Source organism: Myodes glareolus, chromosome 19 (genome assembly GCF_982192425.1).
Source record: "Myodes glareolus chromosome 19, mMyoGla1.1, whole genome shotgun sequence".
NCBI lineage: Eukaryota > Metazoa > Chordata > Mammalia > Rodentia > Cricetidae > Myodes > Myodes glareolus.
The window spans coordinates 21,553,185-21,625,273 of record NC_142044.1 but is presented as its reverse complement, the minus strand read 5'-3'; the positions used below and the strand labels follow the sequence as shown (position 1 = coordinate 21,625,273).

The 72,089-nt window shown below is 45.2% G+C and overlaps 1 protein-coding gene across 1 annotated transcript; it reads left to right on the top strand.

Annotated features, from left to right (window-relative positions):
- Positions 1–17,218: 17,218 nt before the first annotated feature.
- Positions 17,219–67,050, top strand: Anxa13 (annexin A13). The gene is made up of 11 exons (XM_048457345.3): positions 17,219–17,364; positions 38,149–38,224; positions 46,118–46,212; positions 49,096–49,266; positions 52,988–53,021; positions 53,137–53,216; positions 54,317–54,385; positions 55,354–55,455; positions 60,000–60,075; positions 63,798–63,910; positions 66,524–67,050. Exons 1-11 carry the CDS (start codon positions 17,350–17,352, stop codon positions 66,641–66,643), a joined length of 951 nt encoding a protein of 316 aa, XP_048313302.1. The 5' UTR covers positions 17,219–17,349; the 3' UTR covers positions 66,644–67,050.
- Positions 67,051–72,089: the final 5,039 nt, after the last annotated feature.

Below are 72,089 nucleotides of genomic sequence, written 5' to 3'. Positions count from 1 at the left end.
TCCAGCAAGCTATCTCAGTTCAATATTTTTGCTTGTGTTGTTTCATCTTTTAAGGTTTTTAAATGTTTATTTCTATATGTATGACTGTTTTGCCTGCATGCAAGTATATGTACTACATCCATGACTGGTGGTGCCCCTGGAGGTCAGAAGAGGGCATCAGATCCCCTGGAATTGGAGTTATGGATGGTTATGAGCCACCATGTGGGTGCTGGAATCGAACTTGGGCTCTCTGAAAGAGCAACAATTGCTCTTAACCACTGAGTCATCTCTCAGTGGTTTTATCAACCCTTGATGTGGGATTCCCCTCTGTATGCTGTGAATATATTTTATTACCATTGGTTAATAAAGAATCTGCTTTGGGCCTATGACAGCACAGAATAGAATGGAATTCCAAGCAGAGATAGAGGAGAAAAGGCAGAATCAGGGAGATGCCATGTAGCTGCCAAAGGAGAAAGATGTCAGCAGCCAGACAAACTTTACTGGTAGACCACGAGTCTTGTGGCAGTACATAAAATAATAGAAATGGGTTTATTTCAGATATGAGAGCTATCAAGGGGCTGGAGAGGTGACTCAGAGGTTAAGAGCACTGACTGCTCTTCTGGAGGTCCTGAGTTCAATTCCCAGCAACCACATGGTGGCTCACAATCATCTGTAATGAGATCTGGTGCCTTCTTCTGGCCTGCAGGCATACATGGAGGATGAACACTGTGTACATAATAAATAAATAAATCTTTTAAAAAAAGAGCTAGCTAAAAATATACTTGAGTCATTGGTCAAACAGTGTTGTAATTAATACAGTTTCTATGTGTTTATTCGGGTCTGAGCAGTTGGGGAAACAAATGAGCAGTCTCCGACTACAAAATGGCATTAATGTGAGGCAGCGACATCCACATAAAACCAATAAAACCTGAGAGAGTTTAAAAGGAAAGTCTAGACACAAAAGAACAGAGTTAAGCCTGACTTCTTGGCAGCCACATATTTTTTTTTTTCAAAATTGACTTTGTTTGCCGGTGGCAAGCAGAGACGCCGCAGCTCCTTTAAGAGAGGTCTTAGCAAAGGCTCCAGGACTTTTTTAGGGGAGGGCTTCCCGATTCACACTAGTTCCACAAATAGCTCTGGCTCTTTCAGGAGACCGAGTACTTAAGCGGAGTCTGTGAGAAGTGTGTTACAAATTGCTTAATGGTGACATAGACCCTCTGCAACCCTGGAGCTGGAGCAAAATGAATGACTCTCAGAGGCAGTGGGCATGCCTCCACCATGTTGTACTGGGAGGAACAAGCAGGCGGAGCTGCAGAGTTGGTCCTAGCCACGCCCGCTTAGCAATTAAAAAAAAATAGAAGAAGAAGAAGCCTAAGCTAATAGGCCAAGCAGTGTTTTAATTAATACAGTTTCTGTGTGATTATTTCAGGTCTGGGCAGCCGGGAAGGAATAAGCAGCCTCCACCTACAAATCCTGTATTGTCTAACTATACTCCACTTCTCCTTCTAGATCTTACCATAAGGTCTTCTCCTTCTGGAAGCCCTTCCTTATTTTACTCTCTCTCTCTCTCTCTCTCTCTCTCTCTCTCTCTCTCTCTCTCTCTCTCTCCCTCCCCCCACTCTGTCTCTCTGTCTCTCTCTCTCTGCCCACTTCTTAACACATTCACATCATGTTAGGTATCCTATTGCACCAGGTAAAAATCCAACCACTCAAAAACTAATCCCTCAGCCCTTGTCTTCTAGGAAACAGATGGATAGACTTCCATGCTAATGTGATGGGGGTGGAGGTGAGGCATACACTTTTCGGACAACAAGAGTGAAAGGGTGGAATATGAGGCAGAGAAGAACAAAAAGCAAATGTTATGTTACTGAGGTCATAGCTTCTCAGGAAAGGTCGGCTTCTTAGTCCTGTGTGACATCTCTCAAGAGCAGTATGAAGCCACTGTACTCAAAACAGTTACCTAGAAGAGAAAGGAGAAGGAAGGTATCTATCAATTGGTTCTTTCCTGCCCTCAACCTCCTATTGGTCAAAATTTGAGTGCTGAGACATTAACCCTCCCACCCAAATGCAGTTCCTGGTCTGTATAGGCCGCAACAGAGCTGCCTCCACCACAGCACCGCATTGCTGCTCAGCAATTATCAATGGATGATGGTGACATCTTTATCACTTACAAAGGTGGCATTCTCTAGCGCCCAGCATGGAGGGGAGGGGGGACGTAGACTTTCTTTGCAGTTCAGCAGGCAGTCCTGGGATGGCAGGTTGTCAAGGGGTAAGGAACACAGAGATTGGTTGTTGTGACAACTTTGAATATCAAACCTATCTTTTGGATCAATGCCACACCCTTACCAACCCAAGGGTACACTGATCTCTGGCCTTTGTCTGGATCCCAACCTCTCCTGGCCTCTCAGTGAGTGTCACAGGACAAGCACACTCTGAACAGGTGGGCATAGACCAAATGGCCTCAAGTTAAACACTCAGCAAGTGTGTGTACTATCTAAAATCAGGCGTCTGGAATCTTCCTGCTGTGGATGCTCAGGGCTGGTCTCAGGCTTTTACTGAGCACTTGAATTTTCACAGGGGTTTTAGAATATCTCTTCAGTCACAGCTATTTCTCCTAACAGTCTTTGGTGTACAGTTCATTTCTAGTGATTCTTGCCACCAAAACCCTCTGCAACAGAGCTGAGTCAGCAATAAATACAACTGCTGTACAGAAAACGGTCCAGAGATTCATAACAGTGCTGCAAACTGCAAGATGCCCTTCTTTGTTTTTTTTTTCACTTTGAATGATACTCCATCAAAGATATTTATAAATTTATGTGTGTGGATGTAAATTTCTTTACATTAATACACTGGCAAGCACTGAGGTTGTTTCCCTCTCTTAGATGCTGTGAACATGGAAATAAAAATTTCTCTATATGAAATAAGCCAGTCACAGGAAGATCATTGCGTGATCTCACTCACATGTAGAATGTGTGTGTGTGTGTGTCTTTGTATGTGTGTGTGAGATGTAGGCCAGAGGTCAACATGTCTTCCTCAGTTGTTCTCCATCTTACTGTTTTTAAACATTATTCTCTTGCCTAACCTGGAGCTCTTCAGTTTGCCTACCCCAGCGCTGGCCAGGAGTTGGGGGACTCATCTGTTTCTACTCCACCCCAGTAGTGGAGCTACGGGCACACACTGCCACACCCAGGTTTCACGTGGGTTCTGAATATCCAAGCTCATGTCCTCATGCTTATAGAACCTTTTGAGAAGCCAAAAACAAATAAACAGAGACCAGAAACCTAGGTATTAAGTTCAAGAGAACAGAGAGATGAGAGATGTAGGTCAAAGGTTACAAAGTTGTAGTTTTGTAGGATGAATAAACCTAGAGATCTCATTGACGTTCAGCTCGAGATCCAGAGCAAACCCTATTGTGCCACCCTCTGGAGCCGATTTTAAGAGCTCTAGCTACACACAGATGTGTAAGTGTGTGAGATGGTGGCTACATCGGTTTGCTTACTGCAGTAATCCTCTCCCTGGGCTTATGCGCGTCAAAACATTGTGCTCTATACGTTAAATATATACCATAAAAAGACTTCAGACGGACTGGGGAGATGACTCAGGGACTGAAGCACTAACCAGACCAATGGAGGGACAGGAGACAGAAGCCCCAGAACCCACTTAAGTGCCACTTGGGCACTGTGGCCAGTTTATAATTCCAATTCCAGAAGGGGGAGACGGGATCCCTAGAGAAGGCTATCCAGACTAGCCATATTGGCAAGCTCTGGGTTTAACTGGGAGGCCCTGCCTCAATGAAAGAGGTGGGAGAGCAATGGAAGATGATTGCTGACTCTAACTTGGACCTCTGCATGCACACACACACGCATGCATGTGCACCCACATGCAAGAATGCATATACACACATGCACACCATCACTCAGACATGCACATGAAAAATGGGGAGAAAACTATTTAGAAAGGAAGAAAGAAGCCCCTGTCCACATCTTTGTATTTGCTAGGGGTACCATTATCCTGTACAACCCCTTAATTCACAAGCAATTTTTGTCCAAGTGTGTGTCTGTTTGGTCAGCTGTCTGCACGGCAGCTGGTTAGACATCTTCCCTGACTGCATGGCAGCAGGTTAGACATCTTCCACATCTTCACCCACCAATGACTTTTAAGGGGTTTCGCATTTCTAGTCATGCCCCATGCACCCCAAAGTAAAATGCGAGGACCTTCAACTTCCTCCTTCCAAGGTGATGGACAAACTTAGGAAGAGGACGAAAAGAGGAATTTAAAAAATAAGTTCCGAGAAGTAAAATAAGTCACGCGTCTGAATCAATTCCTAGTGATATTCGATCCATTTGTTGTTTCCAGCATTGGCTCTGAAAGTCTCCACAACAGGAAACAACAGGAAGCCGTCATAATCTGTGGAAAGCGATGATTCCCCCTCCTCATTGCACCATGTGGCAATGACATTCTCATCGGCACATTAGTCAGCAGGTAATTTATTGCTTCCTGCTCTATTAATCATTTATCTGTTATTGCTCTGCATGCTGATATTATAACTTCCTCCAACCCCCATTGAAAGAGCATCCGGGAAGACACGTACCGTCTAAAGCAGCTACCGAAAGACTTCTTTGGCGCTGTAGGACTTGGTGTTAATGGTTTGCCATATGTGGATGATCAAATCTCAGCAGGGCTCTTGAGTGGAGCCCACACAGGATGTGCGTGTCAGGGGGGAGAGCAGTGGCCTCACGGGGACCTTTCAACGTGTGCCTTCTTGACAAAGCGCTGAGCTCGGGTGGGCCAGCGACACAGAGCCAAGGAATGGGGAAGTTCAAAAGACAAGCAACTCTTATCTCAGGCATCCCAACCTCAATGTCCCCTCATAAAGTGAAACATTTTGAACATAGATCAGGCTTTTTAAAGCTATTAAAAAAAAATCACAGGACTGCAAATGGGACTGTTGCCTCTCGATATTGGCATTGCTTCGCATAACATCGTGAAACCAAAAGTCAGTAATAAAAATATTCCACACAGCATTGCAGGCGAGTAAGTACGGTTCTGGGACCAAATGCAATGTTTTGTATGGATGCAAACGTATCTCAGTAAGACAGGACTCCATGAGGAATTGGGATCACAGAACCTGGAGACGGAAGTGGGCTCACGCACCGCCATATGGTCTGTTCTTTTGCTTCAGACGTATCAGCATGGAAGATATAAATAGAGTGGGCGGGCTGGTTATCAATCACTCAGCTGACAGCAGAAACTGATGGAGGTGTAATGAGGTGCCCTGAGACAGAGAGAGAGCTCCCCAGGGACCTCTGACCAGCCACCTGCTCTTCCTCCTTTCCACCAAGCCAACACTGACTCTCATCAAACCTCTTTGCCCAAATCAAATCAAACTGGTTGGTTTTAAAAACTAAATCAATTAAGAATTTATTTACCTTCATTAAAAAAAAATTGTCCGAGAAGGGTTGGGTTTTATCCAAATGATACATGTATTTCTAAGAAGCAGTAAGGTTAGTTTTTGAAAATAAGGTTTATTTTGGGTGCTTTGCTCTCTTTATAAGACTCAAGTACTGAATCCCACGAGCAACTTTCTGTCTCTTATCCCCTTGCCTTGCTTTCTATTTGCCACATTCTTCTCCCTTTGCCCCTCCTTTGTCTCCTTTGCAGTCTCCCCACTTCTTACAGTGCATAAGCACAGGCAACTGAAGCCTGTCCCCAGTGCTCTCCCCCGCAGGCCTTCCCCTTCGCACCTTCTCCCACTTTCCAGAGCAAAACCAACCTAGCTCTTGATGTACGCACGGCGCTGACTCCCAACTTGTCTCTAACCTCACGTCATTCCCACTCAATGGCCAGCTCGACATCTTTCCCTGAGTAGTGTCTAATAAAAGCCTCAGACTTAACACAAAACCAAAGCCTTTATCTCTGGGCTCCACAATCTTTTCCCTAGCTGTCTCCCTCGCTACAGTTAATGTCATCACCTCCTGGAAGAAGCAGGGACACCCTTGATTTTCTATGGTTTCTCTTTGATCATCTTTCTACGTCCAAATGGAAGCATTCTTATCTAAACAAATTCCTCAATTCCACCTTGACATCACCTCAGATTCCCCTCAACATACCACCTGACTAACCAGCCCCTCATCACTTCAGGGGTATTGGCCACTCCCAAGGCTATCCTTCCTCAGGGCCCTCCGCACTCCTGCCACTTCACTAATCTCAAGTTATGGTACACACACTCCACCCCTCGGAACTCTTTCACCATGGCTACTAGTTTTTCTTTCCCAACTCTGCAGCAGCTGTTGCCTGGATCATTTGATACTTGAGTTCTAGCCTGTCTTCTGTTACACACTTAAGTGTCTTCCATCACACAGGTGGATCTAGATGTCCTGGTGGGCAAACACCCTTGTTGTTAGCTTCGTTTCTTCTGCCTATTAATTCTGAACACAGTGTTTGCTGTAGCATTCCACGTGGATGTGTTAATGGGATTCTGCAGTGTGGGCCAGAAGTGTCTCCTGCCTCCTCCTCCTCCAGTTCTCTGATCTCTCTCTATCTTTCCTGTTCTTTCCTCTTCCCTCGCCTCCCTAACACTGCTTTTTTTTCCCCCACTTCTGTAGTAGATACTTTTTTTTATCAGGCCAACTTGCCGTCACATCCACCCTTCTGTGACTAAACACGAGGAGATGAACTCAGGAATTGCCAAGAGACCATGCAGACTTCGACATTGTTAGCTGATTGCCTAAGTCCATCTACGCCTCTCAAATTTTAGGAGTCAACAATTGCTTATTTGCTTAAATTACTGAGGGTTAAGTTTCTAGTCACTAGTAACCGTAAGAACCATACTGAGTATGCCTTCTTCTGTAGACCAGGCAGACCTTGAACTCAAAATCCTTCTGCCTCAGCGTCTCAAGTAGCTGCAATGGCAGGCATGTGCCATCAGGCCCTACTCTGATATGCCTTCCTAAACGCAAGTAGTTCTTTGGGTTTTAGGCCTGTCAGTAAGTGGAGAGATGAAGTCTAGCTCTTAGTTTTTCATAACAAACACCTGAGAGAAGCCAGGCAGAAATGACTTTGATATCCGTGCTGGTCCCAAATCCAGAGCTTTGCGCTCTCAGTGTTTCGTTCTGGCATTAATTGCAGATTTGATTGAGGTGCATTTCCTCATATGGATGTGTTATTTTCCCTTCTGGAGCATGAGAATGGCAGGAACCATCACAACCCTGTCTACCTGTCCTACGTGTCTACGTGTCCTACAGTCCCGCAGCAGCGTGCACTTAGGCTAAGTTCCCATTCACACATGCCGCCCGCCTGAGTGGAAGGAAGCATTCCATTATGTGAGATTTGGGGGTTGATGCTTGGGTGAAGCCCGTGGGACTTGCAGGGTGTTTATTGTTGGAAAGTTTAGAAGTAAAGATACGTGCTGCTTTCAACAGCTACAATCCCTTCCTGCCAACGTCAGCATTTTTCTCCTTGTCAAGTAACTGTTTCTATGAAGAAACCTCTGTCTGTAGACACGTGGGTACCGAGCATGCCAAGCAATAGCCTTGTCTCCACTCTGGGGACTTTATTAACTACCACGAAGACGGAAAGTGTAAACAAACACGACAGAAACACTAACAATTTTGCTTTTGTTTATGTGGAGGAAGATGTCAGTCCAAAAATCAACACCACAAAAATGAAATATTTTTTTTTTCTCTCTGCACTGAGAAAGACTGAGCAAGTGTTCAGCTTTGGAAAATTAAGAATCTATGTACATTTTTCTGTTTTAACTAAGACTAGACAACTGGAAAAGAGCCTGAGATATAAGTGGTCTTACTATGGCAAGTTGGGACCTGCCGGTAGTTACTGAGAGACAACGCTGTCCTAAGAGATGAGTGGACTGCAGCCAACAGAAGATCTCCATGCCCTCTTTTGTTTAAACTTTAAGTTATTTTATTTATTTTTAAAAAGAAAACAAACTATCTTTATTTCATTCTACATACCAATTCCAGTTCCCGCTCCCTCCCCTCCTGCCATTCCCTTCACATAACCCTCCACCCCACCCCACCCCCACTTATTCCTCACAGAGGGTAAGGCACATTGCTTTGGGGAAGGTCCAAGGGTAAGGGGGAGCGGGGAGGAGAACTTGAGGGAACCAGAAAGTCGAGATGGAGGAAGAACAGAGATGAGAGCAAGGAAGAAGATATTTTGAGTGAGGAATCCATTATGGGGCTAGCAAGAAATCTGGCACTAGAGAAATTCCCAGGAATCCACAAGGATGATCCCAGCTAAGACCCTAAGCAGTAGAGGAGAGGATCCCCGAACTGGCCTTGCCCTGTAGTCAGATTGATGAATATCTTAAATGTCACCGTAGAATTCTCATCCGGCAACTGATGGAAACAGAGGCAGAGATCCACAGCAGAGCACTGAGTTGAGCTCCCAAAGTCCAGTTGAAGAGTGGGAGGAATGAGAATATGAGCAAAGGGGTCAAGACCATGATGGGGACATCCATGCCCTCTTGAGGCTTGTCCCAGTGAGGGAGAGAAAGACACACACAGGAAAATAGTGTATTCGATACTTTTACCATCACCTGACAAAAAATCCCTGACATAGCACCTCCAAAGGTGGATAGATTGACTTGGCTCAGGTTCAGAGGGCTCATTCCGTCACCCCAGGGAGGGCATGGGGGAGCAGAGTGGCTCACTTTTGGACATGAAGCAGAGAGGAGGGAATACAGGAAGGAGCAGAGTAGGGTACAGCCCTCAGACATGCCCCCAGTGACCCATCTCCTACCTATAGCCCCTTTCGGCCATACCATCGCATCACGGCTCCCATGGGGGGGACTAACCCACTGAGGAGGCCAAAGCTTCCTTATCTAATCAGATCTGGAAATGCCCTCATAAACACTCCTGAAGTTAGCTGCACTAATCCCCTAAGTGTCTCACAGTCCACTTAACTTGACAATAAAAATTAACTATCACCAATCCACTGAGGCCGTCCTGTTCTTTCTCGCGCGTGTGTTAAAGGGGTAGAGGTGTGGGGGTAACTCATGATCTGAATGAGCTACGATGGATGCAAAGCGGGGAGGAAGGAGAGTTTACGAAGAGTAATAGGAATGAATAAAATCAAAATACTGTATGCAGAGTTGGGCGGTGGTGGCGCACGCCTTTAATCCCAGCACTCAGGAGGCAGAGGCAGGCAGATCTTTGTAAGTTCGAGGCCAGCCTGGTCTACAAGAGCTAGTTCCAGGGCAGGCTCCAAAGAAACCCTGTCTCGAAAAACAAAAACATACAAACAAACAAACAAAAAACCTAAAAAATACCCTGTATGTATCTGTCATAATTAACTCATTTGTTTTAAATAATATATGCTGAAAAACAAGGGGCTCGTGAGTATCGTGTAAATGGCACTGTGTTCCATACTCATTACCATTTTTTTTAAAATAAATTAAAATCCTGTATACTGATCTAACGATAGGTAAGGTGGGGGGCTGGGGACGAAATCCTCAAAAGAGTAGGAGCTTCAGAAGGGGCGACAACACGGAAGCAGAGAAGGCTGCAGATTTTAAAAGATGGTCAGTAAAGTCTGTTCTGAGGTAATATGTCAGCAGGGGCCTAGAGGAGGGGAAGTGCATGCCTTAGAGGGGGGCGACTGCAGGAAGAGCTCCTCAGGCAGAAGGGACGGTGCACTCTAAGGTGCCGGGGCCGGAATGTGGCTGCTGCTTTTAAGGAACAGCAAGGAGGCCGCTAGGCCCAGAACACAGCATAAGGGGAATGGGATGGGAACGAGAGAAGATGTAAGAGAGAAAAATGGGAAGAAGAGAGACTCTGAGCGTTGCAGGGGCTGATGGGCAGGTGATTGTAAGATTGATTTTCCCTGGTTCTCAGGAAAGCCACCGGAAGGTAATAGTTAGGAAAGCCACCGGAAGGTATTAGCCAGGAGAGCCATATAACCTAGGCTGTTCACCGGCTCGTTTGTACTCAGTGAATAAAAACAGAAACCAAGAGACGTGTTAGGGCCGCAATCCTGGAGGACTGCTGTGGCATTCGGACTGTGGAAGTAGAAAGGTGGCCAGACCCCCACTCTACCAGTCACCATGACAACCTAGATACTCCCACACATTGCCAACAACCCCCTCCCCCCCGCGTGCGTACCTCCACTTTATAAACCCTCAAAATCCAAGACAAAAACCAAACACATCCTTTCTATTGTGCAACACCTACTACAGTTTATAATAATTAATTATTTGTGATGATGCAGGGAAACCATCATCACCGGGCCGGTGACCTTTACCCCGACAGATTATGTTGCTTCATTCTTATTCTCCCTCTCCCCCTGGAACCCAGCAATCACAGAAATGCCTTCAGTCCCCAAGGCTGCAGCTGCTGGGTGTATCCCAGCCACCACCATCCATCTCAGGAAGGAGAGTCTAATTCCAGCCAGAGGGAAACCTGACCCCGGGAACATGTAGAAAACCAGGATTGCTCTTGGTGGTGGTGATCTTGAAAATTAAAAGGCTGTGTCGACTTGCCTATTTCATTTTCTATCTTTCACCTCCCCGGGGCCATAAATTCATAACTGGGTATTCACGTGTTCAGGGTAACTAAGCACCCTTGAACACAAGTTATCTCCACAGCAAGATGTATATCTAATCGCTGGGCTCATTCTCCCGACCTTTGAGTTTCTAGCGTCAAACCTGAAAGGGGGTGGGGGGGAACCAGGAACCAACACGGATTCTCTGGAAGGTTCTAGGAGGGGTGAGTGAAGCATAGGGCGTGACTCCCAAGCGGTGCAGAGGTGGGGCAGGGAGGACTTGGCCCTGGGAAGCCTGGAGCTGCCGAAAGAGGTGGAAATTAGGCACAACAATTAGAAAAACTAGCAAGGAACCACTGTGTGGGTCACTTTTGTCTTCTTGTCTTTTTCCCACGGTGAGTTCTTGGAGACAAGAGACTTTTGTATACTCACCACACATCCCCACACTCTGCCTGGAACCCAGTTAGTCTTCCAGCTTTGATTGCCTCCAAGTCGCAAAACTTTGGCCTATTTTGAACCTTAACACAAGCTACTACCATTCAGCCTGGACTATTTTCAAATGAGAACACCTTGTCCTTTAATTCAGAGCTTAAATGTTAGCTGTCTATCTGGGTAATCCCAGCACTTGGAAGGTAGAAGCTGGAGGATTTCCACTCAAGGTACAGAAAAATGCGCCTCTTACCTCAGAGGTAATAGGAGATGAAACCAGATTCTGAAGGCAAATGAACATCACCATGGTCTGGGAACACCAATGTAGGGTCTCCTAAATACTGTGTTCTATGTGGTAAAGAGTTTTGGACAGTGTTTATAGCTACATAACATAAGAAAGCCATCAATAAAGGTGCTTTTGAAATACCATGGTGGGAACATCAGGTAAGCAGGTTAAAGCAAAGAGGAGACAAATTACGTCCTAACCTTTGGGTTGGTGGACCAGTGGAGATATCTCTGTTACAGGCCACAGATGTCATTTGATGATGCATGTCCTAGCCTTTGGGTTGGTGGACCAGTTACAAAGATATTAGGTCAAATGTAGAGATGGACAATGGGTAACCATTAAGGAGCCCAAAGGTAGCCGAGATGATTTGGCTCCAGATCTGAACATTCCAAATCTCCATAATGAAGTTCTAGCCAGGTAGTCAGTCCAGTAGAATCTTCAGCACAGGTTAAGACACTTTTAAAAAAAAAATCTAGAAACTTCAATTCGCAAGATTACCCTGGGCTACATGGAAAGACTATCTCAAATATATATGTTAAATAAGTGTTAGCCCCTCTAAAATCCTGTTCCCTTTAAAAGGAAGTATGACACACACATGGTAATCTCTAATATGACATCCTTTCTTTATCTATAACCTTCTTTCTGATACTGGCAGATATCAGGGTTTATTGGATATCTACCAAGATTCCTGTGACTCAGAACAAGGGATCGGTCGGAGATACATGGGTAGTAGCAAGCAAAGTGGGAGGATTTATGAAGAAAGAACACTTCAGAGAACGGAAGCAGGCCAGAGCAGAGGGGAGGAGCCTGGAAACCCAGCAGCGCAGTGCACAAAGGAGCCCAAACTTTCTGTTGTGTGCTGCGTGTTTCCCTGCTCATTTGCACACGGACTTTCTCCGTCCCGCTCCATCACATTTTGGTTTTGGTGGTGGTGGTGGGGCGTTTCCAGCCTTCCTCTTTGCCAATAGGCTTTGCTCATATGCTAAGCCTGCAACCCTTGTCTAAAGCCCCTGAACCTCACTTTCCACCCTACCTCTAGCCTTGCGTGTACCCCATATAATCCCTTGTTGGTACTTGCTTGTTTTTTTCTTACATAGAACTGTAGCCACACATTGGAGGAAGAAAAAGAAACCCTTACCCATCTTTCTTGGTGCTATTGTCCCAGCAGCTAGCCTGTCTGTGGCCACAATCTATAAAAGTTAAAATAGCAACAAAATGAACATATTTAGAAGCAGGATTTAAGAAAATGACATGGAATTTTAGTTGTAAGTTGTAAGAGAATTTCGCATAAAATAAAGGTGGCATTTTGAACCAACAGAAAAAAATGAATTATTAACAAGTTAGTAATTTCAAACACCTAAACAAAAACTAACCCTGGCTATAGTCACGGTGTTTCCTGGCTGGCTAGGGTTGGGACAGAGTGGGGAGCAAAAGTTGGAGTAAGGCTGTACATATTCCTAACCCCAGAATGGGGGCCTTATCATCTGACACAAATGATTTTTTGTGTGTGTGTGAAGAAGGGTGTCGTGTAGCCAAGGTGTTGTTCTCAGACTCACTATGTAGCCAAGTGCTGGCCTTGAACTCTGTATTGTCCTGCTTCTACCTCCCAAAGACCAGGATTAAAAGTACGAATCACCTGAAGGAGAGGGAAAGATGCTCCCTCTTCGCCCCTTGGCCCTTGCCACCTGTGGTAGACAGAGAGCTGACGCTGCCCCTCACCAGATGTAGACCTTGGGAGAGTGGGCCCTGTACACAGTACACACTGTATATACTGTTCACACAGTAGAGGTACACATTGATCACACAGTAGAAGTGATCGCATTGTACACACTGTACACACTGATCACACAGTAGAGGTGATCGCATTGTACACACTGTACACACTAATCACACAGTAGAGGTGATCGCATTGTACACACTGTACACACTGATCACACAGTAGAGGTGATCGCATTGTACACACTGTACACACTGATCACATAGTAGAGGTGATCGCATTGATGGAGGCATGGGTGAGCTGACCCTGAGAATGTCAACGTGAAAGATGGAGCCCCGTCCCTTATCAACCATCTGGTGGTGTGGGCAAGAAAGGGAAGCCCCTTCCCCATGTCCCTCTAGTAGTAGCCTGTGGTAGGTGGAAGAGCTGTCCCTGAGATCACTAGAACAAAAGAGCTGGCCCTACCTCTCACCAGGTATAACACCAGGCAGAGTGACCCCTACACCACAACTAGGCACTATAGCTGGCCCTGATGTTGTAGGTTCAGGCAATTAAACTTCAGGACACAAGAGCAGGAGAACTGGCCCTGCCCCTTGCTGCTTACTACATAGGATGAGCTCTCCATGGCAGTACTGGAGAGTTCACCCTCATGCTGAGGATGAAGGAGAGCTGAAGGGATGACCAACCCAGCAACTACCCAGATCCTGAACAAGAGCAATGAGTTGCTTCATCCCAACATCTGTCCCATCTATGATCTGTTGGAGTACATGAAGAGGCAGGTTCTGCAGACCCAAAGATCCCCATGACACAGGACAATGGCAGAATATCCAAGAGGACTCCCAATGAAGGCCCAGTACTGGTGAGGTAGCAAAAACCAGAGACCTCAAACCAGACCAACAACTCAGTGCCATGAACGCTTGCAAGTAACAATATACGGACTGAAGGGCTGTGTGACTCACTGTGGACACTACAGCTTCTACAACGAGATTTTTCTTTTCTTTTTCTCTTTTCTTCTAAATTTGATCTTGTTTTATCCTGGAGGGGTGGTTGCAAGGTTGGAGGGCAGATGAAATGGGATAGGGAGATGAGTGGGATCGAGATGCATGATGTGAAATCCACAAAGAATCAATAAAAAGGAAAATTTGTAGAAAAAAAAGCACTGTGAAATACCATGCCCGAGACAGTGGCCTGCACTCAGGACACTTGGGGAGGGGACATAGATCACGTCACGGTGTCCTTTCCCACAGTTAATGCTAGAGCAAAGCTCGCTGACCCCTTTTCGAGAATTCCTTCCACAAAGGCCGTTAGCATCTGATGTGAGCCTTGCTCCGGCCTGGACCCTGGGTGTGCTCTGAAAAGAGATAAATATAAATAAACACAAATGGTCGGGATTGGAGAGATGGCTCAGAAGTTAAGAGCACTTGTGGCTCTTCCAGAGGACCCGGGTTCAGTTCCCAGCACCCACAGCAGGTGGCTCACAACCACCTGTAATCCAGTTTTAGGAAGTCAGAGGTCTTCTGGTCTCCACAGGCACCAAGCATACATGTGGTACACATATACGTACAGAGTAAATGTCATACACATAAAAATTTAAAAGTATATGTTTAAAAATACTCTAAAAATAAAAAGCCTAAACAACTGTGGGATTTAATTTTTAATTAAGCAATTTAAAGAAGTTTCAGATGGGGCTGGTGGAACAGATCTGTAATTGCTGTTACTCTAGAGGCTTGAGGCAGCCTGGGCTACAGGGTGAGTTCAAGGCCAGTTTAGGGAAAACAAGTGATCCAACTCAGCTGTAGGGGGCTAACCTAGCACCCAAGGCCCCCAATTTAATTCCAGTTACTGAAACAAAGGAAACAAAGTAAAACAACAACAACAACAACAAAAGCCTTGGGAAAACACAAGACTTCAGCCTCTCAATGCAGAAAAAGGGTTTCTAAGCAAGAGAAGGTAGAGACTGACATATTCAAGCACACTAAAACTCCACAATTTTCTCTCGTGTAAACACTGACATATTCGAACACATTGAAGCTCTGCAATTTTCACTCATGGATATTTACATGCTCAAAGCAAAAACAGACCAAAAGCAAAATAAAACATTTTTAAAAACCTGTTGAAAAACAGTTCTTCCACTTGGCAATGGCCTCAGTTTTACTATAAAGTGTTTTATGAATAGAAATGCAAAGACCAGTAACTCAAATAGAAAACAGGACATGCAGTCAGGCGGTGGTGGCACATGCCTTTAATCCCAGCACTCAGGAGGAGGCAGAAGCAGGTGGATCTCCGTGAGTTTGAGACCAGTCTAGTCTACAAGAGCTAGTTCCAGGTCTGTTACACAGAGAAACCCTGTCTTGAAAATCCAAAAGAGAGAGAGAGAGGGGAAGGAAGGAAGGAAGGAAGGAAGGAAGGAAGGAAGGAAGGAAGGAAGGAAGAAAGGAAGGAAGGAAGGAAAGAAGGAAGGAAGGAAGGAAGGAAGGAAGGAAGGGAGCATGTACAAGAAAACAGAAGAAAAAATCACAAAAATAGCTTTAAAGAAACTTAATATTTATGTCAAAGATATTAAATGAGGAACTATCTATCAAATAACCATTCTTCCTCTGTGATATTGGCAGAAATGGGAAGTTGGGCCGTGGGAATGCTGGCAGCAAGTGAAAAGGAACGTGGTGCCATTCTAGAGTGTCTACTCTGTCTTTTCAACACAAGGCCTGTGGGTCAGGTGATCCTCTACAGTAGCCCAGCATTCTAAGGCCTACGTAGAAGACAGCACATACTAGAGCTTTAAGTACCTGTGTTCTTCATAAGCAATCTCATTTCAAGAGTCAACCAATAGACAAATAAAATCAAAGGTGTAAGACATTAATGCAGAAGACCCAAAACAATGGTGGACTAGTTAAATCATGCCAAGTTTGTACTTGTAACAGGTTAGCATCTCTTTAGTATAGGAAACACACAAAATGCATCATGAAACCCTTTTGTTGTAGATACACATACCAGACCATAAGATAAGATAGATAGATAGATAGATAGATAGATAGATAGATAGATAGATAGATAGATAGATAGATAGGTAGGTAGGTAGGTAGGTAGGTAGGTAGGTAGGTAGGTAGGTAGGTAGATAGATAGATAGATAGATAGATAGATAGATAGATAGATAGATAGATAGATAGATAGATAGTAATAGGGAAACCGACATGGGTGCATATGACAGACCATTTTAGGAAGAATTCATAGAAGCAAGCTTCTAGAAGAAGGTACTAAGAGATCAGTAGGCTTACTTCTAATGATTATCTTTCTAGTGAAAAAATCTTACTCAGACATGCAGCTATAATTTTTTAAATTTAAAAATTATTCAGATTTAAAAATTGTAACCCCGTACAACTCAATGCACCCATCAAAAATTGTTTGTAATAAAATATCAATAGTGATATGAATAAAATGGGAACTTCAGTATATTTGGTTAATGCCATGATGAGGATGGCAAGGATGATGATGGGTTTTGAGACAGGGTTTCATTATGTAGCACTGGCTGTACTAGAACTCAGTATACAGATCACACTGGCTCTGAACTCATAGAGATCTGCTTGCCTCTACCTCCCACGTGCTGGGATTAAAGGTGTATGCTTTCAAACTCAGCAATACTTTTGAGATATATCTAAATCTACATATATCTAAACATAAATATATATATATATATTTCTATAGATAGATATAGATATAGAATCCACAAATTCAAGAATAACTTGGGACTGTTGAGATGGATCTACAGGTAAAGGTGTCAAGGCTGATCACCTGAGTTTGATTCCTCCTCCTCGCCCCCCTAGATATACGTATCAGGGGAGAATCAACTTGCAAGTTGTCCTCTGATCTGCATATGCACTTTATGGCATGCACATGTTCATACACACACACACACACACACTACATACAACATACATACATATGCACATATGTGCATACATACAGATACACCGAATTTAATTACGAAAAAAACCTCATGCCAGGAGTGGGAGTACATGATTGTAAGACCAGCACTCTGGAGTTGAAGCAAGATTACTTCCAGTTCAAGACTAGTGCAGACTATATAGCAAGAACCTATCTCCAACAAGAAGGGGAAAGAAAGAATAATTCTTTCAACTATGAGAAGTGAGGCGAGCTTAACCTTTCAGCTGTGATTATGTAATTCAACTTAAAAGGTCTACGTTTCATTTCTCTGGGCGTATTTTCTCTTGGATGGCCTGCCCGTACAGCCTGGGTAGCTAAAGCCCATTCAGAACTATGGCCACTCCCTGTCCATCCCCAACAGTGTATTCAAATCCAATGCCAAAGTTACTTATTAAACACAAGAGATATTATGCCCTGAGAAACCCATTATAAACTTTATCTGCGGGAGGCCTGGTCTCTTCCTGAAACCCAGGACAGCCATCACAGAGAAGAGGAGATGGGGAACCGTCACGTAAGTATTCCCTGGCATTGGGGATCAGTTTTCTGTTTGGTTAGCCTGTGAAAGAATTCATCTGTGAACTCATGATTGATATCCTCATGCTTCATCGCTTTGGTGCCCCTTCTTACTGGCTTAAACAAGAGTGTACGATGCTTTTTAAATGTATTAGGAATTTGTGTCTCTCCTGCTGAGTAAAAGTCTTGTAAGAGGGGCTTTTAAAAGGTGTCTGAAATAATGTTATAAAGAGTTCAGAGGGCAAATGGCTTGCATGGATCTCTAGGATGCATAAGTAAAGCTTTTAGTTTGGGGCAAAATTGCACAAAAACTCCTAAACTATTCCTATTCAGAGTTTGTGTAATAGACAGATTCCTGTTGAAAATATCACTACAGCAGGGTAAAGATAATCCCGTGTGGCCATATAATTTAGACTACAAGGTGAAAATCTTCTCGTGTTATTTCAAGCAGCTTCAAAACACCCCATATTTGCAATTATTCATGGCACAGACTGTTCCATTTTCCTTCTGAAATGTCTAGGCTTATGAATAGCATGTGTGAAATGATCAAAAAACTGACCAAAATGCTTACTGTTTGGGATCTTTGGGGGCATAAGGCGAATAAGAATTGAATTGGATTTTAAAGCCGAGATAGGAATATCTTAAGCTAGTCCAGTAAGAATTTGAATAAGGTTGTGTGCAGTTACCATAGTTCCTCACATCAATATTTCATATATGCATTATATTTGATAAAGATACTTATAGAGTATGCCACTAGGGTAAAGTGTCACAGGTAAAAATAAACTCCCAATTTTTCCTGCAAACTAGTTTTGCATATAAGGCTTTGCCTTCATTGGTATGAAAGGGACACTCCGTGGTCACAAACCCACAGTGCTGTTTTCAGAGGGTCATTAATTTTTAAATCATATATAAATAACCTTTTCTGTCTAGCAAGATTATGAGTAATCTATTCATTATCTCTCCCAGAAGTCAAAAACTACGCCTATTATAAATTCTTCAAACGCACACAAGGGGTTTCAGGAGCCCACTGCCCCAATACCTGCACTTTGGAGGACAATTTTGTCCCTTGAAAAATTACCCTTCATCAGGGCAGCTGCTTTCTGAGACTGGAGCAGAATTTTTATACATTTCATTTTTGAATTCCAGGGCCCCTTCTTACTCCTCTGAGAAGGCAATTAACAGTTGTCCAAAGAGGACATCTCCACTTCGATAGCTTTGCACCCACTCAAGTACAGTCCATAGGCTCTTAATTTTCCTTTCAAATCATAAGATTTCGCAGGGATGCAATATCACCCAGCTACAGTCTTTTGCTTCAGGTTGAAAACCTCGTTATAAGGCATGACTTGCAAATAGGGATCTCTCTCTCTCTCTCTCTCTCTCTCTCTCTCTCTCTCTCTCTCACACACACACACACACACACACACACACAGAGAGAGAGAGAGAGAGAGAGAGACAGAGAGAGACAGAGAGAGACAGAGAGACAGAGACAAAGACAGAGACAAGCAGAGAGACAGAGAGAGAGACTAGTAACAATATTTGCAGCTAAAGGGAAAATGGAGCTTTCTAGGGACTTCGCTGCTCCCAGCAGCATCCCATTAACAAACCCCCAGGATGCTTTGCTCCAAGTTAAGTTACAATGTAGCAAGGAAATTTAACAAGCACAGGAGTGAGTACATCCTAAAAGATTGGAAAAAAATACTAGTTTCTGTAAGCCTAAAATACGACCAGGTGTTGCCCTGCTTACTCCAATCAACCTATCAAGAAAGTTTTAGTCGCGGGTACTTCCTGCAATGCCACTGGGCCCTTCTCTTAACTCTAATATTTGATCTCCACATCAGCGCAGACACACACTCTCTCTGGTCTTTGCTCTTTCACTCCCATGATTGTGAAATAAAATTTGACCTATTTAAAATTTAAAATACATACATAAAGGAGGCACTGGATTCGTCTTCCAGTACTTGCTCATCCTTACGATCCAGGGTACTGTGTACTAAGTTTTAGGCCATCCAATACCTAGGAAAGCCATACATTCCTAAGAACACTTCCACAGACCAATATCTACATAGAACTATTTGTATAACATTATTGTACAATCAAGAGAATAATGTCCAGGAGATACATCTTCCAAGTACTGACATCTGAAATCTTAGCCAGGCCAGAAACTGACGAATACTTACACTTTTGCTTTGTGCTTTTCTTTTGCATCCCCATTAGTGATTTTATTGCTTTTAATTAATTAATTAATTAATAGTTTTTCGAGATAGGGTTTCTCTGTAGCTTTGGAGCCTTTCCTGGAACTAGCTTCTGTAGACCAGGCTGACCTCAAACTCACAGAGATCCACCTGCCGCTGCCTCCCAAATGCTGGGATTAAAGATGTGCACCACCTCCACCCGGCTTAGTTTTATTTATTATTCTTGAATATGTGCATGTGTGAGTATGCATGCCATGAAGCATGTATAGAGGTCTGAGGACAACTCTGTGGAGTCAGTTCTCTCCTTCCTCTTCGACCCGGTTTTCTTTTTTCTTTAGTTACTTTTTTATCCTTCCTTCCTCTCTTCCTTCTTTCCTCTCTTTCTTCCTTCCTCCTCTTTCTTTTCTTTCTTCCTTTCTTTCTTCCTTCTCTCTCTCTCTCTCTCTCTCTCTCTCTCTCTCTCTCTCTGTCTTTTTCTTTCAGCAGTAAAGACATAATTCTTTCTGCTTAACCTGTTTGGAATAGCAGTAACCAAGACACAAGGTTAGTATCCTTATACCATAGTCAAACAGCGTAAGCTGTTTTTGTGCTGCTGAAAATCAAACACAGAAGGATATGATGTATTGAAAATTGTACTTAGGTTTAGCTAGATGGCTTATCGCTTCTGCTATGTTGTGTGGGTTGTCTCCAAAAGAACTGGCATCTAGAGGAAAGTAGAAAATTGAACTGACCACTGAAATGTGACAAAGTAATAGAGAGAGCACAGAAAGCAAGATTTAGGAGGGGCACTAAAAAATGTGAAAGTGCTCACAAGCCAAACGAAGGAGTGGTTTCTGGGAAATTATTTGCAGCGTTGATAAAGAGAGTCTAGGAAGACCCACAGCTTTGCTATTCAGCACTGGGCCCTTGGCCTAGGAGAAACATCGGCAGTACCAGGACATTTATGGTAAACGCGAAACTGGGACTACAGAGACAGCTCGGTTGATAAACTGCTTGCTCAACCAGCATGAGGAACTGAGTACAAAGTTCCAGCACCCCAGTAAAAAGTCAGGCATGGCATGGCAGCACATACCTATAATCCCAGGGCTGCAAAGAGACAAGGGGATCCCTAGAGATTTCTGGCCAGCTAGTTTAGATGAATCTGGGCATTCAGTGAGAGACCCTGCCTCAAAAATATGGTGCCAGGGTAGGCAATGGTATCATACCGCTTTAATCCCAACAGTCGGGAGACAGAGGCAGGTAGATCTCTGAGTTCAAGGCCAATCTAGTGTACACAATGAATTCTAGGCCAGTCAAGAGCACATAATGAGACTTTGTCTCAATAAAAGAAATAAAAGTAGAGAAATGATTAAGAAAGACACAAAGTATCAACCTCTGACCTCCACAGAGGCACAAAATACAGGAATGTACACACACACACAAAACACAGAATCTTAGTACCACCCAGAGCTACTGAACTTCAACCTGTAACTTATGCTCCTTCGGGGAGTTTTATAGGAAAGGCTTACAGTCTTGGGTTCAAGTTCCCAAGATTGGATGGACGTTGGACTCTAAAATCTACTGGTGTCCAGGTCCCACCCTGGAGATTTGAAATCAATTGCTGTAGCTGTCGTCCTAGACATCAGGATCCGCAAGTGCTCCCTCAAGTGACTCAAGTCCCATGTGTCCGCCTAACCTTCGCGAGAGCTCGACACACTGTCATTAAAAACAGGAGTCTCCGGGAGTGTCTTTGAAAGAGAACCGACTTGTAAACGGTAGCTCTGTCCAGCACCCTGCTGCATTTCCCATGAACACGCCAAGGGAAAGACTTGCTTGGGCTAATATTTAGCCAACATAAACATTATCTAATGGGGAGAATGGTTGGCGACCAGCGGCAGATGAACACAAAGGAAGCTCAGGTGAAAGTGGACTAAACGATACCTTACTCGGGAGGTGCCCAACAGGCAGGGAATTCTGGGAAAAGAAGGCAAGCTCTTGAGGCAAGTGAAAATGCTATAGAGAATCTCAGGGAAGAAGGGACAGTTTACCAGAGCAAACCACTTCCCCATAACCATCTTCCAATGGGATCCAAGACCTGAAATAGAGGCAGCCTGCCAAACTGCCTCCTCCATTCTCTGCCTGTACAGGGTTGGTCATGGGCCTGGGCCCAGCAAGGGGCAGATTGTGTCTGCCCTCTGAGCCTCAGAACAATGCGTTGCTCCAGCCTGGACCTGGGTTCAGACAGAGGTGCTGAGCCCATGTCAGGTTGTTAAATGTTTTTGTTCTGTTGCTGTTTCCCAGTCCCTTTTGATGACATTTACAAAGGAAAGCAAACTGCTTGGAAGGTCTGGAAGCGAGGGAAAGGGTGTGAAGACAAGACTAATGGTGGAGTGTATTGGAGGCTTGGGTTACCTTGGGTGGGAGCCCCAGAAAACCTCTCTCTTTAAAGGGCCCCAGATTATTCCCAGCCCCACTCTCTCCTCCAGCTATAGGGATGGCAGAGGCAGAAGAGAATTCTCAGCCCAGTTCTCACAGGAAGGGAAAACTTGTCATGGGCTTTTCAGAGAAGGTTCTACCTTATGCTCGTACATTGTCTTTACCATGTGCTAGGATATATATTCAACAGGACAAAAAATTGTAAAATACTTGAATGAGCTTGTACCATAACGTTAATATTATTGAGAATGTCTGCTTCCCAAACAAAAATATATCCCTAAAGCTAGATACCAGGTTCTATTCCCTTATTTGACCACTTCCTCCTCCTGAGGCTGACTACCAAGGTTCGGCTATTGAAGTATTAAAGTCCAGCAATCAAAATCCCCCTTTGGCTTATCAAATCAACATGTCCAATAAAAATTAAATACCTCATCCTAACACAGGGTTTCCCCTTTCCCTTTATAAACTGCCGTTTTCTTGTGGTCCACATCTGTCTCCTCTCTATCCAGAGGCAGTCCGTTGTCCCTCTGGAGCAAAAATCTCTGCCCCTCTCCCTTGTTCCTTTCCCCTTCACCCTCATCCTATATCTCCTGTCTTTGTCTCTTATTCCCTACCCTTTGTCCCTCTGGGGAAAAATAATCTCACTTGTGCTGAGAACTTTGTCTTGGGGTGTCGCGTGCCAACTTCATGTACACAGGTCGCCACAGGTTCTGCCATATTCAAGCCTGTGCTTGCCACCCAGATAGATGGCCTGGTAGAGGCCTTCACCCTTAACTGCCATAGCCCTGGTCAAAGCATAAACCTCTCCCAGGCCCAAGGTGAAGCTAGTCTCAGCTTTCTCTATGGACGATTCTCACCACGAAGCCTCTAGAGATGCCAGATAATGACCCTGAACATGTGCATAGCTTCAACCTTCCTCCCTGCTTTAGGCAATAGGGAACCCCAGTCAAGCTCATTTCATGAGGTGACAAGTGTGGGCTGCCTTCAGAGAGGCCATGCTAAGATGTGGGAGAGAAAGACTGGGAGAGGCACACTCATCACAAGGGCAGCACAGGGCAGCAATGGTCCTGGAGACAGTGAAAGGCTTCTACCCCTTCCAGCAACCAAAACAATGGCACTTGCTTTGAGAGAGTAGGGCAGGTGAGAGGGTCAAATCACTGTGTGGTTTGCTGACTGTGTACGAAGCAAAAGAGACTCCAGCAACTTCGGTGCCTGGCTTGCGTACCCAGATAGATGGCCTTCCGTCTCACAGATGGAAGGCAGCGTGGAGGTTTGCAAAATCAGAGTAAGTTTGATGCTGGTGTCTGTTGAGTTGAAGACATCTTCCATACACCCAGCAGGCACCTGCATCAATGCCTCGGAAAACAGGGAGCTTGGGGTAACTGGGAAAGAGTGAGCTCGCAGCACGTTTCGTTTCTCTTTGTCTTTGAGCAATTAGTAGGTTTTCCATTGTAAGCAGAACTAAAAATAGCTTCAATAACAACATACTTATTGGTCTCTCTGTTGTATGACTTTTCCTGGGGAGACACAAATCAGTATCTACTCACCCTAGGTACGGCACCAAGGACAAATCAAATCAACGGTTTTACCCAACTTTAGCTTGAACCAATGGATTTAATTGGGGTTATTTACAGGGACACGGGAGAGTGGATTTTACCTATAGGAGTATGAATTTGTGGCGACAGCACTAAAAACAAGTTTCACTCTTTGGCAATTGTTAACTATTAATATGTCATGGAGACGGGGATGAATGTAGTCTGGGGCCTAGGGCACGATCTTTTGAGCTGACTGCTTTATGAGCCCTCTCCCATGTCTTCAAGGACAATATAGTGGGGCTGATCTTATGCGGGTCTCGGAAAGGTGACCACAGCATCTCTGATTCCAAGATAGAAAACAGCAATGCCATGCCCAGAGGACCCAGTTCCATCACACAGCCTTAGCAGGCAGCCTGGAAAGAGGCACTCAGCATTTCAGTAACATCAGTAAGGACCAAGCTATGGCTGCCTCTCCGTCCTGCCACCTCTATGAATGTATGCCTCCTTCTCACGACACAAAAGAATGGTCATGCATCACAGCAAAGAGGAAGAGGAGAGAGGAAGACATGTCTTTCTCTTTGGGGACCATCTTCCTATATGAGGAAAATCTTTTTGAAAAGTTCCAAGCATCCCATGTCCCGGGGCTGATTGGTCAACAGATTTAGCACTAGGCTGGCACAGGGAGACTGAAGGGTCATGAGTCCTTTGTCCCTGGGATAGAGTAAACCATCCATTTACAAAGAGAGAGACAGGGGAAGAGTTGAGCCAGGAGTTTGCTCCGTTGGAAATGGTGTATCGGCCGAAATGAACTGGTATGAGGGAGATCTGGTTACACAGCTCCAACCTAGGAAAACAGGGTCTGCTCCCAGAGTCCATGACTATTGGCCCCAACACAAGCAAGCATGTGCGTGAAGAGAGAAAGACAGAGAGAGAGAGAGAGAAAGACAGAGAGAGAGAGAAAGAGAGAGAGAGAGTCTACAGGCTCTCAAGTCCCTTATATAAAACTGCTTAACATTCACATGTAACCTATGCAATCCTCTTTTATACTAAATTCTGTCTAGATTAGTGCCTAGCACTGGTTTAGATATGAAGTATAAAGAGTTGCTCACTCTACTGTTAATGACAATAAAAACACCTGTACGTGTTCTGGACAGTTGTAATTATTTTCCAGATAGTTTTTTTTTTAACTGTGGTTGGTTGACTCTGCAGAAGCAAAGTCAATAGACACAGAGACTGTACATCATCGTCCTTCAGCATCTGTATATATAAAATGTCACAGAGGGGATGGAGAGATAGCTCAGTGGCCAGGAGTGCTTGCTGGATCATCATGAAGACCAGAGTTTGAACCCCAGCACTCAGATAATAAGCTAGGTGTCCTGTACATGGTTATAATCCCAGCTCCTAAGCAGGGCAGAAACATGAGGCTTCTAGGGCTTGTTGTATTTTAATTCAGCCAAGAAAATATAAGTCCCAGGTTCCAGGAGGGACTCCACTTCAAAAGAACAGTCAGAGGGTGATAGAGGACACCTGGCACTCTTTTCTGCGCTCTGTGTTACCTTCAAAAACACATATAGCCTCCAAACATTCACACACACACACACACACACACACACACACACACACACACACACACACATAAACAAGCCATCTTTTTTGATTTTGTAACTTCGGGTCTGCAGGACCAACCCCTTTGCATGCTCCAGCACTCATAGATGGGGCAACTCTTAGCTCTGGTTCTGGGTCTGGGTGGTTGCTGGGTGGTTGCTGGGATTGACTGGTTGGTCAATCCCGCAGTTCTCCTTCATTCCCAACACCAGGGTGAGCTCTCCAGTACTGCCCCAGAGAGTTCACCAATGTCAGAGAATACTGGCCGGCGTGGGTCATGTCCTGGATGATGGAAGGTCTCCATGGCCAAGACTGAGTTTGGGAGTGGAAGCGTTGCCTTACCACTGTCGATTTCTTCAAAGTGTGGTTTTTACTAATATCACGTCTCATGTCCCCACCACTCACACTAACTTTCAGATGCCTAAGAGATAATAAAGAACAGACAGGCAGTAAAGGAACTCCCTCTCCTCTCCTCGTGTTGGGGGATTTAAGTAGTTATAGCAGGGTGTAAGGGGGAAGAGAAAAACACAAAAAGGAATTTTAAAGAAAAGAATTACTAGGCCTGGAGCCAATGCACATTCAAAGTCTCTTACTGGGGGAAAGAATAACATTCATTGTTTTGATAGAGACTGAGATAGGAATTTGCTAAAGTGAACTCAGCTGTTACACCTTGCTTCTTGTTCAGCAAATCAGAACTTGTCCACACCGTTGTTTAGAGCTCTCTCTGTCCAGCATATGTAAAATACCACCACAGCCTCCCTCGGCCCCCAATATTTCCTCTCTTCAATCCCAACTGCCAACTTCTCTTTGACTCGAGGCTTCTAGAACACACCAGTTATTTTTTTATCTTATAAGAAACAAATCCCAAGTTTTCGCTCTGGGTGAATTGGCTAAAGACAGAGTTTGGCAACATAAGAAGGAAGCAGATCATTCCTTTCTAATGAAAAGCATGTTTCATTTGCCATAACCCCTGGAGACATGATGCCTGTCACCATTGAGAAACATCCTTCGTCCCCCAGCGACCACCCTGCCCTCCAAGCTCCCTTTCCTTGGTGCAGTACAGTGGTAGGTAATTAGATATCTGGAAATTTAACACCCTTCCAAGGGCTCCAACTCCCAAAACTCCAAAATCTGTGGGCAACCTTTAAGTAGACGGTCACTTTTCCCACAACACAAATCTCATTTCTAGATGGTTAATGCTGTTCCCCTTCTAGTAGACATGCTAAGTTCTTGGGACCAACACTTTACCAAAAGACCTGAAAATAGGCCGCTGAGAGCTGTCATATAGATAAGACATCCTGCCACACAGACCGTGGTGCCCTCAAAACCAGGATGCAGAGAACAGAGGAGGTAACAGCAGGCTTCTTGCTGAGGTCTATACTCAGCTCCAATTTTTCTCCCTAGTTACCCTATCCCATTACTCGTCTTTCAGATTTATCCTCAGAAAGACACAGCCTGCTTGTAACCTTTCCTTAGATGGAAGCCCAGTTATTTGCTCCTACTGCCTGGAGATCTTGCCATAGTCAGCCCCCACTTACCACTCAGCCTCTCAACACCTACTAAAGTAATGTATTGACAGCATCATTACAAGCGCAGGCTGTCTAGACCCCGGGCACGTAGGACCTTGGTATTATTGGGCTCAGATAACACTTGGTCGTGAGGGGTTTTCTACGGAGAATGTTTAGCAATCCATGGCTTCTCTCCTTGGCTGTAAGAGTAGTCATGCCCTATTTGGGGTTATTGTAAATGTTTCCAGGCGGTGCCAATATTGCCCAGGAGAAACCACTCCTAGTGAGTTGAGAGCCAATGCATTTTTTACACACCTTCGGGAGAGCAGGACTTGGGGCACAATCTGTCCCCATAATCCTTCAGTTCTCTAGATCTGCATCAGTGGTCATATCTGTAGCCTTTTGCCTTCACATCGACCCTAGTCCTTATCACAGGGGCAAAGCTCCTGAAGACTGACCCTTGTCCTCCTGATGAAGACAGTTCTGGGAAGCAGTTGTTCTCCGTCAATGATTTATGGTGGTCAGGGGAGGAAGGCTTCACCACACAGTTCATGAGGAGGCTGACAGACTGCTAAGCTGCAGGTGTCCCTGAACAGAACGATACTGTGGGGAAAGACAGTGGTGTGATTTCTCCCATGAGTTCATTTACACACATCTTCTGCTTGATTGGAGCCCACTAAAGGTCTCCTGACTTCATTTCCCTATAGCCTCACTCAGCACGACAGAGAAGCTAGCCACACATTTGCACTTCCGAATGTCCATTGCTACCTTCAAGATCAATGGCGCCTGCTACTTGAAGGTGCTGGCTACAGAAGAGTCTTAAATCAGGCTTCCTTGCTTCTGGTCAATACCACAGTCACCTTTGATAGATAAATGTCATATCAACACACATAACCTAAGAATGCTTGTCTTTCTAGAAAATTCCCTAACTATGCTAATTGTCATTAAAGAGTAAGGCAGGCATGGTAATACACACCTTTAATCCCAGCACTTATGAGGCAGAGGAAGGAGGCTCTGTACTGGTCTGCAATAGTGAGTTCCAGGACAGCCAACTAAATACAGAAGCCTTGTATAAAAAAATAAATTTTAAAAAGTAGCAACATATAGAATAGACATAGAAGGGAGTTTATTTCTAATCCAAGAATTTTCACTCATTTTTCTCAATACACAGTCAATCTGTAAATAACATATCAAATTCTGATCCAAATTGATGTCTTTTTTTCCTTTTGCATATGTCTCTCTTTGTGTGGTATACGCGTGTATATGCATGTCAACCTGTGTATGGGTACATGGAGTGTGCATGTGTGTGGAATCTTGAAGTTGAGATCAGGAGTATTCTTCAAATGCTCTCCCCATTGCAACAGGGGCTTAACTGAACCTAGAGCTTGCCAGCTTCAGCTACTCTACCTATTCAGGTTGCTCCAGGAATCCCTGTGTCTGCTTCTCCACCCTGGAATTACAGGAGGACCGCTACACCCACCAGACATTTACATGTGTGCTGGGGGGTGGGTCGTCTCAACCCCAGGCCTCACATTTGTGAGTCAAGCACTTTAATCACTGAGCTATCCTTCCAGCCCCCTTTGCCTTCTTTCAATCTCGTTTGTCAAATTATCCAAAAAGCTTACTCACATAGAGTGATGTCCAATCACTTAACAATCATAGTGTCACTTCAAAACTGCGACTCTGAAAGCAGAATGCGTGGCAATCCCTGACTCTGTGACCCGCCCAGCACCCCCGTGTGGACAGAGTTCAGTTTTCTGTAAGTACTTCCTGGCTCGCTGGCTTACCCCAAGATTAGTAACTGTAGATTCCTATGGGAAGAGGCACCGGGACTAGGGAAAGATCCGCTCCTAGCTGGTGTGATCATGGAGGATCCCCTGGGAAATAAAGCAATAACTGCATGGCAGAATACCAAATATTCCTGCAAGATCCAACTGGGCTTGAATGTGCCCCCCAGAATACACAGGAAACAAGGGTTTCTGCTTAGTACTCTTAGTGTTTGCCATACAAGCACTTACATGCATTTTGATTTTTTTAAAAAAAAATGAAACTTTTGATCAGATTGATTACCCAGAGGAAACCATGACCAAGAAACAATCAACTTAATGAAACCAACATGTCATGCTTAAAACACAAATGGCCCCTTGATCGTTTCAAGTTGTCTCTCAATCCCTACTGTCCGTGTCTGAGGCTACGTCATGAGGATATTTTCTGGCTCTGAATTCATGAACTTTAACTGTTCAATCATTCGTTTTCAGACTAATTGGCTCAAAATACCAATGACTAACCATTTAGAGGTACGAGGTCATTACAGAGACAGGAATCTAGTCTGATCTAGTAGGTGACTGCCGGTAGGTGACTTCATAACCAGACTGTAGTTTCTTTACCTCAAAAAGGACAGGATTAGACACATTCCTCCAGTGTGTCCCAAAGTTCAGACTTAAATACAGCCTTCGTGATGTTGGCTGTATACACATGTCACTTGATCTACTAACAGGCCTACTAATTACTGCTTTTAAATGTTTGCTTTTTTGCATCGGTGAATGTATCTTAAGCGGAAACTCTAGATTAGCACCATGAGTAATGAACTAGCATCTGTGTATATCTATAAGAGAAAACAAAAGACGATACCAGATTCTAACTACACTTGGTGTTGCCTGCTGATGGCTCCTGCCACCTGCTCTCAGGTTTCAAAGTGAGGGAGAAAAATGTAGTTTGCATGGAAGAGAATAGTCGTTGACACAGTAAATATCTGAGGCCTCGAGGGCTACTGTGTAAGTACTTACATCCTGTTTGCATACAAAAGTAGCCGTGGAGACATAACTGGACAGGCTAAACGTTGCAACTTTAGTTCCCAACACAAATGATGGGTTGGTGATGGCCCTCAGCCTATGATGCCCATCAGCTTGGTTAGAAGAGTGTGCAACCATCCGGCAAAGACTACCAGAAGAATTGAGAGAGAACCTAAAAAGGAACCCTTTTTCTTTCTCTTATTAAATTGTTTATTTGTTTGCTTATTCTGTGGGATGTGTGCATATGTGCATGTGTGTGTGTGTGTGTGTGTGTGTGTGTGTATGTGTGTACATGCACAATCACATGCTGTGGTATACATACGGAACAGAGGCACATGTGTAGATTTCAGAAGCCAACTTGGGGAAGTCAGTTCTTTCCTACCACGTGGGTCCTAGGAGTCCAACTCAAGTCTTTAGGCTTGATAGCGGTCACATTCACCCACTGGGTCATTTCTCAGGCCTGGGAATTCCTTTTCTAATGGGCGTTCTAATGACTTCCAGGTCTTGGTGTTTTATGTCACCTATTGGAAAAGACTCTAATTATACTCCACTCTAATAGTCTATGATAAACCTCTTCCCTCTGTGTTTAGCATTTTGAATAATATCCAGGCTTTCTTACCTATGTAAACCCTCAGTACATTTTCAGCCCTCTTTTTCCTTCATTGGGATAACAAGAAATGTTTATAATTATTGTTAGATCAATGGCTCTCAACCTTGGCTGTTCACTAGAAATGTCTGGAAAATTTCAAACTTACGTAAGACTGATCTATACCCGCCTTTCCTGATTTAGTAAGACCAAAGTGGGGTTCTGTCCCGTGTATATTTTGCACATCCAAAATGATGGTGATATGTAGCCAGGGTTGAAAAACTACTCAACTTTATTCTGGCTAGGCCACCTTCCTCGGAGCCCATTTTCCCTCCATGTGGCATTAATTCTAAGAGCTCTAAATGTAATTTAGTTCAAACTGCCCAATATCTGAACATCGGAGACCTTTACTTTCCCCGGTGAGTCTGGTCTTCCCTCAGGTAAGGTCTAAGAAAACCCTCTTTCAACTAGCATTTTCTTTCATTTCTGTGTGCCATCACCCCAGAAAGCCTGTTGTCATTTTTAACTCAGGATATCTATGATGATAAATTTTCTCTTCCCTTCCCCTATTCTCACATTGCCCTTGACCCCTGACAATGACGTGAACAAGGCCAAACTACACATCATATAAAGAAGAGGAGCCTCGGCTCCTGAAAAGACAGAGAAATGCCTCGGGTCTGCCTAGAGGAGTTCCTCCACTGGCCATGTGCCATATGCTTGGAGCATGCTGTAGAACCTTCTGCTCTGGAAGAATGGAGAACTTGAAAGTGTAGGGTCAGATGGGGAGAGGAGGAGGAAGTGTCCTCGGAGCTTGTGGAAGGATTGAAAAGCTGATTTCTCCTCTGCCAGCTCTGGGTCATCACACCTAATGGCCAATATTTAATCTTCCTGAGACGTTTGGGTAAGGCAAATGTTCATCTCAGTTTCCAAATGAGAAGCAGAACACATGGTTCTGCTTGAGTGGAAAGGAACACTGGGAGACAGTTCTGGCCACAGTGACTCTCCTGCATGCCCAGCCCTCCTAAGAAGAGATGGAGGCTCACTCTACCTTGTAAAAAGTGGTACCCAGACTCCAGTTTTCATTTCACTTTCTATTTTTGCTCCATTAAGCATCTCTTGATCCTACAGCTATCTAGACAAGAGGCTCTTGACTTCTCCGGCCAGGGGACAAAGGGTCAAATGATGCTTCTGTGAAAGACAATCTTTCAAAGGGTCAGACTGCAATTTCCATTCCTAAAACTCATTTTAACAGGGGGCCCAAAGCATCAGTAATAGGAAGTCAATAGCGAAGCGTCTGAACCCAGAGTGTCATTCCATCACTTGACCTTGGATGGGTCATGGATCTCTCTGCCTCAGTCTTCTAACTCACACAGCCGTCCCACCTGTCTCCACAGCTGCTGTGAGGATTAGAAAAGGGTTTTACGTAAATGACCTAGACCAGGGCCTGCCATGTAACAAGCCATCTGTTTTTGGCTGTCATTCTCAGTGCTAAGTTTTCCTCCCCTAGACTTCTCCGTGGCTTCTAATCCCTAATGTTAATTAAAAATATAAGGTGGTTTTGGATTTGACAAAATATATAGTTAGAAATTTTTAGTTCACTGTAGTAAAGGTGGGTTTCACCTTTGTGTGTGTGTGCACACTCGAGTGTTTGTCAGTAAAGGTTCAAGTGTACACACACTTGTGTAAAGGCCAAAAGACAACCAGACAGCTTCAAATGTCATTCCTAAGGTGCTATCCATATTGTTTTTAGTTTTTGTTTCTTTGAGACAGGATCTCTAAGTAGACCAGGCTAAGCTGGCTGGCCAGTGAGTGTTTGCCTGCATCCCCAGGCCAAGATTACATGTGTGCAATACCATACCTAGCCTTTTTTACGAGGGTTTTAGGGATTGAATTCAGATCTGTTTCCCCACAAAGCAAGCACTTTACCAAAGAAGCTATCTCAACAACCCAACTTCCAATTTTGAAGTCTCCAGGCTAAGCATGGTGGGAGGAGCTCACTCAATTCAGTGCAAACTAAGAAAAAAACAGAAGGAGATAACCAAAATAACAAGGGCCCACCGCATGCCGACCATTGTGCCAAATGCTCTGTGTCCGTGTCCTCATAGCAGGCCATGGGAGGCAGGACTCTTGTTAACGTTCAGAAGGAAAAGCAGACTTGGAAAAGACAAGATGGGAGACAGCTTTGTGTCTGGGTCAAGAGTAAATATCTTCAAGGGCAGTCCTTTTCCAAGCCAGACCTCGGGTTTCTCAACTTCACAACATTCTGAAAATCAGTACAAGGCAATTTTACAACTAGATGTGATTTAGCACAAAAACAAACAAACGAACAATCACACCATTTGTGACAGCTTTCATGAGCTTCAGGAGCACCCTGCTAAGTAAAATAAGCCAGTCACTGAGAGATCAACACTGCGTCCCTCCACTGACGGGAGGTACCTACAAAAGTGGGACTCATAGGGATGGTGCATGGAGCAGCTCCCAGGAGTCAAGACAGGGAGAAGATTGTTTTCAGCCACTGTAAAGTCTCAGCCTTGTAAAACGAGCCAGTTCTGGGGATGCACCCTGCAGCATGCAGCTGCTAGTCAACAGTATTCTAACACACACTTAAAATGAGTCAGGCGTGTGAATCTAGCACAAAGTGCTCTCCTCACACATTCAAGGGAACACGGGAAGTTGGGGAGGTGAGGATGTATGTCAACCCTTGATCATGGTGAGAGTTCCATGGGTTTATGTGTGTAACTGAAGGCATCCTGTTGTATGTAGTGCATTGTGCCAGGTACCCTTCAGTCAAATTGTTCATTCTTTTCAAGGATATTGTTTTTAAAACAATAGTACAAGGTAAGTCCAGTCAGAATAGACAACACTGGTTCGTGGTGCCGTAAATGGTGACAATGGTAATTGCTGCCTCTGAGAAAAATCTAGGCATGCTCAGGGCTATCCCCAACACAACTCTCTCACCCTGCTCCTGCTTCATATATCCAGAAAACACCATATTTTAATCCCGGCCCTTGCTTTCAATATCTTCAGCATTATTTATTTCACGGTGGCCCCAGCAGCAGCACCTGGCGGCTCAGCAGCCCTCTGCCCTCTGTGTTTTCTGAGCCCTCCTGGCTCAGAGCCCGGATACCAGGCAACCATTCTCAAATATTTACTAAGCAGAATGCCCCAAACCAGGACCTCCAGAGACCTGTGGTGGAAATATTAAATCCCAGGGCCACTCCTATTACATTGCAACAATGCTTCGGAGCCACAAGTGACCCTTACATCCTTACGTCACCAGGCAGCCCACCTGCTACGTGCCACCAACCAAGTGATGATCGTGCTACCCTGTTGGAAACGCAACTGCATCTGAACACCACACTACACATGAGCAAGTGCAGGTCTGCTTTAGAGATGAGCTGGCGGCTCTAATTAAAAGGATAATAAAGTATTGTTTCTGAGGAATAAGAAGAGCCAAGCTGAAGAGTCAGGTTTTCTAGTCAGGCTGAATTCGAATCCCATTAACTCAACTGTGCCTGCTCTCAGTCCCAATTCTCTGCTTAGGTGACAAGAGGATTGGAAAATAAGAGTATACTGTTATTAAACTGGGCATTTCCAGGACTCCAGAAGCTGAGGCAGGAAAATTCCTCTGACTTTGCGGTCAGTCTGTAGTAGAGAGTGAATTTTGGGCTAGCCTGAGATAAAGTGAGACTGTTTCAAAAACAAAACACCCAATAACAATAACAATAACAATAAAAGACTAAAAGGAATAAATAGCATGTAAGAGCCAGGTGAACTAATTAAAATATATCAGAGACAATTAAACTCCCCGAACAGTGCTTCCCTTTCTCTATCCTTCCTCGCCTTTTTATTCCTCCTTCCTTTTTCTTCCTCCCTCCTGCAAACAAGTGTTCAGGACCAAAGGTGGCCCGAGCAGGCGTTTGAATATATATATGGCTGTGCAGCACGTGTGAACCTGGCGCCTGCCGAGGCCAGAAGAGGTTGCCTGATGCTATGAATCTGGAGGCATAGACCATCGTGAGCTGCCATGTGGGTGCTGGGAAACAAATCCAGGTCCTCTGGAGGAGCAGCCAGTGCTCTTGACCACTGAGCCATCTCTCCAGCCCGATAGAAACTTTGAAAGCAAGATTACAAGCGCTCTTTTGTAGAAAAGAAAAAAAGAAAAGAAAAAAAATCCCCTTCCTTAAATGTTAGATGATATGATAAAGTCAACAATGAGTATGGTAAGTTAGAATATTTGCCAGCAGTTAGATTATACAGCTAGTAATAGATAATATTTCACAGCCTATTTACCTTAACTACTGGGTCTTCAGTGGTCAATTACAATAAATGATACTGTATGGACATTATGATATAGAGATACATAAATATATATATATGTATATATGTACAGAGATGTATATTAAATATATGTGAATCAAAATATGCAGAATATGACATATGTATGTATGTATATATATACACACACACACATATAGACACACACACACACACACATCCAACTTTCCAAACTTGTTGGTGAAATGTGCAAAACTGAGCCAGGCATTTCGGCATGGTTGTGACACCTATAATCCCAGCACTTGGAAGTAACGGTGGAAGTCTCAAGAGTCAAGGTCATTCTTGGCTACATAGTGAGTTCAGGAACATCCTGGGATACGTGAGATCCTGCCTCATAAGCGTGTGTAGTTGATATCTCCACAAATATCCCTTCCTGAAATGTCGCAGACATCACTACAAGACAAGAAGGCAAGGGATGACTGAAGAAGCCGGGACGGGCTGACACGGATGCTCTGTGACAGCAGGATGCTTCACGTTGGCGTGGAGCAACCGTGTGGCATAAAACTGGCGTTTTAAATGTAGTCTCACGACAGCCTGGGCCTTGCCAGAGAGACATTGTCTATTACAGAGAAGGACACTGACTCCCAGGGAGAAGCCAAGGAGCAGAATCACAGTTGAAGTATGATTCCCGTGGCTTAGGCCCAGGCCTTCACACTGATTGTTACTGGCGTTCCCTCTCCTGTGTCAGCTCTGCTTCCTGAGTGTCAGTCAGTGGGTGCCAAGACTGCTCAAAACAAACGCATCAAAACACAAAGGCTGTCACTCCCCCACCACGTTCAAATCAGGCAGGGTGTCTCTGTGCTCCTTCAAAACCTGGGCACACGCAAACCTGTGCTGGTGCCCCTGCCACCAGCTCTGTAGCTAGCCCAATTGCTCCCCTATGGAAAGTTCTGCACCGTGGCTTTGGTTCCAAGACTGAAATCTCCTGACTGGCAAACAGGACTAGAACCCAAAGTCAACTGTCCATTTAACAATGAACAAAGGCTATGGCGTGCCTGCTACCTGTGCATTCCAGAGGAAAGCCTGTCCCAGCTTCTCCAAAAGAGCCCCAGGACATCCCGCAGTCAGCCAAGGAGCCACTGATAGACATAAATGCAGTCATTGTGGAGACAGATCCAGCACAAAGAAGAAAAATCCAAACAGGCTGAGATTCCCTCTTTCTCCCCCCACCTCTGTCTGTCTTCATCCTTCCTTCCTCCCCCTTTGCCTCTCTCTTGCTCGTTCTCTTAAATCAAGACATGGCACAACACTAACCCTGCTGCTGCAAAGAACAAGACTTCATTCTCTTCTCAAGTAGGTTGGAAAGGAGAGCCAGCATGGCTAACAGTCATTCCTACATGGAGCAGCACCTGGTCCTTGTCCTTCCCTGTCGATGATGGTATTTCAGATGCAGAGTCCACTCAACATTATGTGCCAGGCAAATCCATGCCCCCCTCCCACACACATACACACACACACACACACGCAGGCATACACATGCACACATCAAAGAAGAAAAATAGGGTGGGTTCCATGAGTATGTCTGTATGGCCTCATGGGGTCCCATGTTCAAAGAACCCCATGTTTGCCCAAGTACTCTGATATCACCATGTTGGAATTCTTCATCAGTTTTGAGCATCTCTTGGTAGCGAGTCCTGAAAATAGTGTGGCAAGTCTTGCCAGCAAAAGCAGCGGGTAGGCTGCCTCAAACCCACATGAGAGCTGGGTAAGGAGACTGGGAATGCCAGCCCTCTGCCCAAGCAGAAGGCCTGAGCAGGACGGTGCATGCTGAAGCCAGGTGTCCGTGCCTATAACGAACACTACGAGGGTCGTGGTCATTCCTCTCTGTAGATAACAAAGGAAGGTCTATAAGCTGGCCGGCATGTAGCCATGTTCTAAAAATGCCAGTCCGTCTTCTGGCTTGTTTCAAATACTTCAATACAGACCATGTCAGGGCTGGCAAGATTGTTCAGTGGGTAAAGACACCTGCCACTGAGACCGGCAGCCTGAGTTTGGCCCCAGGACCTTCATGGTGGAAGGATAGAACACTACAAGTCATCTTGACCTCCACACAGACACTCACATGCACACACCCACAAACACAAACAAAATCAATTAATTGATACATAAATAAATATAAAAACTTTTTAAAGAAATTGTTTTTTTTTTAACCCGATGAACCATGCCTTCATAATCCAAAAAAAGGTGAGGGGTGGCCCAGGGACTCCTTTGACTCTCAGAACCTAGGATTCTCCATTCATGTCAGACTACAGACTGGGTAAGGACACTTTGGATCACCAGGGCAGAAACTCAACTCATATTTTCTTGGTTAAAGTGTGAAGTCTATAGTTGTCACTAATGAAACAGAAAGTCAAGGGTCCAGGCACTGCTTTGCTGGGGATATTTTTCTCCCTGCCCTCCTCCTCCTCCTTCGCCCAAGCCCCTCTCTACTCGCTAGCTCTTTCTCTCATCTCCCTTCTCCCCCATGCTTTCTGTCTGGGGTATGCAGTGGGCAAAATGGCCACCAAAATAGTTCTAACTTAAGAGTCACTCAGCTCCACAGGGCCAGTAGAGAGTCTCATTCCTCTCTGTGTATATTAACCAAGGGAAAGGCTGTTTCTGTATGAATTGTATTCTCAGTCCTGAAACACGACAGCCAGAGTGCCAAGGCAGGTGTCCACATTGCTGACCGACAAGGATGATGATCAGGCCTCGTGACTGTCAACCCCATTTGGGAACATCGAGAATGGGGGTGGGGCAATCCACCCAAGAAATGGTGATGCTAAGCAGATAAATATCACACGCCCATTGTCCCATGGTTGGTTTGCTCTTCGTTTCCTCTGTGCAAGGAGCCAAAGTGAAGCGAAGGTGATCTGGCCCCTGTCCTCTAAGCCACCTTCACTGGAGGAAATACACGGGTGCCTCATAGAGAGAGAAAAGGCAATGGTCTGAGAGAGCTCAGGTGTACTCAAGGTTATTAGCTGCAGAATGGCTAAAACAATTTTACCCCTTTACAATTTTAATCGTGATCTGTTTACGTTCATGGTGCCTGTCATTTATGCAAATGGTATTTGCTTTCCAGGTTACTGCTCATGAAAGTGCCTTTTTAAAATAGCTAAATAAAAACAAAGTCTGTTGATTGAGTGAAGAAAGACCTTCACACTCACAGCCTTATTATTATGCAAATAACAAGGATATCGGCATAAATAAAAGAACACATCGGTGTGTGCCGTAACTCCGAAGACTGAAATACCAGACAAAGCTCAATATACAAACAGGATTTTTCTCTCCCAAGAGAACTAAAAAACTAAAATTACTCTCTTGTCGGTTCACATATAGAGAGTCTCTGACAAACTTAATGATGTTCTTCCTGTGTGGGTGGCACCAATCCAGGCCAGCAAAAGAATCTGTAATAAGATTTCCTCAGCTTTGGCCAGCAAAGCCTGTTTCCTGGATGTACTTGGCATATCTGTCATGGAGGACAGATTCTCCAGGGACACTGGCCTGCTGTATCAGGCTTTGTTTGAGAGAAAAGGACACCCAAAGACGGGCTGATATGAAAATCACTTACCACAGAGTTGACCAGAGCAATTATTATTGGGCACAGAGGAGACCCTTCTCCCACGCTCACCCAAGGCCAGCTGGCCCCAAGGAACTCTGGCCATCTCTCTGGGGCCAAAGCTTTCCCAAGTTGATTTCAATAAAAATCCACTTGTAGAGTGGCATTTGCCCTTTGTTTGATGACAACGAGGTCTTCTAGTTGAGCATCAATTCTAGGAAAATTAATTAAAGAATGTCTGCATTGTCCCCTTTTGAATTATTTCCTCTCCAGGCCAAAGAGAAAACCCTTCAGGGTTTTGATGCAGACCGAGATGCCAAAACGCTCTACAAAGCCTGCAAAGGAATGGGTATGAAATAATTTTGTTCATTTATTTATTTCTGAAATTGATTAAGCTTGATGTCATGACCAATATTCCCATAGTGACAGGAGGTGACCTATCTGTCATATGTGTTCTATGCTAATTCAAGTTGATCTCTTCTGGTGACCTTTTTTTTATGTCTCAAAGTTATACTAGGGGCTCATGGCTTTTTAGGGTGTTGGAAGCTAAATCTTGTGACATTTAATTTGACCTTGAAGTCATGGGGAACTTCTTTAGGAGTCAAGTTTATGCTATCTTCGTCTTCTCTCATTCACTTTGGCCTTTTCCATGGGAGATCATGAGGAATCCTGACAAGAGCTGAATTTAGGGCCAAGAAGATGTATCTAGAAGTGACAGCCTTGCTCAACAGTGACCACTTGGGGAAATCAGAAAAAAGTATAGAGGCGGCAGCTTCCTGGTTACACATCGCTGTGGCTCATCTCTAGTCTCATGTCCGGCAGACAGCTGTCCAGGAAAGGCCTGCATGGAAGAGTCAGGGTGTTTATGCCTGAGGTTTGCTGCATGGAAGGGAACCCCAGGGTACTTTCCAAGCAGCTGAGACGTCCCTGGTGCTCTGTGGTGAAGGCCAGATGCCTGGCCGGGGGGTGGAGACGGGAGTATGTTATTGGGTATGGTGATGGTACAGCATGCTCAACATGAACTCTTCCGTTCTCACCTAGAGTTCATTCTAGAACATCTGGGCTGAGCACTTACTGAATGCCAAAATCAGAGTTCTCATGTGACTCAGAACGGAGCCAAAGGGCCTCTTACTGCGTAGAGCGCCTGTGTGAGCGCTGCCTAGCTCAGCGTCACCTGTCCATCACATCCTCCTTAGCCACCATGCCCAGCTTCACTTTAATCACCATCCTCCTTAGCCACCATGCCCAGCTTCACCTTAATTTTTCAAGAAGCCAAATTTTAAAAGAAAAAAAAACAAGATGTATTATTTTGATGAATTAGTTCCATTGATCCCATTTTATATAAAAATATCATTTACCCCAATATTGGCAAAATTGTGAATGAGGTATTTTACATTCTGTTTTGCATGTTTCGTTCTTTGTTGTTTTGTACTAAGTCTCTGAAATTTGCCATGTACTCTGTACTTCTAGAATGTTTTGATTTGCGTCAGTCGCCCTTCAAGTACTAAATAGCCATGATTGGTCGATTAGTAGCTGCTGGGTGGAATGGAAGGCCAGAAGCCCCAAACATAGCATAGATTGCAAGCACTCTCACCCAGGCAAGTTAGCATTATAATGGTCGGTGATAAAATGATGGGCTGGAGAGATGGCTCAGTGGTTAGGAGCACTGCCTGCTCTTCCAAAGGTCCTGAGTTCAATTTCCAGCAACATCATGGTGGCTCACAACCATCTGTAATGAGATCTGGTATTGAGGAAAAGACCTGGTCAGACATCATCATCAACTTAGACCACGAAATCCAATGGGCAAGTTCAGCAAAACTGCCATATACAGGCTGTCTGTGCATGTTTCAGCATTTCCAGGGCATAACTTTCATTTTTCATTTCATAATAAAATGATAGTTTATTTCTCCAAATGAGGCAAAACTTAGATTATAGTTTGGGGCTTTTTTGCTCTCCTGGTCTTACGACACCCTAAGTTTGTGGACAGTCTGGGTCATGGGCAACCCAAAACGGTACCCAACCTCTCCCTAACACTGACTCTCCTTCTCGGCCTGGGCTCCTCTGCTGCCCCTCTCCCAGTTCCTTGGCACCACACCCTCCACCAGGTTCTGCTTATAAACTAACCTTTTACGGTGTCATCACTCCACCAAAGGGAATGCCTTAGTGCACAGTACATGGACCAGCAGGACCAGCAGCCTTTTAGATAACAAAGTCACCGGAGATGGTCTAATGCATGGCTCCTCAGATGTCCAAAGGCAAGCTAGTCATCAAGGGGTCCTTGAGAGACACGGGGAAGAAGGGGACTGTCCATTTTGCCTCTCCAATAGTTCTCAGTAAGAAGACTGCAGAGCCTGGAACCACACCTTTGGGTCAAGTTTGGGTCCGCTGAGGTGCACAGAGGTCAAAATGCTCGACCACTCAGAGCAAGTGTCTGGCCTAGAACTCAGGTCCTAACCTTCAGCCCAGCACTCTTCTCTGCACTGTCAGTATGTGCTGTGTACAGCACCCCATTGGCCCTCATTACATGGAAACCATTAAGCCTCTCCTTAACAATGTTCTCAGATCCAATTAGGTCAGCCTGTATATTAAGCAGGCCCAACCTGTTCTCCATCACAGAAGGTTGAGTGGAGGCCTCTAGAAGGCTTAGGGCCCCCAGAATCTGGGAGAATGGCCTTGTCCTTATTTGGAAAAGGCGTCTTTATAGATGTGATTGAGTTAAGGATGCTAGGAAGAGGGTTACCTAGGTAGGTTCTAAATCCAATGATGGGCGTCTTTAAGAAAGACAGAAGAGAAAGATGGTGGTAGCCAGGTTGGGGACCTGGAAAGACAGACAGAGACTGCACTCATGCAATCACAGGTCAAAGAACACTGGGAAGCTGGGAGAACCGGGACAATGACCTATTGACACAGTGACTTCAGATTTCCAGTATCCAGAACCATAGGGGCACAAGTCGTGTCGTTTGAAGCCATTGAATTTGTGGTCATTGACTCAATAACCTCTAGAAATGAATGCAGAGAACAAATGCCAGCTGGTGGTCCCCTCCGGCAGACAGGATTCAGCCCCCCCATCACTTCTCTTGCCTTCCCCGTGCTCACAGCCCCCCCCACCCTGCCCCATGTGAGAATGTGGAGCCTTGCCTCAAGCTCCAGATCTAGGAACACAGCTTTCTGGGGTCAACCAGGTCAGCGTGGGCTGGAGCTTCTGCTGCTAGTTTAGCTTTGTTTATCTGCCGCACGGAACCTTGTGGCCTTCAAACACTGTGGCTCCCTCCTGCCAAATCTCCATACCACTCAGTTACTCTCCAGAAAATTGCTGGGAAGCACACCACAGATGCCCCCGGGTACTTCCAGGCTGGTGATCACTTGGGCTCTGACAGAGCGCTGTAATTACTCCCCTCCAGTATCTGAAGTACAGCCAGCACGGAGGGTCTTTATTTTGCTTTGTGTTTGTTCAGTTTTAAAGTCTTTCCCAGAACCACTGGGCTGGCCCGAGTGCCTCAAACCATTACAAATGTTTACAGGAAATCGCTCAGCAGCCGGGCCTGCTTCTAAGACACGTGGACCGTGAAATGCAGAGTGAGGTCACCTTCAGCAAACTACTTCTTCTTTGGGTTGTAAAAACAGTTTCCAGGATCAACCTGAGATTTGGTCTCGAACGACTTCAAGGATGTCTATGTGTCATTATCCTGTCCTTCCTCTTCTTGCAGACTGGTGCTAAACCATCCTACATCTACTGTGCTCTCTTGTGTTTGTGATTTTGCTGTTTGTTTTGCTTTCCTTTTTTTTTTTTTTAACATGGGGTCTTGCATGAACCAGGATGGTCCTGAACTCATTATATAGCCAAATTGGTCTCAAACTTGTAATCCCCCCGATTCAGCCTCCCTAGTACTCGAATTGCAGGGGTATACCAATATGTCCATCTTCAGAACTTTCTTGTTTAAAAGAAAGGAAAAATCTACAGAATCAGATTTTTCTCTAATAAACTCACGTCTCCTTGATTGTCCAGATACAGGTTACATATGACATCACAGTGGAGAATATTTACTATTGGCCTTTGCTATATACAGTCCATTTTAGTATAACATACAACTCAAACCAATGCAGAGTCAAAGTTCTATCAAATGGTATGCGAACTTCTGCTGCCATTCATACATACAGATATGCATTCATTCATTCAGAAAGACGTGAAAATACCAAATGGACGCAGGAAGGCATGGGAGGCTCTAGGATCTAAGCCTGAAATGCTGAGGTCCTTGACAGGGACAAGTAGGACCCCCAATGAAAGGAGGGTCCACAGAACTGAAAGGGTACATTTTATGATATTTCAAAGATTATGAAATCTTTTCTGAGGTGAGATTTCTGGCACTCAAACATTTAAAAGTTAGCCACGAAAACATCGTAGAGTACACAGATACACGTCACCTAGGTGAAAGCCCTGGGGGACACAAAGAGAGACAACATGAATAACAATGTTGGAACCAAACCAGAAAGAGAAGAGACTGGCAATTAACTCCTGCTATTTTTGCAAGTGAGCTCATCCTAGGATGTTCTCTTTTTTCTGGTTGAACCCAACTGGCTGAAATCTTCCCACAATTACAGAGGTGGAAATAGTCCTTGAGATAAAGTGACTGGTCCGAGGACAGTGGCTATGCCAGGGCTCTCTGTCCCCTGGGCTGGATCTCTCTCCTTCTAAGTTCTGGCTGGGTCTTCCCAAAGACAGTCTTAAGCGCTGATGCAAAGCCAAAATGAAGGTAGAACACAGGTAAAGTTTGCCAGGCTCTATTTTCTTCCCTTCCACATCTCTAGCCAGAACCTTTCCACATTCTGTACACAATCACAGTCTGCTATTTTTCTTGCTCCCAGCTCCTCCATCAAAATATGTCATCTCCGTTTACTGGTCCCCTAGAATTCCAGTCTCTCAGTAATCTTCGCCCACCAGTTCATTCATTCAGCTCCACGCAGAGGTCACTGTGCCCGTTCTCTTCCCCTTCAACTGAAGGTAGTCACCACAACTACAGGTCTCTCAGGGTTTGGGGATGAGAATCTGGAGACATTGCTGAGTATAGCGATTATAGTCATGTCTTAGAATCTCATAATGACTCGCCAAAAATTAAACGGTTTAAAACCATGGAAAGACATTGATATTACAGTTCTGGAAGTCAGAAGCCCACCATCAAAGGGCCAGTGGCTCACATTACATTTCTAAGGGCAGTAGTCATTTTAGAAGAGGCAATGGACTGAGTGGGAGAAGTGCTAGCCCAAATTCCCAGGAACTCAGCTTTGCATCACCTTTCTTTGAGTAAATAAGTGCAGGACAATGCAACGTGCACTTTCACAGAACATGCTAGAACTACCATAATCCGCTGTGTAAAGAGACTCAAGTCTTTGTCAGACTTGCCCACATCCCTGAAGAGTCAATAATCCGTTGTAAGGTATCTGGACCACTAATATATGAACTTTTCCAAAGTTTTGCCAATGCAAATGTTATTGACTTAGTATTTCCTGCTTATTCAACTTATTTTTAACTCTTGTTCCTCCACAAAACACAGGCTCACATTAAAATTAAATCATAATTTCTAAATGTAAAAATAGTCATGGATCAGCCTTTTTATTTCCAGTAATATGGTATAGGAAGTCTCATATTTCCAGTAATATGGTATAGGAAACACAGGTCAGTGGACCTGGCAGAACCTTCAACTCCCCCAAACTCCCAGTTATGGCTCAAGCAAGATGGGGGTGACTGACACGCAGCAGTGCCCATTACCATTAAGTGATCGCTGACTGCCCAGGGCCCAGACGCCAGCCTCACAGCTCACATATATGCAATCCTACAACGGGTCCTAACACTGGCTATATAACTGGCTATGGAAGAACATAAAAAACGGGAATTTGACTCTTCAAGGTTTATGAAAGTAACTGATCTACAGACAAATATCATTAAGAGAAGCTAAGTGAGCCCCTTGTTAGTCACCACAGAGATGGGTCTAGAAGATCAGCTTGAGACCAAGTTGCAGGACGTCTTGTTCCATTTTGGGATTCTGATCTAACCCTAGGAGACATGACTACTCATTAATGGTATTTAGATTATGGGGTGAAATGAGCCGGACCTTGCAGAGATCAGTGCCTTACATCAGAGAGTCTAAAAGCAGTCAGGATTTGCTGGCAGTGGCATTAAAAAGCAAAGGCAACAGAGGTGAACCCTTTAGGTGACTTTGGATTTTCTAACTAAAGTGATGTCCTGCATGGATATGAAATAATAGAGCAGAGAAGGGACTTAAGGATTTACCAAAGGAATCCAGCTATGCTACACTGCAAGTAGAAATACCTTGGAGAGCCTTGACAATGTGGCCTCAGGCAGCTGGAAATAAGAGAGGAACTCAGAGGAAAGTGCTCGGCCAGAGGGGTTGGTCTGGAGCTCATCAGCAAAGAGCAGAGACCACCTGAACAGAGGATCACAAACAAAAAGGCCAACTGGAAACTGAGGTTAGAGGGCAGGGAATAGAAGGGCTAGGCAGCGTGCAACACCAAGAAGAAGGTAGTGGGGGGTGGGGAGAAACAGAAAGCTAGGGGTGAACTAGTTACAGGATTTGCAGCTTAGAAGGATGTGTGCAGGAACCAATGCAAATGTCTACCTCAGTTTCTTCATCTATCATTATGACCTTGGACGAGATGGCCTCAGAAGTGCCTCATAGAGCTCACAGCTGCTGAATGTCGTTGCGGGACCCAGCATACTCTATAAGTGGTGAGCGTCCCTTGCAGTGAGGCATGGACCCAAGCCCGCTGTGGATGTGAGGCAGTGCCAGGTCCTTGGGCATTTAAGTTGCTCTTGGTCTGTGGTATACAATTGCTGCTATATGCGCTTTGGGTTCTCCCTTCTCATTCTCACATACCCTTGAACTACATGACACCAGCTTGTAGGTGAAAAACTAAAGGTGTCAAAGTCTTTTGTGCATGTGTGCGAGCACGCGCGCGCGTGCGCGCACACACACACACACACACACACACACACACACACGAGTTTGTGGATAAGATCAATATTCTGTCAATTTGGGCTTCAGTCTTCTCTATTCAGTTATAAGTACCCAGAGGATAAGGAACAAGCCATACCCTTTATTAGGTTTCTTTAAAAACTAACTTTATTGAGATAGAATTTATAAACCATATAATTTCCCCCATTGAAAATACACAGCCCAGTGTTATCTTAGTTAGGGTTTCTATTGCTGTGAAGAGACCCCATGACCATGGCAGCTCTCACAAAGGAAAACATTTAATTGGGTGGCTTACAGTTCAGAGGTTCAGTCAATTATCATCGTGGTGGGACATGGCAGCATGCAGGTAGACATGGTGCTGGGGAAGGAGTTGAGAGTTCTTCATTTTGATACGCAGGTAACAAGAGGTAGTTTGTCTCACTGGGTGTAGCTTGAGCACAGCCCACCCCCACAGTGACACATTCCTCTGATAAAGTCACACCTCCTCCAACAAGGCCCCACCTCCCATTAGTGGCACTCCCTCTGGGGGCCATTTTCTTTCAAACCACTACAAGTGTTTTCTTGCATTTTATAAATATATGTAGCCCGACCATAGTTAATTGATTTTAAATGAGATTGGGTGTGTTCAGGATGGCATGGCCATAGATAACTGATTGATTTTAGAATACTTTCATCTTTTCATACACCCTGTCCTCTCTGTCAGTTCCTAACCCACTTTCTGCCCCTACGGAATCCTTTCACATGAATAGAATCCTACAATTTGTGGTCTTTTGTGATTGGTCCCTTTCACTTCGTCTAACATTTCCAGGGTTCCTTCATATTTTTCTGTACTCTAGTCCTTCTTGAGACCCAGTAGCACTCTACTGTATGGGTACCCCATATTTCGTTCAGCCATTTTTCTCCTGATGAACTTTGGGAGCTTTCTACCTTCGGCCGATTTTGACCAATGTTCCTGCTCAGGGTTAGTGCAGATGTTTTTCATTCCCCTGGGAATTAAGTTTGGGAATGTGCCACTGACATTTCTCTTTCTAACCATGCCTCTTACTGCACAGCACACCGGGGAGGCCTCCATGGATATTTGTCTGAGTAGAAAGAATATGGTTTTCAGCACAAGGCAGCACAGCCATCCAGATCATCCAGCCCCATTCTAGACCCTGGCCCTTTTCAAGTCAGAGTCATGGCTTCTTTGATGACAGCAGCGTTCATCATATTTCTTGATCACTGAGACTTTGTTTCTGTCTCCTGCACCTCAGGAACGGATGAGGCGGCCATCATCGAGGTCTTATCCATCAGGACATCGGAGCAGAGGCAACAGATCAAGCAGAAGTACAAGACGAAGTATGGCAAGGTATGCAGGGTTGAGCCAGTTCAGCCTCCTCTGCACACCCCTAGAGGGACAACGTGGCTGGAGTTAGAACACAGTCTGAGAAAAATGCACTTGGAACTTTTAATTGGCTAGACAAAGATTGCTAGGCCAACTTAGTGCCTATAAAATCAATACCCCTTAACTCATTGGTTTTTTTGGTTTTGTTTTTGATTTTTGTTTAATTTTGTTTGGTTTGGTTTTTCATGACAGGGTTTGTCTGTAGCTTTGGGGCCTGTCCCAGAACTAGCTCTTATAGGCAAGGCTGACCTCAAACTCACAGAGATCCGCCTGCCTCTGCCTCCCGAGTGCTGGGATTAAAGGTGTGCGCCACCACTGCCCAGCAACTCATTGTTTTTTAATTGACTTCATTTTTCTATTACGTTTGCTCATTTTTCATTCAGTTTGGACGACTTCCACACAATAATTCATAAGCAAGATAGTGATTTGAAAACAAGTTCCCACAAGTGGGGCTTAAGATAGAAATATTCTTGTATGCTGTCTTTGAGATTCATATTTCTTCATAAATTATTTGTTCAGAAAACTTCAAAATTATTTCTTTTATTTTTGAGATTATATAATTTTATCATTTCCCCCTTCCCTTTTTTCCCTCCAAATTCTTCCATATAACCCTCATTGCTCTCTTTCAAATTCATGGCCTCTTTTTTTTAATTGTTGTTACATACATACATATACATACATACATACATATACATATATGTATATGCATGCATATATGTATTCTTAAATATACAATGCAACTTGTTCAGTCTGTATAACGTTACTTGCATGTTTTCAGGGTTGACTATTTGGTGTTGGATAGCCAATTGATAAACTCTTCCCTGTGGAGGAGAATTTCTCCCACTACCAGTTTTCATCTGTTGTCTGTGGAGTTAAAGGCCCGTGGTGCCTCCTCCCCGACCTCTGTCCACTTTGGCATGTCTATTGTTCTTGTCCATGTTCAGCTTGTGTTTGGGCAGTCATGTTGGTGAGACTTTATGGGTGTAACTTCTGATATCCCTAGGAGACCCAATCTCACAGCGAACTCCTGGATTCTCTGGCTCTTACAACTTTCTTTCCCTGAGCCCTAGGGGCAAGAGTTGCATTGTAGATGTATGCCTTGGGGCTGGGCTCCACAATTCAGCATTTTGATTGGTTGTGGCTTTCAGTACAGAAAACTTTTAAAGAATTCTCAGTTTCCTTAACTTTTAGCATTTAGTTCTTTCTCCCTTTTCCTTTTGTTCTTCTTCTTATTGTTGATGTTATTATACATAATCTTCAAGTGTTCATTAGGTTTAGTTACTCACTTGTCAACATATAAAGAACCAGGACCCATGTTCAAGTCTTCAGTGAGCGAGGCCAGCGTCTATTCCCAGGAGACTGGTGCCATAATGGGGCTGTTTATTTATATAACAAATGCTCAAAGGCTGTGCTATTGCATGTGTTGTTGTTTGTGTCTCTCTTAATAATCAGGCTTGTTGATGTCACTTTTTACGAAAATGAGTGAGTCTCATTTTCATTTTTTTTGAAATTTCATAAAAATTTTATTTTTATGAAAATAAGTTCACCTCATTGGGTAGAAGTGGAATTTTCATCCTTTTCTACACGCCTGACTCTAAACAGACATCCTCCAACTTACTTCTATTTATAGCCCAATAAAATAGAAAGTCAGACACAAGACACCTTGAACTCTTGTCCAACACAAAAGTAAACGTGGGTCTAGGGACTCGGCTGAGAAATAAGAGAGCATGTTCTAGCACAAAAGCCGGGAGACCGTCCTGTGCCAAGCATTTGATGATCCCCTGAGAGCGGAGACCACCAAAGAGATGCTTAAAACTTCAGAGGAGGTCAAACACTCATCCCTAAATCCTCACACCTGCTGAGCCCCAAGAATAGCGACACCAAGGAACCATGGGCAGTTATTAGAGAAGCTGGGACAAGCATCCGAGCTTCCTGAAGCCTGCTTCTTAGGCTTGGAAGCGTATAAAATATCAGCTTGGCTTTCATGCCTGTGGGTCAAAAGACAGAGGAGCTGCGGCCTCTCTGCAGTCCTAAGCATTATCTATCCGAGCTGGGAAAATGCATTTCATATATCTTAGTGGACCCATACTGTACAGTCTTGTGGCAGCCCTGCCTTCACACGATGCAGTGGCAAGTGAAGTGACAGTAGGGACAGAGGAATGATATCGCAGTCCCCTTTGAACACAGCAGATCCCCTTGTGTAAAAGTTTTTGCCTTTTCCTCCCTAACCCGGAGCTCAGAGGTATAATCAGAGAAACAGTTGATTTGTATTTTCTCAGAAAATTCTTTTCTGGATGGAATGATAATATTCTTGCATAATATATATTACCATGAATACTTTTTGACCATCAAATGTGGGCACTGTGAAGAGTTTTTCACGGATTCTGATTCTCCCATGACCCTATCATGTAAGTCTTGCTATTCTCCCATATAAAAACACTGACCAATAGTGGAAATTATTGAGTCTTTTCTAGCTGAATGTTTGGGGCAAATTCTTCATTTTCTGCGGTTTATTGGGTGGAGATAACAGTTCATCTGCCAGCTTTGCAGAGCTGTGTGGAACTTCGCTGAGAGAAGCTCTCAGAACTCTAAAATGTTCTGTGAATATTCTTGCTGTTGTAATTCATCTTGGGACAGGCACCTCAGCCCTGAGCAAGATGCCTCTCAGCCAGACTGAGGGGTAGGGGAGAGAGGAATGGGTCATTGCGGTGACCACTGTCCTCAAGATCAAGCGGTTCTTGCTGTCTAGAGCAGGTGTCCTGGCCCTGAAACTCATATAGTCCTGTGGGCAGACGCTCACCTCCTCTTCCCACGACACCACAGTCATCTGCTCTGTGCTCCCTGCAGGACCTAGAGGGCGTGCTCAAGAGTGAACTGAGCGGAAACTTCGAGAAGACCGCCTTGGCCCTTCTGGATCGCCCCAGCGAATATGCCGCACGGCAGTTGCAGAAAGCCATGAAGGGCGCCGGCACAGATGAGACGGTGCTCATAGAGATCCTCTGCACAAGAAGCAATAAGGTCAGTCTCCCTTGAGCCCTCAGTCCCACTTCCTGCGGGACAGGTCACTCAAGCATCGGAGATGGCTGAGCCCCCTTGGAGGAAGCTCATCCCCCTACATGGTATCCGTAGTGGACAAGGTTCTGGGCAGAAATACGTCTGCTAAGCCCAAGCAGGAAGAGCTCCTAATCCTCCTGTCTCTGTCTCTTGGGTGTTGGGATTATAGACATGAACCACCAAACCCAGTTTTACGTGGTACTCAAGATCAAACTGAAGGCTTTGTACAAGGTTAACAAGCACTCTATCAACCGAGCCACATCCCCAAGCCCGGTCCTGCATCCTTCTGTCAGAAGTTCTTTCTACTTGAGAATGCACCCCTCTCTTTCAGGAGCTACACAAATTATTTGCTAAGGTGCAGGCGTGAGCCAGCTTGTCTTTGGTTCCCCAAGCCAGGAGGGTCAAGAGAAAGACCCATGGATCACTCTTAGAGAACCCGTCCTTCTCCACAACCACCAACCCCAGCAAAATGAGTAGGCAAGGAAAAGAAAGTGCCAGAAAAGCCCGACATTCTCAAGCTCCCGGGAGGGGACACTGGCAGTGGGTAGAGCAGATAGCAGGGAAAATCGGAAGCACTGCCCTGCCACCGTGCTTCAGTGTGACCACGTGACCTGCTGCTGCTGGCCACCTCCTTCCTTGGCTTGTCCCAGACTCAAGCTCAGTCATGACGTCACAGGACCACCATGACCCAAGCCACTGCAGCAATCGTGAATCCTCTGAATCGTGGGGGTTAATAAAATCCTTCCATTTCAACCAACCTACAAATCACAATCCCAGAGAACCTAGACAGGAATGAGGACTCTAAGAGAGACATACATGGATCTAATCTACATGGGAAGTAGAAAAAGAACAAGAACTTCTTAGTAAATTGGGAGCGTGCGGACCTTGGGAGAGGGTTGAAGGGGAGGGGAGAGGCAGGGAGGGGAGCAGAGAAAAATGTAGAGCTCAATAAAAATTAATAGAGAGAGAGAGAGAGAGAGAGAGAGAGAGAGAGAGAGAGAGAGATGATAGACAGTGCTGGGAATTAAACTCAGAGCCCACACCTACCAGGCAAATGATGTACCAATGAGCTAAATCCCCAGCCTGTAACCCTTCCATCACAAGGAGATAGGGTAGAACCTCAGAGGAGGATTAATGCAGGTCCCATCTGGTGCCACCCCATTTTCCCTATCCATGCCCGACCTTCCCAGAGATGCCCAGGTCCCAGAAAAGAAGCAGTAATGTCAAGAGCAAGCAGTGTCTGCTTTAATGAAATGGTTCTCCCTATTATTGTTTTCCTAATCTTAGCATGGTTCCTTTAAGATCCAAGCAACCAGCAAAGCCTTTCTTTCAATCAAATACACCTGGTGGTAAAAAAGAAGGAAAACACGTACAGAGTGAAGGTGGGGAAAGCTGGGGTCACATAGATCCCAAGGGTAGGTGTTAAAAACAAAGGGGAGGGAGCTGCATAAACAAAACGACAGCCCTACCACCTGGCCTGCCCTCCCTCCCCCATCACAGCCCACACCTGCTCAGTTGATGCCCTCCCCACACCTGCTCCTGTCTGACTTTCCTTTCCACTCCCTTATGAGCCGGGTACCGGGAAATGACTGCTCTTACTCACAGCTGGCTGGAGCGTAAGTTGAGACCGCTCTGAGGCCAGCGCCTTGACAGGGATGATGTCAAAGGATTGCTGCCAGAGCACATTCTAGAGGGAAGCTTGCACTGCTGACCCTGCCCGCTGTTTAAAGCAGAGTCAAACTGGAAACCACCTAAGCAGCCACCCGTGGGAGGCTAGCTAAGTCAACCGGGGCGTCTCCTAGCATGGGACACTTTCTGTCTCTCCCAGAAAAACATGGACGATCTGTGTTAGAGGCTAGCTGGACCTCCAGGACAATATGGAGCTAGAAACAAGCCACAAAACAGTCAGCACTGTTTTCCACTGGCTAAACATATGATGTATACAAAATAGTTCTATAAATTCTGTTGCTAAGATTTCTTTCCTCAGGGAGATGTGAACAATGTCTTCCTCGAAGGTCCCAGTGACAAACCAGAGTATGATTCTACAAAATTGGCTCTGGGGAACCAGTGAGTTTATTAGTCTTTCTCATAGAGCAGAGAGGGAGGGGTTACAGGCAAGAGTGTGGGTGGCATTAAAACAGCCACAATGGAAGGTCTGCACCCAGTGTGTACGCCCACTCCTCTACGACTGCATAGATGCGGCTCCCTTCCCTAGCCCCTCTCAGCCTATATACCTCTTGCTCCTCCTTTCTGTCACCGTTACAATTATGGAAGAATTCCATAGAAATGGTTGGAAAAACTGGCTGTATGTTTAGGTAAGGGCTCCATGATCCTCTACATCCCCTTCTCCCATGAAGGAAGGTCAGTGGTCAACAAGCTAAGCTGTGATGGTCTTCTGCAAGCGGGCATAACTGAACCTACAAAGATGGTTGACATTTGGCTTGGATAGTACAGTAAGCATAGATACAAGTATACAAGACAGAGGTAGAAACCTGTAAAATACACACTGGACTCTAGCCTTGATTGTACGGGTGGGGATGAGGAAATGAGCCTGGGTTAAGAGATAGGGAATGGTATTAGCTTAGCTGTAATACTTTGTCTTCCTAGTACCAACTGGCATGCCATCCGTGAAGCTATGTTTGGGCTAAGGTGCAATAGTTTGATACATATAGACAAAGTATCATGGCCAAGTTTGAATAACCAGTGAGTTCCTGGTTATTCAGTGAATACCTTAAATATCTATCATGCCTTTATGGTGAGAACATTCAGGGTCCTCTCTTCTAGCCATGTTGAACTATACGATATATTCTTGTTAACTCCGACTGTCCTGCTGTGCCCACTGGGACATCTCGCTCCTGTCTCACGGGTACCAGTTACTTTTCTGTTTTTGTTATAAAAGCCAAGAGTAGCTCAGAGCAGGAAGGGGTTATTGTGACCTACGGTTCCAGGGAGATAAAGCCCGTCACGGCAAGAAGGCATGGCAGCACAAACAAGAAGCTGAGAGATCGCATCTTCAACTGCAAACACGAAGCCATACAACATGAGGCTCTAAACTCTCAAAGCCCCCTCCCAGTGACATACTTCTTCCAGCAAGGTTGTACCTTCCCATAGCCTTCACAAACAGAGCTGGCAACTGGGGACCAAGTGGTTAAATACCTGAGTTATGGGGGGCATTTCTCATTCAAACCACCATACACTGTAACTAAGCATCATGGGCCCCTATTTCTCCGGCCTTTGGTAACCACCATTCTGCTTTCCATACCTATGAGGTTACCTTTTTTATACTCCATAAATGAGTGAGTTCATAGGGCGCATGACTTTTTGTGTCTGGATTATTTCATTCCGTGTACTCCAGAATCAACCATGTTGTCACAGATGACAGAATTTCTTTCTTTTCATGGTCAGAGGTTACATTGTCTTCATTTGTCTGGTGGCAGATCCCCGAAGTTGACGCCATGTCTAAGGAGACTGTCTGCACACACTACTTATATGTTTGAAATGTTTAACACAGAAAGAGTCATTTTACACTGGCAGATTCCCCATAGGCCTGTGCCCTGCTCTGTAGGGACAACCGTCTCAGTAGGAAGTCACAAAGGCCCCCTGTACCTGGAGATGGACATCTGCCTCATCTCTGTTTCCTATTGGCTCCAAGCTTGCACACTAATTGTTTCTATCATCTTCCTAGGAAATCATCGCCATCAAAGAAGCCTACCAAAGGCGTAAGTAACTTTGGTTCTGGCTTCGGATTAAGTTTTGTTGGTTGGGTTGGCTTGTTTTGTTTAAAAAAATTGCTGGCAACTCAGTCATCCACTTTCCCTTTTTCTTTCTCAAAAGTGTTTGACAAGAACCTTGAATCTGATGTCAAAGGCGATACAAGCGGAGCTCTCAGAAAGATTCTGGTGTCCGTGCTACAGGTGAAGATAAACAGAATGGGTCTTTAAGATCTTCTGCATCACAGGCTCCAGACAGACAGATGTCATCCAGTTCTCACTGACAGACCTCTGTGCACTCTCCACACTTCACTGCTCAACGCATCATGGCTCATTATCCACCAAGGCCCGTAGGCCAAGGGTCCAGATATCTGTTAGCAAATGCCTTCACGGGTAAAATCAACATGTCGGCCACCCAAGGTTCAGGGAGAATTCATCTCCTTGGAGCCCTCTGCCTGATGTGATTGTTTCTTTTCTAGCTGTCACCCAGAGGCCATTAGGAGTTCCTGGAACTTTCTCCAGTCTCCTACTGCATGCCCCTCCACCCCTGCCACCAGCTTATAGCCCGGCTGCCTGCTTTCTCCAAAGCCAGCAGCAAGAGTTCCTCCGGAACTTCCACTTCGGATCCTTAAGGACGCCCATCTGATTAGGCCAGGGGTCATCCAGGATAATTTCCCTTTGGATCCACTTGCCAGATTAGAGGCCTGGATTATACCAACAAAACACTGCCATGCTATCTGACATGATGTCGCTATCTGACATGACGTCATCATGAGATACCATCCCATCCGCTTTATTGCTCCATCCATACCCAAGGAAAGGTCACTGGGGTCATTTTAGCACTCTGTCATTTACCTATGTCTTTAAACATCCATCGTCTCCCATGACCAACTTTCAGAGTTCTTTAGCATTAACCACCGAATGATGGCATTTGGTATTTGTGGAAGGAGGATGCTTGCTTCCTAGTGGATACGAGGTTACTATTAGCTTTCACTGAAGACTGTGGATTTGGTGAGTGAGTGATGATTGTTGGGTATGAGAGAGGAGAGAAAGGAGAGAAAGGAGGGAGGGAGAGAGAGAGAGAGAGAGAGAGAGAGAGAGAGAGAATCACAGACATTAGACTGCTTTCAATCTTTCCCAAAAGGTGGCAGCAAAGAGCAGGCCTTGCCACTCTGTCAGACTGAGCAGAGAGCTTCAGCAGCCATCTCTTTTCCCCCAAAGTCACCCCTGCATCACAGGGCTCACTGGGCTTTTCTGTGATCTAGCAGGTACTTGAGCTAATGGCAATCCGTCTATCTTTGTAGGCCAATCGAGATGAAGAAGGTACCGTGGACAAAGACCTGGCTGGTCAGGATGCCAAAGATTTGTACGATGTAAGTGTTTGCATGCACCTGGCCCCACGCATTCTTTTGGTTTTTTACTTATTAGCGCTGTTGTAACAGGCATTTCTTTGTTCCCTGCAAATGAGAGTTACTTTGGAATGAAATATGTCTTCTGATAAGTGAATTTATGCTATAATCTGCAAAGATCATATTATAAAGACTCGTTCCTGTTCTTATGCTGTGGGGCCAACCACCTCAGATCCATTTTGGAACACAGGATGGAATAAATAGCAATACAGGCAGATATGTCGCATATCTGGAGGCTGGAGGCTTCAAGTGCTCCATCTTTCCATGACTTCTATCTCATGCAGATTTTGTCCTTCTCTGTAAGTGAGGCCTGCTCACAGTCTTATGGGGACTCTTGGCTCTTGCCTTCATAAAGGAAAGAATTTGGCTGAAAGGCATAGATAGTTTATGCCGAAGTTTATTAATAAAGCGTGTACTTCCAAGAGAGATTGGAGGGGACTCCCTGAAAAGCAAATACCCCAAGTAGGATCTGCTTTGTGGGTTTGAAGGGAGTTTTGTTGAGCATTTACAAGAGGGTGGCACACTCGTGGAGTGAGAGAATAACCCTTCTCTCTCTCATATCGTGATGGACCAGATCTCTGCATTAGTACTTCTTCTCACGAACCCACAAGATAGAGAGTCCAAACCAGAATGTAAGTGATGTTGTAATAACACCAGGGGCTGTTGAGGATGCAGACCTTGAGTTGGTGCACAAGGGTAGCAATAGGGAGCACGCCCTGTCTCATCGGTTTCTGGTACATTGAGAAGTGCAGACTCAAGGATTTTTCACCACATTCTGACAGTCGGGAGACACAGCTGTGGTGTGTGACATGGCGGTCATAGAATTCTACATCACGTTATATTTAAGTGCCTGCCTACCCAGCGTCAACAGCAATGTATGTTCCGTCTCTTTGCACGGGTTCTTTTCACGTTGTTTGCACTTGGCCCCTAAGGCAGGAGAAGGCCGCTGGGGTACCGATGAGCTTGCCTTCAATGAAGTCCTGGCCAAGAGGAGCTACAAGCAGCTGCGTGCCACCTTCCAGGCCTATCAGATTGTAAGTAATGAAGCCCTGAGGCTCAAGGGTTTCTTCTGACGCAGTCCTGAGCTATATCTAAAGGAAGCCAAGACCTGGGTTGTAGGACCGAGTGTTGGGGATGGGATCATTTATATCAGAGGTTCTCAATGGTAGGAGAAGGAAGGACCAGGATACTGCTAAACACATACAGAACGGCTTAGCTGTGCAGAATTGACCCACTCCAAATGTGGAACTGAGGTTGGTACATTCTAGGTTACAGCAGAGCTAGGGCAGAAGAGAAATGTCATGTTTAGGAGCAAAGCTTTAGACTCAGGGGGTCCAGGATGCAAATCCTGGATCTAGCGACAGTGAAAGGCTAACCTCCCCCTCCCCTTCAGCAAGACCCGTTCATGGGCTTCATCACTGCTCACAGCATTGTAAGCATGGGATCAGATGCAGGCTCAGGACCATATCTGGTGAGACCTGTCCATGGGCATCATCCCTCACATCATTTTAAGTGTGGGATCGGATGCAGGCTCAGGACCATATCTGCCATGTGGCAAGCATACAAATGTTTGCTTTTATTTTTATGATTATAATTTACTGTCAGACTCACAGGACTGATTGTCATACCTCAGAAAAAGGCTCCTGAGAAAAACAAGCATGAGTTTTATGTTTTTAATCTCATGATTGCCATGAGCCAGCAGAATGAGTTGGCTGTTTCAAGGTCCTTAGCGATAAGTTCTTTTCCGAGAGGAAAACCTTTAATTTGCAAAAAAAAAAAAAAAAAACCTACAGGGAGTTTCAGATTTCTTTTGTCTTCTGTTTTGTTTCTGGAGAATGCTTCTACCTCTTCTTTCTATGCTCTGGGCCCGATTTCAATTTCACAACAATATCAGAACTACCACACGGGCTGAGTGGCTATTTTATGGTGGCCCACAACTGCTGGACAAGGCTAGTCTGCAAAGGAAGGAGCCATCTGTAACTTATCAGGACCACACAGCACGTCAGTAGCAGAAAGTGGAGGAGAGCGCCAGGGCTCCCAGCTGAGCTCTACCTCGGGCCAGGTCGGAGCTGGCTGCTCCTCATTCAAACTAGCCTCGCGTGTGTGCGGGCCGGCCAGCAGATGAAAAGACAAAGCTTTGGGATTGTGGCCTTACTGTAAGCCTTAAGGGCCCCCTGCTTTCAAATCGTGCCCAGTGTCTCATGATCAAAGGCAGCCGGCCCCATCCTCCCCATTCTCCATGCCTGAAGCCCGTGGCTACTAAGCTGGAGGACTTAATACGTGATCTATGTCCTCTTTCCGCGTCACAAGGGCCACCACAGTTGGAGTTTCTGAGGACAGCTGACATTGGTGGTCACTACACATCACTTCCCCACCCCCCAAATCAGTGACTATCTGAATAAATTACTAAAAACAAAAGACTAGGATCTAGGCCATTACCACAAATTTTTCCCCAAACAGAAACACCATAGTCACTTGAGAACCCACTAAAATGACAAATTCTCAGCCCTGTCTTTGGTTCTACTGAACCACATTTGAATTTGAGTCTTGAATCTGACACATGCTTAAGTTTGAGAAGTCAGTTCTAGGCTTATTGGGGCTCTGTGCCTTGGTTTCCCCGGTTGTAAAATAGAGTTAATACTACCGAGAGGATTTAGATCGCATTAGGAAGGATTCAATGAATGAACCAGAGCGCTTTGTGCCTGCCCTGTGGTAGGTCTTCAATAAACATTAGCATTGTTTGTTGTTTCCCTTAGGGACCAACAGTGACTATGGACAAATTAGGAAATCATCTGATATCATGATCATTACAGAAAAGTAGTTCTAATCTAAAGTGTTGCTGGACTGTTGTTGAACTTTGCTGCTGTTTTTCTTTAAGAGTTTATCCTGCTGTTGGAAGCCAAGCCCTGTAAGGTTTGGATAAGTCACTAGTCAAAGCACAAAGACACTAGTTTGTGACCACTGAAGTTACGTAGTACGTGGTCCTGGAATAGAGGTGGGTTCAATATTTGGCACTACAGCTCAGGGGTTTGCCCTTTTTCCAACCTCTCTAAGCCCAAGTCTTAGCTTCTGACTCACTCCCCAATTCCAGATCAAGCAACAGAGCCTCTGAAACTGCCAACCATGCACAATGATCATGGCCCTGGCTTTAGTAAGCACAAGACTCACACAGTTAGAAAGCCAAAGTGAGTTCTGCAAACAGGGATCAGTAAGAACGGTACATGCACATACCCACCGCCTCCATTCTATGCACCTCCCTAGTCAGCATCTTTACATATATATCCCTAGGTCCACACAAGGGGCTTTGGCGCTTTCACTGCTGGCATGCTGTCAAATTGGGGAAACACATGTGAGAAGAAGAGCATGTGTCCCCTGCTCTTCCTGCAAATGTCATACCAGCACTGTAGCCCATTTATCTACTGTGAGGTTAGCTTGGTCCTAAGATCAGAAAACCTAGATTAATCCAGAGAACACCTTAAGAACCAGGTATTCAGCCGGGCGGTGATGGAGCACACCTTTAATCCCAGTACTCGGGAGGCAGAGGCAGGCGGATCTCTGTGAATTCGAGGCCAGCCTGGACTCTAAGAGCTAGTTCCAGGACAGGTTCCAAAGCTACAGAGAAACCCTGTCTCGAAAAACAAAACAAAACAAAACGAACAAACAAGAAAGAACCAGGTATAAAGCTTGTAAAGGAGGGTCCCGATAACGTGGGCCAGCACGTTGTCTTCAGACTATATTCATCCCTACCTAGGCAGCTACAAATAAAGGGTGAGGCCGGAAGAGAAAAGACATCGTGTGACTATCGCCCCCTAGAGATCAGAAAGTGGCATTGGTGCCGAGAATGCAGCACCTCCCGCCTCCTCAGAGCTGCAGGGCTCTTCTTTTGTCCCCTTTGGAGGCTGAGAGTCTACAGAAAACTGAAAACCACTGTTCTGGCTCAGTTCTAACAATAGAAACAAAAAGTGGCTTAGTGTGGGTTTGTTTTTTGTTTTTTAAACCCAGACCTGTGTGAATAAAACATCCTCATGAAATACAATCTCAGTCTGCACAATAAGGGCCCAGTTTCCGGGGAATGATACCCATCCTACAAAGTGCCCAGAAAGGTGGCAGCAGCCTGGGGCCGGGCGGGGGGTTGATCTGATCTGATGTCCTCTACTTCAAAAAAGACTTCTAGATATGTGGATGGTGAGAAGACCTTTGTTAAATAGCCCCACATACATGCAACTTTGTCCTTACATAGCAAAGAATGTTTGGTTTGCCTTTATTTTTCCAATAACCGCCCCCCAAATCTATTAGTGTGTACTCAAATGTCTCGATTATTTTTAGGATCAATTGTGTCCCATCTTCAAAAGACAATTTCTAAGAAAGAGACAAAGCCCTCAAACCAAACAGAGCATATTCCTTTCTCTTTATTTGCCTTCTCTGAGCTTGGTCCCCGCAGTATTTGTGCTAAGGATAGGCACAATTTACTTTAACTTTAGTTTCTGTAAATATTTGGAAAGAAACCTAGTGTGTAATACGGTGCCAAGCGACGTGAGCCAGTAGTGAATGTATAAGAGTATTAACAACCACCCAGCAGTAAAGGAAAGTGGCATTTTGATGTGGTCAGCCCCTGGCTTCCGGCCCTTGAAGCCCCGCTCTATGATGAACCATTAGATCAAGTTTCACCATGAACTTCACAGCCTCTCCTTACTTTACCCAGACTGTAAATGGTTGAGTCTTCAGTTCCCAGACAGGTGAGAAGGAGGAGACACAGGCTAGAGTTTCAACCACAGCTATCCAGGAACTTGCAAAGGAAAAGGGAGCGAACATAATGCTATACAATGTAACGCTATACAATGTAACGCTATACAATGTAACGCTATACAATGTAACAAGTTGTTGTCGCAGCCCGAGGATAGGATGAGAGAGCATGAGAACCTGGGTTTGAGCCTCATCTCCACGTAAAAAGCCATCAGGAGTGGCCACGGGTGCCTGTAACCCAGAGCTATGGTGGGGGCCAGGGGACAGAAGGATCACATGGGTTTGTGGTCTGCCAATCTAACTCTGCATTCAGTAAGAGACCCTGTGTCAAAGCAACAAGGTGAGGAGAGAGAAAGCAGGACACATCCTCCACTGGCCTCTGTACACAGTCTGAATTGGTGTGCTCCTCTCTCTCTCTCTCTCTCTCTCTCTCTCTCTCTCTCTCTCTCTCTCTCTTTCTCTTTCTCTCTCTCTCTCTGACTTTCTCCCCCTCTCTCTCTCATAGACACACACACAGGCACACATATACATAAAACATATTGTTGCAAGTATGTATCCATTATCCCTCTACTCCCTAGTTAGACAGATGAGAAAAATGGAGCTAAGGAAATGGCACTACCTGGGGTCAACTCCGTCAGCTCCTCAGCACTGTGAGTGCCCTCTTGGATGGGGGCAGGGACAGCCATGCCACCTTGCAGTGCGAGAGGCAGGATAGGCACCCTCAGGGCACAGCACTGAATCTGGAAGACAGCAGCACTTTTTCTGAAGGAAGCTGAGGGATGCTGAGGCTCACAGCAACACTGGAGTAATGGCTGGGTTTCTTTTGTCTTTCCAGCTCATTGGCAAAGACATAGAAGAAGCCATCGAATCAGAAACATCGGGAGACTTGAAGAAGGCCTATTTAACTATAGGTAAAGCAAAATTAGGGAGGTGCTGTCCCAGGGTGGGTTCCTCAGAACTATACTGAGAGATGGGGTTCTCCTTACAGGAATCATTTCGGAAGCAGCACATCTAAGCAGCACTGGGCAAAGCAGGAGGTGGATGTGATGGGGTTTTGTTCTGTAGGGAGCTCTGAAGGTGGGGTGTCCATAGTGAAGCAAGCAGCCAAGTCTTTGCACTCTGTTAGTGAGTGCACACTAACCAGTCACTGGACACAGTCTGTGCCTCCAGGACCATTCGCCACATTGAGCAGCCAGTCCCCTCACTTGGAAGGGGACTTCTGAGAAAGGACCTAGCTCTCAGCAGTCAGCAAGCAGCCAGGGCCCTGAGTGCCTGGTCCTAAAGAGAGCATCTAAGAGGCCCAGCACAGTGTCTTCTGTGGTTGGACTGAGAGTGTGAGTCCCCAAGAGCATCTATTAAAGCCTGAGACTATTGTCTAAGCTCAGGTAGCAGTGTGGTGACAGTTTATATGACATGCACTGAAAAGTACCCACAGTTAGGAGCTCCGGACAAGTTTCTGCATATGCCTGATGGCCAGAGGGTCTCCTTTTTTTCCACTGGATTCCCTTCAATGTTCTCAAAGAATGAGGTCTGTTTAGAAACAGAGGAGGGAGGCTAGATCTTGGCCATGCCAAGCCAACCCCAGAACCTTCTCTGCAGGTGTTGCCAAAGGCAGGAAATAGCAAAGAGATGGGCATGGGGCCATGTCTGGCATGCACCCTTTTCCTTTCTCCAGTCCTGGAATGAAGACACTGCCTATTGTCCACATTGCTGTGGTAGTGAGTCCAGGGAACCATCCCAAATGGCACAGTGATGGAGAGACATGTCCCCCAGAAGAGGAACCAAGCTAGCAGCCCTGGAACCTAAAAAATGTGCTCCCATTGCCAAAGTCCTTTGTGGAGTTTGGAGGATTTTTTTTTCTGTACAAGTTTTGTTTTAAACAATGTCAGCCATTGACCTTTTCCCATTATGCTCACTCTACATTCAAACCAGCCAACATCAGTCTGGTGTACAAAACTCTCAATGTTACCCACACGGCTCATGCCCCACACTGAACACACATGGCAGCTGTCCTTTGGGTTTCATGGAGACTGTCCCAAATGGTTAGAGTGCTCTACACTATGACGAGTTCTGAGGGCCCAGACCTTTCCTGAACTTGTGACGTGAGAACCAGAAAGACCCCAGAGTCTAGTCAGAAGGTACCAGTGACAGCATTTTCCCGAGTTGTGCTCAGTGTGGGATCAGAGGCACGAAAGATGCAGTTCTTGCTCATAAGGAGCTGTATGTCCACAAATCACACACACACACACACACACACACACACACACACACACACACAAATATATGTTAAGTCACAGTGAAAAAGACAGAAAATACACAATAAGAATGATAAAGAGGAAGGAAAAAGACAGGCTCTGGAGATAGGAGCTGTGAACTATAGGAGCTGATAGACTCAAGGTTCCAAAGGTGAAAGTGGTTTGAGAAGACCTTGTACATCATCCTCACAAACACTCTTTCCTAGATACCCCAACCCTACTCCATCTATTGTAAAGACATCCCTTAACTACATACAGGGATGTCAAATCAACAGGGACTGAGATCACACGATCTCCACGACAAACACTTCTCCAGTGGAGCCCATGAACCACCTACCTCAAAAATCTCCTTTTAGGAAAGTTTCCAGAACCCACCCCAGGTTTACCACAGAGAAACCAGAAAAGGAATGGCGCTCGGAAAGCCACTATCACAAGCTCCCCGGGGATGGTTTGTGCTCAGTTAAGTTTGCAAAGTCCTGCTCTTTGAAGGAAAGAGGATCAAAGTAAGGAGAGCCATGGCTCTCATTTCTCCCACTCAACAGAGACAGGTCTGTTGCAGATATTTCCTAGCTGTCCTGGTCCCACCGTCTGAGGGATTTCTACTACTTGTTACTGACAGAGAGATGACCTTTGGACATCCATCTGTGCTGTGTGGCATAGGAAAACCCTGTGGATGCTGGCAGCTCCAATAGCCTGGGAACCACAGTATGCGCTTGTCAGAGTAGCACAGGGTTTCCCACCCACCTCAAACCAGGAATTTGGGGATTGTTCTTAGGATAAAGAGAGAAAATACCTGGTGCTCTGGTTTTCCCCTGGAACTTAGGTGGCTGTTGTACGGACTGGGGACAAAAGAACAGCTCTTGACCTAGGTTCTGCTCCTCTCCCTCGCTCAGAAACGCCAACCACACAGAGAGTGACTAAGAAATGAAAGCCCTGCTCCAGCACAGGTTAAGGTTCACATTCCACACTGAGAGTGAATGCATTACTATCCCTAACATTGAAAAATTGCTGGAGTTCTAACACTATGACTCCCGTCTGAGGCAGGAGGATTCTTGAGTTCGAGGCTAGCCTGGGCTATAGAATGAAATCTTGTCTCAAGAAAAAAAAAAGTAAAAAACAAAATTTAAAGAAACAAAATACTGGTATGCTTTCTAGAGAACTGTCGACAACCTAAGGAGAAAATGGTTTGTTTTTCTTCAGCATCTGCTGTGGTGGATACCCATGAGCCTGGGAGGATGGGCGAGAAATGCTTCCTTACTGTCTTAGTGAGGGTTTCCATTGCTGTGATGAAATATCACAGCCAAATCAATTAAGGGAGGAAAGAGTTTATTTGACTGATACTTCTGTATTGTAGTCCATCATTGGAGGGGTCAGGACAGGAACTCAATTGGAGGCAGGAGCTTATGCAGAGGCTATGGAGAGGTGCTGCTTACTGCCTTGCTCCCACGGCTTCCTCAGCCTGCTTTCCCCACCTATGGGGCCTCCAGTCCAGGGACGGCATCACCCACAATGGACTGGGCCCTCCCACTTCAAGTACTAATTAAGAAAATGCCCCCACAGTCTTGACTACAAGCCGTTCTTATAGAGGCATTTTCTTAATTGAGGGTCCCTCCTCTCAGATGATTTCAGCCTATGTCAAGTTGAAAAAAAAAAAAAAACTAGCCAGGACACTTACCTCCAGTGTGCCTGGTTGAAGAGCAAAGACTAAGCTTCATCAGCTTGTAAATAGAGCAAAGATGGCAGACAAAGGAGGACCAGAAAGGAGTGCACAGCAGAAGCATAAAGAGGTTATCTTTATAGTAGGGACAAGCATCTTTGTCCCACAGACCAGATGAAAGGTGCTGGGGACCTGCAGATGATAATACAGAAGATGCCCAAACAAATGCAGTAAGGAAAACAAACAGCGCAGAGCTTTCTGAACACAGAAGGCAGGGTGTGGTCCAGCTGAGCAAACCTTCTAGCCGTGAGGTTCTATTATGGAACGCTGCTGGTCAAGCTGTGTTTCCCACAGAGGCCTGCTTAGTCCCAGAGGTTCCGCTGGGTAGCACCAGCTGTGTCCATGAGTGAAATCCCAGACCTGCACAGTATGAGTGGGACAGGGGCTCCTCTCCTTCCCCAGAGCTTGCAGAAAATAAAGGCCATCCTCCTCATTCTGCAGTGGATTGGACTCCGTTCTGGCTGGAGAGCCATGCTACACTGACCCAGGGAACCTTCTAGATCTCATTTCACAGTAGTAGAAAGTCAGATCCTTCCAAACCTCTGCCTGTCCAGTCCAGATGGCCAACGGACAGCCTGGACACTTTGTACCTATGCGGGGTCCCTAGGTTGTTCCACAAACCACGAAAACATTTCACATCCTCCTTTCCTTTCCCTCCCAGTGAGATGTGCCCAGGACCTGGAGGGCTATTTTGCTGACCTACTGTACAAGGCCATGAAGGGTATGGGGACAGACGAGGAAACATTAATTCGCATCATCGTGACCAGGGCTGAGGTAAGATACACTCAATTCCCAAAATGGAACTTTCCCTAATCAGTGTCTTTTCCCCAATTAATATCATTGGCAATTATTGTTGTTGTTATTGTTATTGGACTACATATCAAAAATGTAAGACAAAGACAGCCCTCTCCTTCCCAGAATATGCAGAACGTGTTGGACTCTGCTTCAGCCCTCTTCTTTTCATTAAAATACAATAATAAGTCTTGCTTCTATTTTTGTCATCTGTGGCTCCAGAGAGCTGGTGACGCTGTGTAAAGGGGAACTGGTGGAGTTGTTCCAAGGTAGCACAGCTACGCCCAGGTCTATTTTAGGGAAGACAAACCAGAGGCACGGAAAGGGGTCATCCTGCAGCAAGACGGAGATAACAGGCAAATGATTTCCTCGGTCGCTTCATTTAACAGAGCACAGCTTAGAAGTATGGTTTCTCAGAAAACAAACAAACAAACAAAAACATCAAAACTAACCAAACAAAAAACCAATAGAATGGCTTCTTGGTCTTTTTCTCAATCCTGACCCTCTCAAAGAGCCATATTAGACAGACTTATGTCTAATTACCATCTCTCCCCACCCAAATCCAACAGCACAGATAAGACTGAGTATCTGCCTATGCACTACACGCATATTAGTGCTTTACACATAAAAAGAACGGGCTTCTTTTACTCCCCAAGGCCCAGTTTGCACCCCATCTCAGAGAAGAACAGGAGCATTAGAAAGAGAGAGAGGGGAAGATGTGCCCAGGAACTTGGCAGCAGCCACCAGGCCGCACAGTGAACACTTGGGCTGTCAGACCATGGTCAGAAGGGGATGTGCAATGAAGGGGAAGTGGCGGGCATTTCACTGCTGTGGAAGAAACCTTGGAGAATGAAAGGAGCCAAGCTGTTGAAAACCACAGACATCTTTAAAAAAAAAAATGTTCAGCAGAGAGGGAGAGGTACCAGTCCAAATTCTGATCCATGTCTTTCGACAAACACTTAACATCTGACGTTGTTTTTAAATATAGCTTCACAGCAAGGCAGTTCTTTCCTTTTTATTTCTGTTCCTGGAATTTTTCCTCCCCCTCTTTCTCCTCCTCCTCCTCCATGCCCTCCCCTCCCCCACCCCTCTTACTCCTGTGAACAGCCTCTATGCTCCTCCATGGAAGTTTGCATTCTCTCGCCTGTGTGAGTCTCTCTCCCTCCCTTGGGGGGGGGGGCTTACCTTCTTTGTCCCTCCAGCTCTCAACAACACAGCCCCTAGAGACGTCTTGAGAGGAGCAGGGCTCTACAGGCCCTGAGAGAGATTGAATCTCACCAGAAGGCTCGTCAGCATTCTAGGTTCCCTTGGATACAGACCATGGATGTTCAGTTCCAACTCAGAACAGGCCCCTATGTGAGTGTAGGCAATCTTCACCTGTGGTCAGTCCCCTCGGAATGCTTCAGGCCCAGGCACATGTATGTTTAGGGGATCCGCTCATCTTCCACCTGCACTAGAACCACAGGCCAGCTTCCCCAATCCTGTACCCCATCATCCTACCCCTCCCCCACAGTTGGGCCTCCAGACAGGCAGAGGATGCCGGAGCAGGGCAGCAGGGCCACCCACAGCATCCGTCCTCCATAGTCTCCGGCTTGAGAACAAAGTCGTCTTCAGACAACCCCTTACTCCCTGACCCGCTCCTATCTTTCCTTCTTTTCTCTGTCTCAGCGTGGCCTCTCACAGAAGCAAGAGAAGGGAGCCAGATGGCTGTCTACTGTTTGTAGGTCCAGCATGTAAGACAGAGTTCAAACTGGAACTAGAACACAGCAAACAAAACTGTTTCGTTGTAGTTTTGTCCCATCTGGAGTCTGGAGTTAACCCCCCCCCCCCCTCCAGACTCCCCTTGCCCTAGTGTAACCCTTGCTTTTAAAGCTGAAATAATCTGAAGCAGAACAGTCAGACTTTGGAGTAGTCTCCTACTGATTGTTCTTCAAGCCTGGATTCTTAAACTTTCTATGAATTAGATTCAAAATAAGCCCTACACACAGTGATAGGTTTGAAATGTGTTAACTGGAACTGTTGTCCTGCCTGATGCCCAGGGAAGCAGGAACAGGGCATTGGATCCCTTGGAACTGGAGTTATAGGTGGTTGCTGGGAATCTAACCCGGGTCTTCTGGAAAAGCAGCCAGTGCTCTCAACTGCTGCCATCTCTCCAGCCCGCAATGCTTGACTTCAAATCTCTGGCTGGAAAATCCGTTTACCCTTCTAGCAAATACTGTCAGACTGTCTTGGAAAGCAAATGGGGCTCACCTCCCACCTGCATGTGTACAGCTCTGATACCCGTGAACGACTCCTTCTCGAAAACTTATAAAAAATTCAAAAGAAAAATATTTTGTAACACATGAAAATATGTGCAGTTTAAATTTTAGCTTCCTTACATAAAGTTTTAATGGAATACATGTGTGACACTTTTACTTTTAGGAAACTAAAACAGGCTTCCCTTTTCTTAGCCTCAAGATATAAATAATGCCAACTCAGCCCCAAGGGGCTGTTTAAAGCTGTAATAAATGATTGTGATGGTTAGGACAGTGCCTGTCTTTTACAACCAACACACAATCAGTATTGTCACCTAAGCTATTCTCATTGTTCCTACAGGTCGACCTTCAGGGGATAAAAGCCAGGTTCCAGCAGAAGTATCAGAAGTCTCTCTCTGACATGGTTCGCTCTGACACCTCTGGGGACTTCCAGAAATTGCTGGTGGCTCTTTTGCACTGAGTCAGACCAGAGCAATAGGAACGCAGGGAGAGGCTACTTTATCAGGACTCCTGAGCATAACAAATCAAGCTTGAAAATGGGGCTTTTCCATGAAAACCCTTCACTTCCTGGATTGTTTCCTCAGCTATGTAAGGTACCCCAAGGCCAAACGGTTGAAATCAATAGCGCATCCTCCAAACACTTGAGTGGTTCACCTTGAATGCCGACTTAGCAACAACCTAAATTGCCTCTCAATCTTCCTTTAGCATTTTAAGTGAATGCTTCCTAAGCACATATGAAATCAGCAGTTGGTGAAAAAAAATGAACATTTATAATAAAATGTTTAGAAAATTATATGCCTTCCAGATGCACAGAGCCAAAGCAGAGATTAAATGGCTAAAGCGGAATAAAGACAAGATTAAACAGTTTGTTCGTTTCCCTTCTGTGTCTTCAGTTTCAAAGTCTTTCTGTTAATTACAGTTATGGTTTGTGCCTCCGTCAGCTGCTTTTCCAAACTGACTTGATGAACTGGGGTTCTGGCCGGGGGAAATATAGAACTTGTAGAATTTAGATGTGCTGGGGGATGGCAGAGTGACATTTATCAACAGTCACCTAGATGGCAGTCAAGACCAGCATCGAGGACAGAGAAGACCCACCTCTGAGAAATGCAACTCGAAGTGAAACTCACTGGTTTCCTTGCTTCTCTGGGCATAGGGCTCACCTGAGTCTTCCTTCTGATCTTCCAATACAGGTAGACTAAGCAAAGTGCCAACAGGCTCACAGTCAATGCCCTGCTTCTTAGGTGGATTGATTCAGCAATAACAAAGTCTCCGTTTCCAGATGCTGGTCTGACAGCCTCATGGAGCCAAGCATCAACTGTCACGATAACTTGGACATCTTGGGCAGGCTGTCACAGCTATCCTGTACTGGCTGAGATCTGTGCCTGGCACGGCTCAGTATCACAATTTCATACCTAATCCATAACCCTGTGGCATTAGTAGGACCTCCATACATGTCTTGAAGAAACTGAGGTATTAGTTCATCTGGCTAAAAACCCATTTGTAAGCAACAGAAGTAGAATTCATATCCCAAACTGGAGGACCACAAAACCCATGCTACAGGACCACTTTTCTCAGGGAAGTAACATGAAGGATGCGTGTGAGAACGAGTCGGCAGTCATCCATCCGTTTATCTGCTGTCTTCCGTTCACAGTGGTGGGCTCCACTGAGAAGGGTAAGAAAATACGGTGCTATCTCTTATGTCGTATATTTCCAAGCCAGTATTGAAAACAGATGCCCCCATTAGTGCGCAGAATGTTGTCAGTTCACCAAGAAAAGCAGATAGTTCAAATGCAGAGACTATATAAGTGTCTACGGAGTGCTCAGACATAAATGGAACATCTGTACCATACATACATTCTCCTGTTGAGGCTCAAGAGCATCCCAGCCAAGGAGACGGAAGGGTTGTAGGAGCGACTGTGGCTGAACAGTGTCTCCTGAACATGACATAAAACTACACGCCTGAACTCAGAGCAGCTATGGTGGCCTGTGCAAGAGCTACACACGATGAACACAGTCAACATTCCAGCACTGATGGGGGGCGGGGCAGCACATGAGCCCCATCCCTAGCTGAGGAGCCATGGCAGCTTCTTCATGGGTGTGGCCTCAAGCAGGTTGAGAGGTCAAGAAGCTTTAGTGGGAAGGGGCCTTTTGGTACATGGATGCTGTAAAATTGGAACATGGATGCTATGTAAAGAAGGATGGACTGGCAAGGCTACAGTAAGGTGACTGAGTTTTTATTTCAACTCTAGGAGCAATGGATGTTCTTCCAAGGTAGGACTTTATCTTTTGAACACTGCCAGTCACAGTCTACATGAGCCAAGGATATGATCAGGTCTGGACCTCTGGGAGTCATTTGAGTAACACTGTAGCAAACAGCCCAAATGTACAGTGTAAGGATAGATGTCATAGAGCGGGATCTCCTTTCAGGACTCAGGAAATGGTGACCCACAAGTAAAGAAGTTCTGTGGAGACTGATACCTTCCTAAGTCATTGTCAAAGCTGAGATTTTACACATACCAAGTTCTTTTTCAGGACCCAATCTAGCAACATAACATACTGAGTCTACTTGGCACCAAACAGAAACAAAGCAATCAATTCTTGGGATCTGAACTCATCAAGGACATAAAAACAAAAGAGTGGATTGAGAAGAGACCCAGGCAGAATTGGCAAGATTTGCATACAGAAGAGAGAAGTGCTTCAAAGAATCAGTATGAACAAGACAGAAAAGCAAGACCATTTGTTCAAAGTCACACCGGGCGAAGTTAGAGCTGGAATTTCACCCTAGCCCTTCAGACCCTAACGCCTGTGCTCCCCGCCGCACCAGCTCACAGCTCACAAGGGCTTTTGTCCGTGGCTTGGCTGAATGAGGCATTCGAACGCCTGTCTCTATGGCTGTTGAATAGTCTCTCCACTTATAAGCGGGACAAGTTTCTACATGTCTAAGTAAAAACTTCTGTCAGCTCTGTCCGGGGAACGCCACCCACACCACTGGTACCCTGGTCACCTAAGGAATTCTCTCTCTCTTCTTCACACTCCTGTTCTACTTAGACCCTGCCTCATTCTCGCTGTGTCCTCAGTTTTGGAGGAGAGAGAGCTACCTGGGAGAGTGGGGAAAGAGGACATGAAAGATAGAAGAAGAAAAAGAAGAGAAAACTCTGTCTTAGCCTCTACTGCACAGTCCTTCCCCCACCCCACCAATCCTCCAGGGCCACCAGAGGAATGGCACCTCCTTCCACCCCAATAGTCAAGACCCTGGGGATTACACATGGGCCCACTTCCAAGGTTGTAAGAGGATAGCACACCCCTCCATGACTGTGCTATCCCAGAATGCATTTTCCCAGGAAGTTCTGCTCCAGGTTCTGGTGACTCTCCACATTGCCACTTACCCCCAGTGAATGGAATATTGGGGGTCTGGCCTGGGAAAATCAAGATGTTCACCCCAAAGAACTAAGGTGACTCACCAGAAGCTCTGGAAACATTAGCCCCCTACTCTCCAAATTCCTCCCAGTAGCTTTGAGGGTCCCAGGAAGTCCTTCCTTGCATGCCTGCCCAACACATTTCGCCCACTGTGTTTGAGAGGTGAGAGACTTCTACATGCTAATGTACTGTTGCTTATTGTCCCCAACTCACATTCCATGACATGACGTCAGCCTCTTGAAGCAGGCTCTGGTATCTACAATGTGGGAACTGACAGACGCTGCAGATCAGGTCCTATTAGGTACTTACAACTGTAGCCCGACACACCTCAGACAACAGTGCTCGAGACTCAGTCTCTCCATATGCAAATATACAATACACATGTCGGCATAAACAGATCAGATGCCACATGTGTTTCTATTAAATGGGTTCATATGATATCCTCAGCTATTATCAGTACCACGTGGTTCTTGCTAGGAGGCCAAGGCTGACATCTAGGAAACAAGACAATGAGGCGAAATAGTAATGAGGGAAATTTCTAGGGTAAATCCTAAGAATCAAGAAAAATCACAGTGTCCGGCAGTTGCCACTGACTATCTTTCCATTTCACACAGCAGGATTTTTTTAACTTTATTTACAATCTAGAAATCTCAGTTTTACAATCTGGCAGTATTCGGCTGGAACCTGCTAAGTGCCGTGACTTTGCATCACAGCATGGCTGAGACACGGAAAGGAAACCAAGAACACATAAGAGTGTGCCTGCGTGAGTCAAGAAGTAGGAGATGCCAGACTAGCTTACAACAACCTGGCCACTCAGGACTCCTCATGAGAATGAGAAGCCTCAGTCCTTACAAGACAGTCCCCTGGGATCCAATCACCCCCACTAGGCACCTTGTAAAAATCCTAACAGGCCATCAGTTCAGACCACAGACCAAGACTCTTGTGTCTGAACTCTGGAAAAGCACATCAACATTCTGTCTACCTACATGCATGTGCACATACAGGGAGAATTTAATTTGTATAAATAAATTCCATTTGCATAAACTAAATGTATAATGTACTATTATTTGTGGAAGCCAGCAACCTTGTGAAGTTTGTAGGAGTTGTAGGAAAAAGGATGGGCCATTGCTGAATGGCCCTCAAACTTCCATGCCCCTTACGCCTAAGGGATTGTATTTTAAGCTATGAAGAGAACATTCAGTGGCTTCTTCGTAGCTAAAATAAAGATACTGATACCTTCTGTTTTTAAAGCGCAAGCAGGAGAAATCAGCGGAGCTCAAATCAGGGCTAATCCCTGGAAAGTTTACAAGGCTTCTGGAGTGGGCTGGGCCTCTTCCCAGTGGCAGGAACCATTTGTTCCGTGAGCACCTGATTTGTGTGGAGCTATTGATTTATGTGGGACACCTACACAATAAGGTACCAATCACTGTCAACTTTGGTATCCTTAGGGTCACTTACCTGTTAGTGATTTTTTTGGTCTCTAATGAGTGACACATTAGAATTGCTTTGAAGATAGACAGCTCAAGACAAAAGAGACGTGAGACATTTTTAGACTCTGGACTAGAAGACAAGGACTGATTCTGAATCCTTCCCCACAGCGGGGAGTGATGTGGACTATGATAATGTGACTCACCAACCCAAGTGGACGGCACTGACTATCTGAACTCCATACCTGACCCAAGTATTAATTTTTTACTGCCCTGAAAACAATATCGATGTTGTTGTTTTTCAAATCCTACTGAACCAGTTCAAATTAGAACCAGTCTTTTGAAAAGGTTGAGCCAGGGGGGAAAAAAGAACCATAAAAGCAAAATCATTTCCACACAAGTATTGCATTCATGTGTTTGCCCAACACCAGTGTTAACTGAATACATGTATTTCTGTCTAGAGTTCTCCTCATTCAACCCCCTTAAACTATGTCCGAACAGCTGTTGACCTATTCTCTCTGCAAAACCTATTGGTGGGTTCAGGGTTGCTGTTTATGCTGGAAGCTTGTAGGGTGTGATTAGGAGGTCCCCTATCTTCTGGAGGATCGTGGATTTTGCAACAGCAAACAGTATTTGTGTCCTAACCTATTTATATCTGTTGTGTTTGCCACTGTTGTAAAATAATGTCATTAATTCTTAAATAAGCTGATCAACTATGAAGAGAGAGACCTGTCTGGTTCCTGTCGAATTGAATATGCTGGAGAGGCAGAGGAGATGAAAGAGATGACTAACCTCATCATCACCTTGACTAGATTGAAAATCACCTAGGAAACACTCTAGACATGTCTGTGTGCAGATTTTCAGAGATGTTTTAACTGGGGAGGGAAGATCTACCCTGGGTATGGGCTGCAGCAATCCACAGGTGGGGATCCAGACTGGATAAAAAGGAGGCAGGCTGAGTGGCAGAATCCATCTCTTCCTGCTTTCGGACTACATGACCAGCTTCTTCACTCTCCTTCCTCAGTCCTTCACCACTACGATGGAATATGTCCTCAAACTGTA

Bases quoted from the DNA above. Each gene is read 5' to 3' on its own strand.
- Anxa13 (XM_048457345.3), top strand. The intron at 38,225-46,117 runs GTATGAAATAAT...CCTGCACCTCAG, and splicing joins CAAAGCCTGCAAAGGAATGG to GAACGGATGAGGCGGCCATC. The intron at 60,076-63,797 runs GTAAAGCAAAAT...TTTCCCTCCCAG, and splicing joins GAAGGCCTATTTAACTATAG to TGAGATGTGCCCAGGACCTG.